Raw genomic sequence first — 72,089 nt, forward strand, 5'->3', positions numbered from 1 at the left:
TGCAGAGTACATCATGTGAAATGCCAGACTGGATGAAGCACAAGCTGGAATCAAGATTACTGGGAGAAATTTCAATAACCTCAATATGCAGATGACACCACTCTTATGGAAGAAAGCAAAGAGGAACTAAAGAGCCTTCTGATGAAAGTGAAAGAGGAGAGTGAAAAAGCTGGCTTAAAACTCAACATTAAAAAACAAAGATCATGGCATCTGGTCCCATCACTTCAATGGCAAATAGATGGGGAAACAGTGACAAGACTTTATTTTGGGGGGCTCCAAAATCACTGCAGATGGTGACTGCAGCCATAGAATTAAAGACCCTTGTTCCTTGGAAGAAAAGTTATGACCAACCTAGAGAGCATAAGACATTACTTTGCTGTCAAAGGTCCATCTAATCAAAGCTATGGTTTTTTCAGTATGGATGTGAGAGTTGGACCATTAAGAAAGCTGAGCACCGAAGAACTGATGCTTTTGAACTGTGGTGTTGGAGAAGACTCTTGAGAGTCCCTTGGACTGCAAGGATATCAAACCAGTCAATCCTAAAGGAAATCAGTCCTGAATATTCATTGGAAGGACTGATGTTGAAGCTGAAACTCCAATATTTTGGCAACCTGATGTGAAGAACTGACTCATTGGAAAAGTCCCTAATGCTGGGAAAGATTGAAGGCAGGAGGAGAAGGGAGCACAGAGGATGAGATGCCTGGATGGCATCACCGACTCGTTGGACATGAGTCTGAAGAAGCTCTAGGATATGGTGATGGACAGGGAAGCCTAGGGGCTTGCTGCAGTCCATAGGGTCTCAGAGTTGCACAGGTCTGCGTGACTGTACTGAACTGAAATGATGAGTTAACTTGAGTTGATCTCCATCCTGTTTAACTGAAAGAATTATGATTTACGGTCAGTACAAGTACCTTGTTTATACAGGAGACAAAATTTTGCTGAGAGTAGTTTAGGAAATTACCCTTATACCACTTTACTATTTAATGAATGGTCCAAGAATAGGCAGAGAGCCTAATAAACAGTCTTTCTTTAAACTTGTGTTTTAAACTTCCCTCTTTTCTTGCTTCTGCTATTGCTTCTTCCTTTGTGAAAACATCTACTTTTGTACTACTTCTATGTTGGGATATCGATACTACTGGGTCCTTTTCCTTAAGCACAACTTCTGTCAGCTATGCAACTTCATAACTATTTAGTGAATTCAGTAGCATCAAATTTCTTAAAACATCTGTTGCACCTTATTACAGAAATGAGATTAATTTGCCTTAGGGATTAATAAATGAGCTTCAGAAAACTCTAGATGTCCTCTCCATTTGGAGCTTTATAGCAATTTTCTCTCATCATTTCTGTTCTTTTTTTACTTATTCATTTAGACCAGAAAGGTAGAAAAAGACCATAATCATCATTAACTATGACTTTGTCATTCTTCTAATTCTATACTACTAATTTTTCCCATTTTAAACTAACATTTTTTAGGAAAAATATCCTTAAATCACTTTTAGTCAAGTGCGCAGGAGATTTCCACTAGCCAATAAAATCAATTTTCCCTCTACAGTGTTACAGCCCTGAAAAGCAACTGGCAAGAATAATTCTATATTTACATGTCTAGGTGTTACCATGTGACTAGTTTTCATCAATGGAATTTGAGTGGAAAAATGAGGACCATTTCTGGGGCAAGGTTTTGAGAAAGAAATATGCTTCTTTTTTTCCTTTTTTCCTCTTTCCATGTACTAGATATTTAAAATGACGAGGCCTAAGAGTTGTACTGTTTGATACAATAGTCATTAGCCATATGTGGCTATTTAAGTTGAAAATAACTAAAATTAGACACAATTATAAATAAATTTCTCCTTCATACTAGCCACATTTCAGAAGTTTTATAGCTACATGCTCATCACTGGAGAACATACTACTGAATAGCACTGGCTCAGATGATGGTAGAGACACAAGATGGAAAGAACCTTGTTCACTAAATCTTGGGGAGGAAAGGAACCTAGCCACTGGACACTTATGAGACTGTGAAATAGCCTCTGGTTTAGTCAAGTATATATTTGTGTATTTTAGTGTCCATAATTCATAGTATTTTGGCCTATCCTAATTAATACAGACAGAGAAGGCAATGGCACCCCATTCCAGTACTCTTGCCTGGAAAATCCCATGGATGGAGGAGCCTGGTGGGCTGCAGTCCATGGGGTCGCGGCGAAGAGTCGGACATGACTGAGCGACTTCACTTTCACTTTTCACTTTCCTGCATTGGAGAAGGAAATGGCAACCCACTCCAGTGTTCTTGCCTGGAGAAATCCAGGGACAGGGGAGCCTGGTGGGGTGCCATCTATGGGGTCGCACAGAGTCGGACACGACTGAAGTGACTTAGCAGCAGCAGCAGTAATTAATACAAAGCTTCAAATAAAAGTTGTTTTAACATCTTGTCAGACATCTGGAAGATCCCCTATCTCTGTTTGTATTTTGTTTGCTGGATTCTTTTTTTAATACAATCAAAATTTAAAAATAGAATATGAATTTTAAAGCATATGCATTTAAGCTATAGCATAATCAAGAAAATAGTTTAAAAGAAGTTTCTCATGGAAATGCATTCACAGTGTGGGAGCAATAGTGAAACTTCAGGTTTTTGCTAATTCCTGCTTTCCTTATATTAGAAGATAACATCCTCATAAACATGAGGTCATGAAGGGCACCGTCTTTGGGTTCAGATCTTTGGGTTTGAGTATTGGTTCTTTGATATCTGGAAATTTTATACTTTTATGATTATCTATAAATAACAAGGATTGAGTCAGAGGAGTCAGGCAGATATAGATGGGTTATGTTAGTTTGCTGCTGCTGCTAAGTCGCTTCAGTCGTGTCTGACTCTGTGTGATCCCATAGACATCAGCCCATCAGACTCCCCCGCCCCTGAGATTCTCCAGGCAAGACCACTGGAGTGGGTTGCCATTTCCTTCTCCAATGCATGAAAGTGAAAACTGAAAGTGAAGTCGCTCTCTTAGCGACCCCATGGACCGCAGCCTACCAGGCTCCTCCATCCATGGGATTTTCCAGGCAAGAGTACTGGAGTGGGGTGCCAATTACTGCTAAAAGCTGGCCTGGAGAATATGGATTAAATGTGTGGCAATAATGAGCTTCATGACACTCTTGACTACAGCAGTTTAGATTCTGTCACAGCCCATTCAAGGGAAAGTATGAATCTTCTGAGAGGAGTTATTTAGGATTATTTCCTCTCACTGAGGGAGGAAGCTGAGAAAGAGGGCAGAAAGAGTGTAAATTCCCAAAGTTTAGGGATGATAGATTATCATTACCCAATTTGTAAATTCAAACTAAGGTCTATCTTTCCCAACCTAGTAACTCATTTCCCCACTGTAGACAGGCAAAAAAAAAAAAAAAGTAGAGCAAAAGGCCAGAGGATATATAGAGAAAATTTCTCCTCAAAAAAAAAAAAAAAAAAAAAGAGGAAAAGGAAAGAAAGTTTTGGCATTGTGGACCTGTTTCTTTCTATGGAAAATGGAGATGGTAATAGTACTTGGGATTGCTGTGAGTATTAAATGAGAGAATTTATGCAAAACATTTAGTATGTTATAAACAGTAAACTCTTACTAGTTGTATTATTAGTAATAATAGTAAAGTAATGCTATTATTGTTTTCTGTTTCCTGAACTTCCATAAGTAGCAGTTAATTATTCAGTAAACTTACTGGAAAGCTTATAGTATTTATTTAGTCATAAATATTTTATTTTGTATGAAATAGAGGTTTATTTTTTATTGTATTTCTGTTCTTTTTTTAATAAAGCCAGTTGGAAAGAGAAACAGGTTAGATTCCTAAGGGAGGATAACAACTAAAGAACATTTTATGGAAACTCTAAGCAATTTGAGTGCTTTACTTTCTTTATATAGTTGTCTGGGTCTAGGTCAGCACTTAAATAATTGCTTACAAATCTACGAGGAAAACTACATATTTTAATAAATCAAGAATGTGTTGATTTTTTGAAATTAAAAGCGATAAAATAGATATATATTCTTATAATTAACATTTAAAATTGTAAAACTATTAGGTAACATTGAAATTTAATAGGACTAGAATAATTTATCTGTTGAGTTTTACTGATCCATGGGATAATTCTTTAGCATCATACATAGCATGTGAGAGTATACTATGGGACTGTTGGGAATACAGACAAGCTCCACACTGATTCTACCTTCAAAAACGTATAGACTGATATATGGAATATAATTAAATATTTTAATTCTGTGTAGAAATTACTGTCTTATAATACAGAGTAAAAATTAGGGCTTTCAGGGTTGAGTAAAAGTGTTTCAACTCTAGAGTTCAGAAAAAGTATTATTTTCAGCTATAGGGGTTTGGTTATGGGCAAAGCGTCAAGGGAAGCTTGAAGGAAGGAGCTAGTATACAAACTATGTAACTTTTGGACAAAAGTGGTGGCAGGGTGTCCCATGCTGACGAAACAGGTCATGTAATTATGAGAACCAGAATATCTCCATTTAGATAAGCTGAGGATATACAAATAAATCAGAAGCAGTATACACACTTATAAACAAATGATTTCCTAAATAAGCTATAGTTTTATTTGATAACATTATCAGAAAAATAACTGAAACTGATGTTAGTAGATAGACCTTTAAAACCTAAAATGTTGAGGGTTGACTTGAATTTAAAAATTTTTTGAATTGGTTTAAAAACAAAGAAAAGATACAAATTACTTGGATGTAGTTTCTGAAAAAAAGTGTTAGAAGCTAATAGTGAACCTGCCTAAATGTTGCTACCTCTTCGAAGGCATATTGAAATAAAAGTCAGTTACAAAGATACATACTCAAGGGGAGGGAGCTTTGCAGTAAAAATAAGATAGAAATGAGAGAGATTGATCACTCTTTCAGACAAGCATATAGAATATTAAAAGTAACTTGAAATATAGTAGAATCTATTGTCAAGGTTAAAATACAGGTTGGGGTACTGAATTCAATTTAAAGTATAAATCTTAAAAACATGAAAAACTCAAGAAAATTTATAAATGGACAAAACAGATCTCCAATGTTTGTTCTTCTTTTTTTCATTTTTAACTCAAAAGTTTTATTGTCAGCCAAGTTATATTAAATAAAGACAGAAGAAATAATTTTTCTGATAAAAGTAAGCTTATAAAAAGTTAGGAACCACTAACCATTTTTGAAAATTTTATTTAAATACTCTGATGGAACAAAAACTATGTCAAAAATTAAGAATTTAGATATTCACATATGTAAGTCAAATTGTTATGCTATACACCTTAAATGTAAACAGTGCTGTATATCAATTACATCTCAATAAAACTGGAAGAAAAAATTAAGAATTTGGAATTGTGGAATGGCAATTTGAAATAACTGGCTTATTTATACCACTAAGGAAAATACATAAAGTATGGAGAAAAATTACTTGCATGTTCACTCTAGGATTATTTAAAATAAATTAAAAAATAAATGTTTGTTCTTTTATAGCAGAGAGAAAAAAAAGACAGCATTATAGGCAGGAAAGAGTACACACACATGCATACATATATACACATATATATTCACTGAGATGCACGTAAGGAGTATTCTGCATGAAAGTTATCTATGCATGGAAATTTTAAAAAGTAAACTGGGATAGTCCCATTTCTTTGTTTGTTTTATCTAAAAGAAAGATATCTACATTTAAAATTCCACTCAGTTTCAGTATGTTAATTGTATTTCAACATCCTATAATTTGTATACTGTTTAGATTTAAATGCAATATTGAACCATGTATAAAAGCTAACAACAAAGAAATGTCTATGTTTCTCCACTGGGCAGAGCATAGACTGAAACTGAATAGTGAACAATGAACTTTGTTACACTAAATAGAAGATATGCATGCAGAATAGTTTGATGTAATTTAATGGCTCTTCAAACACTTTCAGTAATGGAAACACAGATAATGACATACATTTTTTCTTTGATCACCTAGTCACTTTTTCAATGGTCTTCACACCTTTTATTCATGTCTCTTCTAAAAGGATTGTGAAAAATATTTTAGTCATTCCAATTTATAATGGGGTACCTATTTTTTTTAATCCAAGTTTAAGTAGTTAGAAAAGATATAATTTCTGATATATTACATTCATTGACATTTTAAATTAAAGCAATTACGTCTGTCTTTTAAAGTATATCATCCAAATACCATAATGATCTGATACAACCACACCACTGTGAAAAACAATGCATAAACAAAACTCTTATTTCACAGAAAATTTCTGTTATTCATTTTCTTCTTAAAATCATATTAACATTGTACTTCCTCCATATAACTCTATCATCGTATGAAGAGTTTTATATTTGAAAATATTTTATTGATCACAGTAATATGCTTCTGCAACAAAATATTTATCTAAATTTACATTATTTCCATAAATGCTTTGTCACCATATAGTTCTAAATGTTAAATTTCCTTCTGTTTTATACCAATTATAAATATTAGTACTAAATAATCAAAGAAACATGCATATTTCACAAATTTTGAGGAAAAGATCAACTAAAGTGTAAAAAAATATTGTAAGTCATTCCTAAATGAGATGAATGCGTTATACTTTTTCCTTGTTCAGTTAGGTTATGTATCTGTATATGACTATTACTTACTGCTTTGTTGTTCTTTAGTTGCTAATTTATGCCTGATACTTTTGCGACCCCATGGACTGTAGCCCAGCAGGCTCCTCTGCCCATCGGATTTCTCAGGCAAGAATACTGGAGTGGGTTGCCATTTCCTCCTCTAGGGGATCTTCCCAACCCAGGGATCAAACCTGAGTCTCCTGAGTCTCTTGCATTGGCAGACAGATTCTTTATCACTGAGCCACCAGAGAAGCCCCTGACCTACTGCTAGCATGAGTCAAAATAATATTAATTCTAGCTCTCATTTTATAGAAGTCAGTGCTGATTAAACTTCACAAGCATAAATAGATGATGATTGAGTTATATTATAGAGTATCTCTAAAATTTGCACTCTTTCTCTGTTATTTGGTAATTAGATTATGCCATCTTCAGTTTTGTTGAAAGCAAAGAATTGGAAATCACTTGAATTGTGATTATCAGAGCAATTTGATACCTAGTCATTAATGGTATTAATTTTTTTAACATTGATAACAATGTTCAATGCCCCTCCAAAGCAAATTGCAAATTGCTCCATTTTTAAACCTATAGGTATTTATTCTACTGGTCAACCCTAATATGATGAGTAAATAGGAAGCTTTGCTTTTTTATAGTAAGAGAAAGGTGAAAGTGAAAAGAAAATGGGGAACCAAGATGATGCCTTGACCCTAAGACTCAGTCTTTTGTACAAATCAATTTTAGGATGGAATACACACAGTAGTTGAGGAGGTGGAAACTGCTTTTCTTAAAACTATCTATACCCCTACATCCTCTTGAAAGCCCTTAGGTATCTCCTGGATAACACTTTTCTAATGATCTTTTACCATTCCCATCTTACATTTAGCTGTGTTTCCCCCCAAGTTTCCCCCCTATAACAATGGACATGATAAGAATGGCAGCAATAAATAAAATAAATAAAAATAGATGGGATTTTCCTAACAGACAGGTGGGAGTGGCAACCAAGGGAATCTGACTGAACTTCAGAGAGCTTAAGTACCCAGGGGCAAACATATACTGGTGGCCAACCAGGATATTACTCAGTTTGTACCATCAAAAGGAAAAAAAAAAATCCAAATCCATTGCCTAGCTCCTAGACATGAGCTAGTACTCAGATTTTGAATACACTGACTGAAAAGGAATCATGACCTGCGTGCAGGAGAAACACACACACACCTTCAATACCTTGGGAAGGCATATACAGTAATGGTTGTGTTAGTTTTCCCCAAAATAACTTACAGCCATGCACTCAGTTATGCTAAGGAAAGAGGAATACCCAAACATCCTAAGGACTGTTAAACAGTGTAAGTTGACAATATCAGGACTCCCTAAGGATCAATATGCACCCCTCTCCCATTAGAGTGGAGCTCTAGAGTGGAGCCACTCTCATTAGGGGTCGCAAAGAGTAGGACAAGACTGAGCAACTGATCTGATATGATCTGATCTGATATAGGGAACAGGTAATAAATAGCACTCTGCTTGAGGTCTGGCTTATTGTGGGTGCATTGGGTCTGTGAACCCACTTGCTGGTCATTTCTGTTGTATCTGAATGGATAAATGGGATTGAGATACTTGGGAGTTTGCATAACCTCCGTACTGGGTGCTTGAACAGTGGAGGGAAAGGCTCACCAAGTGAAGAAAGCTAAGGGGAAGCCTCTGAAACTTTTTCATATCACCCAACTTAGTAAATTAAAGATAATCGTCAATCCTGAGTGGGTTGTAGCAAAAATTAGTATCTCCTTTCAAGATACAGAGTTTAGACTGGTTGTCCCTATCCATATCTCCATTTAATTGACTAGCCTGGCCTTTGCCGAACTGGAATGGATAATGACCATGGACTACTGCAAATCAAGTGGTAGTGTCAATTATAGCCCCTGGGCAAGAGCAGATCATCACAACCTCAGGTACATGGTTTGCATTCTATCAAATGCATTCTTTTCTAGTAGTTTGCATTTACATTCAATGAACAAAAATTGTCAGAATTTTGCTCCAGGGTTCTGTTAACTCATTTGTCATGATATGGCACAAAGGGAACTGAACGATCTGGACATCCTGCAGACTACCACATTGATCTGTTATAACATTTTACTAAGAAGACTAGAGGAGCTGAAAGTGGCTGGCATGTAGAAAGCCTTGGTGATATGCATGCACTTAATGAAATTTCAGGCGTTAATTTTACATCCTTCAAGCTTTTAGGGGCATACTTGAATGCCCCTCCAAAGCAAATGTGAAACCATTCAATTTTACATCTCCAATCACAGAATGAAATGTCTGTCATACTGAAGAACATCTTCAGGCCATGAGGCAGCAATATTCAGTCCCTACAGATATGGCTACAGCTCTTAAACAGTAAGTCCCCTACATATGAACCTCTGAGTTGCAAACTTTCAAGATACAAATGTGCATTTGCATTTCCAATCACATTAAGTTAGCTTGCAGTGTCTGGCGTTCATTGTCCCATGAATGCATCTTGTAAAAGTGGTTGTGCTTTTGTGTATTTCACTGGTGGTTCAGCGGTAAAGAATCCACTTGCCAAAGCAGGAGATGTGGGTTTGATCCTAGCGCAGGGAAGATCCCCTGGAGAATGAAGCATCAACCCACTTTAATATTCCTGCCTGCAAAATCCCATGGACAGAGGAGCCTGGCATGCTGCAGTCCATGGGGTCGCAAGAGTCAGACATGACTTAGTGACAAAACAACAATAACAACTGTATAGAATACAGTAGCACATCTTTATTTCAAGCCCAAGACGTCTGGAAGCAAGCATAAAAGCAGTGGTAATGTAGTTGGTATATTGTACTTTTCAAGGTACTATACTATTAGATTAAAAGTGTTTTCTTTATTTTTGTGTTTTTTTATGTATTATTTGTGTGAAAAGTATTATAAAGTTATTACAGTACAGTACTATATAGCTGATTGTGTTGGTTGGGTACCTAGGTTAACTTTGTTGGACTTACTATCAAATTGGATTTACAAATGTGCTCGTGGAGCTGAACATGTTTGTATATAGGAGACTTACTGTACTGAGTGTCATGAGTTTTGAGAACAGCCTAGCATATAAGAAAACACTACAGTGTGTCCAGGTTGTGAAGTAAACAACCCTGCCTCTTGTACAACATGGTACACCCTGTGGCATCTGAGGTCCTGCTGGGGGGATACGATCCTGTGTGGGGATTATGACAAATTCCAGTGGAAGACTCACCATGTAGGCTTCTCCCACTGCCCAATCCTGCTTCTGCCCTCTCCATTCCACAAGCGTTGATCATTCATAATTATCATTCACTCCAAACAGTATCTCTTTCAAGGTCTGCTTCCAGAGAATCCAACCTACAGCAGAAAGCATGAAATATAGTTTCCTCTGTGCCCAGGGGGAAGAAAATGGTTTTATTGAACACATAGCATAAGTTGTACTACACACCAAAGCATTGCTTCCATTAGCCCTGATCATTTAGGATCATTTCTTTCCAGTATAATCTGGGAAGTTTGTCTCACATACCTACTTGAGTCATTATGTTGTTCACGTTTGATTTGCTATCTTCTGTTTCCCTTCATTGCTCTTAGCTCTAGCAATAATGGTAATAGCTATCACTTAATAGGTGCTTTCTAGACAGGCACTTTCTAAATTCTTGGTATGAATTGATGTACACAGCAGTCACACTAAACCACAGACCAGGATACAGAGCACATTGAGGTTGTATAATTTGTTTGCAGTCACACAATTAAGAAGCAAAAGGCTGGGATTGGATTCCAAGTAGCCCACTAAAAAGGGTCAGTGCTCCTAACACTCAATTTTCAATAATTGGAACCATCAACTGTCCCATTTTGATCTGTGATAGATAGTACTCTTGATCTTTCCTACAAAATGTCACTGACCAAACACAATTAGAGTTATGAGTTATAGTGAATGTTTGGGGTATCACAAAGTGATGATTTACATGGTAATAGAAATTTAATATACAATGCTAGTCTTCAGTTTTCATAGACAATTAGCAAACTTTACCTGCCACAGAATTTCCTTATTTGCTGTGATCAATCCAATATACCTAACTTATTACTGTGATCTAAAAATCTCTGATTATAAAATAACCATCCTGATACCATTATTCTTGATTTATGGGCACATTTCTCCTCAATCATTCAAGAAACAATTTTGATATTTCTGCTATTTTCTAAAATAGACCACATTAACCCTGTCTTTGCTTCACTCCCCTTTCCCCCCCTACAATATGCCACTGTAGGTTGAGAAGAGGAAGGGTTGTTCCCTTTTAATACAAAAGATCCAATAAAATATTTAGCCCAGATTAAAAGAAAAACAAAGCAAACTCTCTTCAGAGAATATCCTTCCCATGTTCCAAATGGTTTGAGACAACTGAATTCAGTGTCTTTTGAAAAGTATTCTTTTTTTTTTAATGTTCATGTTTAGTCTATTTATTTTTTAAATATAAATTTATTTATTTTAATTGGAGGTTAATTACTTTACAATATTATATTCTTATAGTCTCTGTTGTAAATAAGCATGAGTGAGTGAGTGAGTGAAAGTCACTCAGTCATGTCTGACTCTTTGTGACCCCATGGACTATAATGGACTATACAGTCCATGGGAATCTCCAGGCCAGAATACTGGAGTGGGTAGCCTTTCCCTTCTCCAGGGGATCTTCCCAACTCAGGGATCAAACCCAGGTCTCCCACATTGCAGGCAGATTCTTTACCAGCTGAGCTACAAGGGAAGCCCATAAATAAGCATATAAGTATTCAAATAAATATGTGTTTTGTTTACATTGTTATTAATTCCTTTTGCCCTAACACAATATTATAATATTTTATCTTTGTAATGTGTTTTATTTCTTTAAAAGAAATACCTTCTGCATTTATTGTTTTTTTCCTAAGTAACAGAAGCTCTTTGTACCCATTTATTCTACCATATGAATCTCGAATAATTTATTAACTGGTTAAATAAAAAATTCCATTGAGACATTCATGTGAATAGCTTTATCTTATTTATAATTCAACTCAAAGACAGCAGACATTATGAAGAGACAATCTAGTGCATCATTTTACAATTTTTATTGTAAAATAGAGAAGGAAATGGCACCCCACTCCAGTACTCTTGCCTGGAAAATCCCATGGACGGAGGAGCCTGGTAAGCTACAGCCCATGGGGTCGCTAAGAGTCGGACACGACTGAGCAACTTCACTTTCACTTTTCATTTTCACGCATTGGAGAAGGAAATGGCAACCCACTCCAGTATTCTTGCCTGGAGAATCCCAGGGATGAGGGAGCCTGGTGGGCTGCCGTCTATGGGGTCACACAGAGTCGGACACAACTGAAGGGACTTAGCAGCAGCAGCAGCAGTCCATACATCACAGAAGTGCATAAAGAATATTTGACTAAAGTAACTACTAATAGTGTAGTTTGTGGATTCAAATAGTCAGAATTCAAACTGCACTTGACCACTCACTGGTTATATGATCTTATGCAGGTTACTTAAAATTAAAGAAGCTTTCTTTCCTTCTCCATAAAACAGACTAATAATAGTAACCATCTCAGATCCTTGATCAAAGAATTAAATAAGGCAATACATGCAGTTCAGCATAAGGCTTGGCATAAAATAAGTGTTCAGTAAACTTTATTATTATTATTAATTTCATCATCCTTAGGATAAACACAAAAACTGTTAAATTTTCTTATAAGCCCTTTATTTATATTAAATAAAATGAACGGAAGTTATTGAATAGGGGACAAAGATTTAGAGTTACATTATAGAGATGAGAAAATTGAAACTAAGTAGTGGCTTAAAAATGTGTTTACTTCTAAAATTATAGAATATAGGTTCAAAAGGACAGAAAATCTTTGAGAAAAGCTTTGGGGCAGCTTTTGACTTAGTTTGCTGACTACAGCATTAGACCACACCAAAAGTTTTAGAAGAGATACTTACATCTTAGAGGTCAAATTCCCTGGACTTAGATTCATTTCACTTTGAAGGCCTCTTGGTTCTTTGCCTTTGCTATTATCTTGAATGACATTCCTGTCTAAAATTGGTGTTTATGATATTTAATTTTATTTGCTTCTAGGTCAATTCTTCGATGAAGTACATCCCTATGGCTTCTTGGGGACTAATCTCAAGTCAACTGAATTTATTAACAATTTCATGCTCTGAAGTAAATGATCCATTAGTTTAATGTATATAGTTAGCTATTTGATAAATATTGAGTATCATTAACCTGAAAAGAAACATTTTGGAGAAACACATATTTCTGCCAAAATTAATATGGTATTTCCATAAAATGCTTCATTTTCTAGGATGTGGTTCAGAAATGCATGCTCTTCCATTTCCATGATCAAATTAGACCATAAGTTACATGCTGGGTTGCTTTTTGTTGCTGTGGGATGTTGGTAGGCTATTATCTCACTGCTAATGGTAGCCTTAGTGGCTTCCCACGGTTTTCTTCCCAAAGTTTCCAGGCCATTGTTTTAAAAATATGTTTAGGTCTTTTATAGCAAATGGTTGTTAACATGTTGTTTGTAGAATAGAGGAGTGGAATACTCCAGTCTGTGCTAGTGGAGAGCCATTTTCAGTTGCTGCTTTGCTATTAACACAAAAGAATCTTAACAGTCTCTCAGAAAATTCAGTCCATTTTACTCAACTTACAATCTCTGTGGGGTTTATAGAATCTATCGAGGATAAATTTCTGTGTCTGAAAGAAAGAAAAGAGGTTATCTGTGGGATTAAAAATGGTACTGAAATGTATGTTTCCCTATTTATGTATACACAGACTGTTAAAAATGATGTATTCAGTTTGCTATATTCCATTTAAATATTAGTTGCTTTATGATTCATTGTCATTACAGAGATAAGTCTATAGCTTAGAAAGTCAAAAAAAATGCAGAATGAATATCCTGCTAATTTTAAATATATAACAGAAGTATTAGACCCCGTAGAAATCTATGTAGAGTGCTTTCTTGACTTAGTTAACAATTCAATATGAGTAAATTCTTCTGACCAAATGTATTCATCTTTTACATATCACCACGGAATCATTTGAATTATTTTGTTCTGTATCCATAAGAAGGATTCCAACAAGGATTCTGGTAACTAGCTATAGATAAATCATGCTTTATATAGAGCAAAACATTGAGAAGAGGACATATAAGTGATTACATCATTGATAACAAAATAGCATTGTCACGGATTAAGAAATTTTCCTCTACCCTCATAGGTTCTTGTGGAGGATCTAAGAACTAAATTGACATGAGACAGATTGACAGGAAAAAAATCAAACAAAAGTTTAATAAGATGAATACATGGGAGAGACCCAGTAAAACTGAGTGACTCAGCAAAATGCTTGAAATGCTCACCTTAAATACAATTTTCAGCAGAAGACTGATTTGGGGGGCTATGATTTAGAACTTCAAAGGGAAAAAAGTTGATTCTTCAAGATGGAAAGACAAGTGTTTGGTAAGTGTTTCCAGGGCCATGCAAAAACAATGGGACACAAAGACGGATTTAAAGACTTTGTTAGGTTCCTCCCTGTCTACACAACTAGTTCACACTATAGCTATCTATGCTGATAGATAGTTCCTTTCCTGGAACAAGCCCTCTATCTATATTCTTTAGGGAAAAGTCGAAGATTCTTCCTGAATTTTGGGGGCCTTGATTTTTTTGGCTTACAATAAGCTGCAGGCCAAAGAAAAAATTTGGGGTGGCAAATTTGTTCCCCTAAAACATAATATATTTATTCATATAAGTCTTTATGGCATACCTGTTAAGTGCCAAGTATTGGGAATGCCTAAGAACAAAGAAAAAAAATATTCAGATGATTTTGGTGTTAGGAAAACCCGAGAGTGTTTTAGAAACAGGGGGATAGGTAAATGATGTCAACACTGCTAAAACATCAAGATTCTAAGTAAGAGAAAGTCTGAAATATGTCTATCATATGCATCCATAAGAAGTCATAATGAGCATATGAAAGCTGTGGGTTGAGTGTAAATGGGTGAGAATAAAATGTACACAGGGAATACTCACATCAACTTCAGAAATGTGGACACAAAGGAGAAAGAGAAATGAAATACTGGCTAGAAAATCCAGGAGAAAGTTTATGTCAAGGCCCTGAAAGGTGGAGGAGTTTTGATCTGGTAGAAGGCCACCTCATCCCATTCCAGCAAGAGGGAATGTTAAGAGATGCTTCAGTGCGAGTTTGTATGTGTGTATTTGCGTGTGTGTGTTAGTAGCTCAGTTGTGTCTGACTCTTTGCGACCCCATGGACTGTAGTTCACCAGGCTCTTCTGTCCATAGAATTCTTCAGGCAAGAATATTAGAGTGGGTTGCCATTCCCTTCTCCAGGGCAGCTTCCCAACCCAGAGATGGAACCTGGGTCTCTCACATTGAAGGCAGATTCTTTACCGGCTGACCACCAGGGAAGCCCATAAATCCTACGATTTCAGAAGTAATACTCTTGGCCTCCTTTGTGCATTAGCATGCCTTGGTTCCTAAAGGTTATCAAGGTCAATCACTTCAGTTAGTACAGTATATCATTTCCTGTGTCTGCTAGCTTATTGGCATGAAAGTCCTAAATGGTTAGGTGTGAGTCATAGATTCCAGGACAAAATAACTCTTGCTGAATACCCAGCATGTAATAGTCCTTGCTTTCTCTTCAGAAATCAGAGTCTCTGTCCCAGCATAGCTTGATTTTTTGATTATGAGAAGTATGAATTCTTCAGGTATCTTTTGGAAGTGATACTGATAAACACTCTCATTTTCACCCCTTGGTTCCTAAACATATTCACTGTAACTATTGAGGCCACATCACCATGTACAGTCATTAGTTCAATGCACACCCTACAGTCTGGAGGATAGCACTCCAAAATGCAAATTGTTATCACTGGACTGGTTACTTTAACTGAACCATGAGTGAGTCACTATTCTCTGCAATATTTGATCAGATCAGAACAGCTGTTTCTGGATAATAAGTATATGATAAGACCAGTAAATCTCATAAGCTGATCAGAGTCCTTGTTGCACCTCCTCTGCCTCCTTCTAAGACATTGTTAAGTAGTATACTATGCCAATAGATAAGGAATAGAATAAAATTTCACAATGTGATGCTGGCACAAACAACCAGACAGGAAAGGCAAGTTCATTTCTGGATTACGTTTGCATTTAGATAAAGATTAACCCCTGACCACTCCAAGGAGAATGAGATCAGACATAGTCTACCTAACACCAAGTATCCAACTGATCTCCTACAGGAGATCAGCAGCAGTAGAAGCTATAACAGATATGCTGAGATTAAAGCCATGCTTTGGTGCTGATGCAAAACTTCCATCTTTATTTCATGGCCAAGTATCCATTGTGCAAACCAAGGATCATGGAGAGTAGGATGAATCACACTGTTCACCTGTTTTGTGAGTAACTTTTCTGTGGTGAATGCTCTCTGAAATTTATGTGAGACACAAAAATCATTGTGCCATGTACCGAATCCCACAGATACATTCACATTCTGTAAAACAGGCTAAAGTACTTTATTCTCCAGCAGATGATTAAATATCTCACTCAATCCCTCTTCAAGACAATAGTTGTGGGTTAAAGGAAAAGCATTAATGGAGTAGTTTGGGGCCATGAGAGTCTGGATTACATGTTCATGGGTCTTCTTATCTTTCTCAGTCAAAGTCCAGAATGTAAAATTTCTACTTTACAAGGGATCATGATTGCAGAGCCTGACCTTATGCCTTAGTACTGGGATCAGTAAATTTTTTCTGAATAGGGTGAGAGAGTAAATATCTTAGACTTTGTGGGCTAAGTTGAAACTACTCATTGATGTTGTAGAGTGAAAGCAGCCATAGACAATATGTAAATGCACGTGTATGGCTGAGATCTAATACAACTTTACTTGCATAAACAAAAGAAGGTTGGATTTGGCCCATGGGGCCATAGTTTGACATCTGCTTTGTGAAGCAGTTAACATCCACCTTTGAAAGGATAGGTGAGATTGCTTAGATATTCGGTATTCCAAGATCAGGTGCTCTATCTGTCCTATGGGCAATTTTCCACATGGAGATTAGTTCTCTGCTAAGGTAGAAATTAGTTTTTTGCCTAATTCTAGAAATGTACTACATCTCTCTGATCTAGGCCAATAAGAGGCTCCATTTCAAGTGCTCAAGTGAAAGTTGCTCAGTCTTGTCCAACTCTTTGCAACCCCATGAACTATATAGTTCATGGAATTCTCTAGACCAGAATACTGGAGTGGGTAGCCTTTCCCTTCTCCAGGGGATCTTCCCAACTCAGGGACTGAACCCAGGTCTTCCGCATTGCACATGGATTCTTTACCAGCTGAGCCACCAGGGAAGCCCAAGAAAACTGGAGTAGGTAGCCTATCCCTTCTCCAGGGAATCTTCTCAACCCAGGAATCAATCTGGGGTCTCCTGCATTGCAGGCAGATTCTTTACCAGCTGAGCTACAGGGGAAGCTGAAGAGGCTCCATACAGCAAATATATACCCCACGTACGTCTAGCACTATTGAGTCTACTGTGTTATATGGCCCAAATAGCAGGATAACTTGGTCATCAAAAGAATAATTAGAGCAGTATTTCCAAATATGATACATGCTGCCTCAAAATCCAATTGGTCCACTAAACAGCCAGTCTCTTTGTTAGTGATGAAATGTGGGAAATTCAGCTTATTCTTTTCTTTCGAGGAGATGTTCTGATATGCCATAGCCTATCGAATTTCCAAACTCCACCAATGTGACCAGATTCTGAATTTTTGTGGGATGTACTTCCCACTCTATGGAATATTTTTCACTTAATATGAAATATAGTGTGATTGTATTTCATACTCACCAGATTTGATTAACATGATATCAACATAGTGGACTCATTTGATATTTTGTAAAATATCTCTCTTAAAACTCATCATGAAGTCATAGCTCTATTTAAAGATTCAACAAGTTTCAATTGGCTATATCTGGTTTAATTTATGTATATTTAGATGATAAGCTTTTCATTATTTATCCAATAAGTATACTTTTCAGCTGCCTCCTTTGAACTCTTTAGCATGCAAACATAATTTTAAAAGTTTGTTGATACTTTTTGACTTATAAAATGCATGTAATATACTTTAAGACAAAAGTAGAAGAAAAGATTCCTTATTTCTAGTTCATGGTAATTCCCCCCAAATTTCAACTGCATAGACTATAACCTTTCCAGGTAGTACTTTAACAAGTGATTTTAACCTTCTGAGGTCAAGTTTGATTTAAAGAGCTGATGCACTGCACTCTTCTTGTAATAACATAAGGGGTCCAGACTTCCCTAAAGATCCCAATGGCATGTAACAGAACCTCAATTCAGATTGCTTCGCAATCTAATTTTTTTAGAGCCTTATCCAAATTTATGATTTACAGAGTATTTCCTTTGGTACTATAGAATAAAGTCCTTGATTAAGGATTAATTTCCAATGTGACCTGGCCAATGCCTCTAAATCGGCCAATTCTATTTTATTCTAAAATTACTCATGCTTTCTGAAAATAACTAGATGTTCTGGTCCATATTCATTTTCAATTCTACCCATAAATAACATGAGCTAGGGCCCAAGGTGTTATGGGTTGACCTGTGTCCACTCCCTCAAAAGATATGTTGGAGTCCTAATGCCCAGTGCCTCTGGATGTGACCTTATTTGGTAGGTACTTTATTAAGAGAGGTAATCAAGTTAAAGTGAGATCATCAGAGTGAGCTTTAATCCCATATGACTCACAATCTGATTAAAAAGGAAAGTTTGGACACAAACATTCACAAAGGCATAACCCATATGAAGATAAACACAGAGATTAGGGTGATGCTTCAACAAGTCAAGGAACAACAAAGCTTGCGAGAAAACTACCAAAAGCTGGAGCAGAAGCATGGCACAGATACTCTCTTATAGTCCACAGATAAAAACAACCCTGCTGATGCTTTGATCTTGGACTTTTAGCCTCCAGGAATTGTGAGAGAATAAATTTCTCAGTTTAAGCCATCTAATTTGTGACACTTGATTATGGCAGCCCTAGAAAACTAATAAGAAATGGATAAGAAGAAATCTCTCCATTTTAGCAAACATAGTGAAGGAAGAATTATTATGTGCTAGTGGTCCTCAACAGGTTCTTTCACGTGAGTACTTGTTGTCTGGCCAGAAAAAGGTGTAGGTCCCTTTTAGTAGTTGTGAGCCACATTAAAACCACCAGCTCAGTATGATATTTTCATTAAGCACTAACTATACTAAATATTTTATTTTATTTTGATATAAAATTTTTTAAACCCATTTATTTTCTTAGTTACTAACATTGGTTCTTTTTGTCTGATACAGCAGTAAAGTGAGCACCATACCTTCAAAAAAAAGTCTGCAGGGATTTAGGTGTCACTCATCACTAGTCTTTTCTTACCAATCAAACATTGAATATTTCCGAGGGTTGGGGATTTTTTTGTATTTTTGTGCCAGCCCATACTTAGATTGTTTTTAATTATGAAGAGGTAGAAAGATCAGGATGCTGAGACAGTTAATGGTCTTCAAAGAATCTTTTTATGAAACCTAATCTATGAAAAGCTATATCTAGGTATTGTCTAAACTGTATAAATATCCCTACACAAAGTGGGGAGTTTTAGTAGTCAAAACAATTTTGATCCTCAGTTTCCCTGAATGACCGGGTATGAATGATGAAATAGTCTGGTCCACAACTTTGTAAAGAAAACACGGGAAACATTTTACCAAAATGTTGGAGTATTTGAAACCTTTTAAAATAGTTTTGTTCTAAGGCAGAAATTGTGATTCCATGATTAAATAGTGACAGCTCCTTTTACCTTATTTGAAATACAAAAACATACATGTCTCCTTGATCTCTATGGAGATATTTCTAGCATAGATAAAAGTTTCTGGATTTCTAAACTAAGAAAATTATGTGCAAATTTAATTATTTTCATTCAATGTAGATATACAGCTTATATTTCACTCAATGTAGATATACAGCCCAACAAAATTTGAAAGAATAGTTTTCATTTATTAGTCTAATCTGATTTCACCAAAAGCATTATTTTATTTCCTGGCAATTTCAGGACTCTCAGGCCCTATTTAGGGAATGTACACTAGAAAAAAAAATAGAAATATGTTACTTTTTTATTTCTATGGTTGTTTCGGGTCTTAGTTACAGCACATGGGATCTTCCTTGCATCATGTGGGCTCTCCAGATGTGACACACAGGCTCCAGAGCACGCAGGCTCAGTTCCACAGCATGTAGGATCTCAGTTCCTCGACCAGGGATGGAACTTGCATCCCCTGCATTGCAAGGCGGATTTCTGACCACTGGACCATTAGGGAAGTCCCAAGAACAGAAATTTAAAAGGCATTTTTTATGCTTATATATTTTTACTCTTTTTTGTATTGAGGCAACTTTGATTTATGAAATTCCTTGGTGGCTCAGTGGTAAAGAATCTGCCTGCAATACAGGAGACTCAGGTTTGATCCCTGGGTCAGGAAGATCCCCTGGAGAAAGGCATGGCAACCCACTCCAGTATTCTTGCCTGGAGAATCCCATGGATAGAGCTGCCTGGCAGGCTACAGACCACGGAGTCGCAAAGAGTCGGGCATGACTGAGTGACTAACACTAGTACTTGCAACACTGATTTATAGCATTATATAAGTTTCATGTGTATGATGTTATATTTCTACTTCTGTATACCTGAGAGCATGCTCACAACCAAAAATTTTAGTTTCCATACAGTACCATACAGTTGATCCCCTTTATTGTTTTGTCTTCCCCCTCTCCTCTTTCCCTTCATAACCACTACTCTGTTGTATCTACATGTTTGATTTTGTTTGGTTTGCTTTGTTCATCTATTTTGTTTTCAATTTTTATATTTCACATAAGAATGAAATCACATAGTATTTGCCTTACTCCATCTGACCTATTTCATTTAGCATAATACTATTGGGGTCCATCCATGTCATTGCAAAGGGCAAGATTGCATTGCTTTTATGGCTGAGGAGGATTTCTGTGTGTGTGTTTGTGTGTATGGGTGTACCACACTTTCTTTATCCATTCATCTATTGATGGTCACTTAGGCTGTTTTCACAACCTAAATGATTTCATTATTTACAATAATTATTTAATAATTATTAAACTCCATGAGCATAGGAACCTGGCAGTCTACAGTCCATGGGGTTGCAAAGAGTCAGACACAACAGAGCATGCACACACACATACACATACATGCACAACAATTAGTGATGCTGAACATCTTTTCATGGGCCTATTGGTCAAGGCCATTTCTTCACAGAAATACAACAACAAATTCTAGAATTTATATGGAACTACAAAATATCCAGAATAGTTAAAGCAATACCGAGAAAAAAAGAACAAAGCTGGAGGTATCATGCTTCCTGATTTCAAAATACATTTCAAAGCTATGGTGGTTTAGGTGGTTTAGTCGCTAAGTCATGTCTGACTCTTGCAACCCCATGGACTGTAGCCTGCCAGGCTCCTCTGTCCATGGGATTTCAAAGCTATAGTAATCAAAATAGCATGACACTGGCAGAAAAACAGATACATATATCAATGGAACAAAACCGAGAGTCCACAAATAAACCCACACATAAATACACAGTTAATTTTCAACAAAGGAGTAAAGAACATAAAATGGAGGAAGAACCATCTCATCAATAAATTTTGTTGTGAAAACTGGATAGACATTTGCAACAAAAAAACAAAAGAAAGAAACTAGACTACTATCTCACACCATACACAAAACCAGCTCAAAATGGATTAAAGACTTGAATATAAGACCTGAAACCATAAAACTCTTGAAGAAAACGTAGGCAGTACCCTCTTTAACACTGATCTTAGCAATATCATTCTGGATATGTCATTTCAGGAAAGGGAAAAAAAAATAAAAACAAACAAAAGAGACTACACCAACCTAAAATCTTCTGCACAGCAAAAGAAACTATTAACAAAAGGAAATGACAACCTCTTGAAGAGAAGATGATATCTATAAATCACATATCTGATAATTGGTTAATATCCAAAAAATATAGGTAACTCAACAACAACAACAAAAAAAAACTGGTTAAAAAATGGGTAGAAGAGCCAAGTAGATACTTTTTCCTGTTTACATGTTTTATTCAGTTGTTTTTCCAAAAAAACAGAATCATTTGTATGCTAATAGCTAAGATATATATGGAAAAACTATATAAAAGCTACACATAAAAATATAAATTTATGACAATATTTAGAAAAAAATTTTATAGATTTCAAGGTATTTTCCACTAATTTTTGACAAATTAACACTAAGTTACATCTTTTATATTTTATTTTTTAAATTAGCTTCCCTTTAAAATTCATTGTTTTCAGGAAACTGTTAGACTTATTTGTGGCCTCAGGAAGACATTTTCAGTTTGTGTCAACTTGATGTCAAAAGTTCTGGAAGATTCTTTAAATCTACTTTTGTTGATTTGAACAAGGAATGTGAATAAGTCAGTTTACTGAGCACTTACTCTGTGCTTGCCACATGTATTATCCAGTTCAGTTCAGCTCACTTCAGTTGCTCAGTCATGTCCAACTCTTTGCGACCCCATGAACTGCAGCACGCCAGGCCTCCCTGCCCATCACCAACACCCAGAGTCCACCCAAACCCATGTCCATTGAGTCAGTGATGCCATCCAACCATCTCATCCTCTGTCATCCCCTTCTCCTCCTGCTCTCAATCTTTCCCAGCATTAGGGTCTTTTCCAATGAGTCAGCTCTTCGCATCAGGTGGCCAAAGTATTGGAGATTCAGCTTCAGTATCAGTCCTTCCAATGAATACCCAGGACCGATCTCCTTTAGGATGGACTGGTTGGATCTCCTTGCAATCCAAGGGACTCTCAAGAGTCTTCTCTAACACCAAAGTTCAAAAGCATCAATTCTTCAGTGCTCAGCTTTCTTCACAGTTCAACTCTCATATCCATACATGACTACTGGAAAAACCATAGCCTTGACTAGATGGACCTTTGTTGGCAAAGTAGTGTCTCTGCTTTTTAATATGCTGTCTAGGTTGGTCATAACTTTCCTTCCAAGGAGAAAGCGTCTTTTAATTTCATGGGTGCAATCACCATCTGCAGTGATTTTGTAGCCCAGAAAAATCCAGTCAGCCACTGTTTCCACAGTTTCCCCATCTATTTGCCATGAAGTGATGGAACCAGATGCCATGATCTTACTTTTCTGAATGTTGAGCTTTAAGCCAACTTTTTTACTCTCCTTTTTCAATTTCATCAAGAGGCTCTTTAGTTCTTCTTCATTTTCTGCCATAAGGGTGGTGTCATCTGCATATCTGAGGTTACTGATATATCTTCCGGCAATCTTGATTCCAGCTTGTGCTTCCTCCAGCCCAGCATTTCTCATGATGTACTCTGCATATAAGTTAAATAAGTAGGGTGATAATATATAGCCTTGATGTACTCCTTTTCCTATTTGGGGCCTGTCTGTTGTTCCATGTCCAGTTCTAACTTTTGCTTCCTGACCTGCATACACATTTCTCAAGAGGCAGGTCAGGTGGTCTGGTATTCCCATCTCTTTCAGAATTTTCCACAGTTTTTTGTGATCCACACAGTCAAAGGCTTTGGCATAGTCGATAAAGCAGAAATAGATGCTTTTCTGGAACTCTTGCTCTTTCGATGATCCAGCGGATGTTGGCAATTTGTTCTCTGGTTCCTCTGCCTTTTCAAAACCAGCTTGGACATCTGGAAGTTCACGGTTCACGTACTGCTGAAGCCTGGCTTGGAGAATTTTGAGCATTACTTTAATAGCATGTGAGATGAGTGAAATTGTGTGGTAATTTGAGCATTCTTTGGCATTGCCTTTCTTTGGGATTGGAATGAAAACTGACCTTTTTCAGTCCTGGGGCCACTGCTGAGTTTTCCAAATTTGCTGGCATATTGAGTGCAGCACTTTCATAGCATCATCTTTGAGGATTTGAAATAACTCAACTGGAATTCCATCACCTCCACTAGCTTTGTTTGTAGTGATGCTTTCTAAGGCCCACTTGACTTCACATTCCAGGATGTCTGGCTCTAGGTGAGTGATCATACCGTTGTGATTATCTGGGCCGTGAAGATGTTTTTTGTACAGTTCTTCTTTGTATTCTTGCCACCTCTTCTTAATATCTTCTGCTTCTGTTAGGTCCGTACCATTTCTGTCTTTTATTGAGCCCAGCTTTGCATGAAATGTTTCCTTGGTATCTCTAATTTTCTTGAAGAGATTATAGTCTTTCCCATTCTATTGTTTTCCTCTATTTCTTTGTATTGATTGCTGAGGAAGGCTTCTTATCTCTCCGTGCTATTCTTTGGAACTCTGCATTCAAATGGATATATCTTTCCTTTTCTGCTTTGCTTTTCACTTCTCTTCTTTCCACAGCTATTTCTAAGGCCTCCTCAGACAGACATTTTGTTTTTATGCATTTATTTTCTTGGGATGGTCTTGATTACTGTCTGCTGTACAATGTCACGAACCTCCGTCCATAGTTCATCAGGCATTCTGTCTATCTGATCTAGTCACTTAAATCTATTTCTCACTTCCACTGTATAGTCATAAGGGATATGTTTAGGTCATATCCAAATGGTCTAGTGGTTTTCTCCACTTTCTTCAATTTAAGTCTGGATTTTGCAATAAGGGGTTCATAATCTGAGCCACAATCAGCTCCTGGTCTTGTTTTTGCTGACTGTATAGAGCTTCTCCATCTTTGGCTGCAAAGAATATAATCAATCTGATTTCAGTGTTGACCATCTGGTGATGTCCATGTGTAGGGACTTCTCTTGTGCTGTTGGAAGAGGGTGTTTGCTCTGACCAATGCATTCTCTTGTGGATCCAACTGATTCCTTAAAAGGGAATTACATGTAGATTGTACTTTGTCTTCCCCTTTAATAGGTGAGAAAAATAAGGCACAGAGCAATTAAGTAATTTGTCCAAATTTGTTTAGTAATTCTCTGATAAAGGAAACATGCAAAGCCAGGTCTGTATGATTCCAATAACCATGTACCTTGAGTTTCAAATATTACTCCAGTATTACCTGAATAAATAACCTTAGGGAAATTAATTTATCTCTTTAGTACTCAATTTATTAATCTGTGAATGGAGTCAGTTCAGTTCAGTTCAGTCATTCAGTCATGTCCGACTCTTTGCGACCCCATGAATCGCAGCACACCAGGCCTCCCTGTCCATCACCATCTCCCGGAGTTCACTGAGACTCACATCCATTGAATCGATGATGCCATCCAGCCATCTCATCCTTTGTCGTCCCCTTCTCCTCCCGCCCCCAATCCCTCCCAGCATCAGAGTCTTTTCCAGTGAGTCAACTCTTCACATGAGGTGGCCAAAGTATTGGAGTTTCAGCTTTAGCATCATTCCTTCCAAAGAACACCCAGGGCTGATCTGCTTTAGAAAGTACTGGTTGGATCTCCTTGTAGTCCAAGGGACTCTCAAGAGTCTTCTGCAACACCACAGTTCAAAAGCATCAAATCTTCAGCGCTCAGCTTTCTTCACAGTCCAAATCTCACATCCATACATGACCACTGGGAAAACCATAGCCTTCACTAGACAGACCTTTGTTGGCAAAGTAATGTCTCTGCTTTTCAATATGCTATCTAGGTTGGTCATAACTTTCCATCCAAGGAGTAAGCGTCTTTTAATTTCATGGCTGTAGTCACCATCTGCAGTGATTTTGGAGCCCAAAAAGATAAAGTCTGACACTGTTTCCACTGTGAATGAAGTAGACCAGTTGTTTTTACAATTAAATAAGAAAATGACAGTGCCTGATATAGAGTAAATGTTCATGAAATGTTGAATATTATCATCATTAAAACACCTAGTTGTTTATCATCTGTTTTCCCTGACCTGAAACCTTGATTCTTTATGACTAAGCTGAAAATGTCTCTACAAAGTAATTGCTAAATGTGACTATGTGTTCTGCTATGATTTTAACTCCAATTAATTATTTGTCTTTGAGCTAGTTTCAAAGTAACTCCAGGATTTTTTCCCTATTAGCAGTTTCCTATGTTATGGCATTAAGATAAAACTTAACATTAAATACTTGCATCTGCTTACTTGGAATAGTATGGAGAGTAAAGCAGGCAAAATCTAATGCTTCAGCACCCACACAGTTGAACTTTGCATTCTGCATTAATATTCTTGGGGGTAGTCCCATTTTAATTATTTTCTTTTCATCTTCAGCTTAGTTCAGATAAAAGTATTTCCTTAATATTTCCTTTTACAACACTTGATTCAACAACACTTTTTTTTAAAACTTGTATTAGGAAAGATTTTTTTTTTCCTTTAGAATTTCAGGTTAATGGCTAAGAAGGATGTGTATTCATTTAGCAATTGGAAACCAAAAAAGAGGCTTCTAGGTAGTTATCTGTAAATGCTTTAGCTTTGTTTTTAATTTATGTAAAAAATTTTCTTGCAAATTTCCTTTTTTGAAAATTTTGTCTGAATTTTTATTCTAAGGACAATCTATCTCTAAAAATATCAAAATATCCAGAAATGTGTGAAGGCAAAGTGAAAATATAAATCACTTCAGCTACACTTGTCTCAGCTTATACCACGAGATATCCAGGAGAAATAATCTGTGTGCATATCACATATGCATTATTTTACTTTACTTTTTATTTATTTTGGGGCAAAGAAAAACATAAGATGAAATTTACCTCCCCAACAACTTCCAAGTGTACAGTGCAATACTGTCTACCCCGTGCACACTGTTGGTGCAACAGATTCCCAAATCCCACTCACCCTACCTGACTAAAACTCTATACCCACCAAGTAACAAATTGTCACCTCTTTTTCTTCTTAGCCCCTGGAAACCACCATTCTATTTATTTTCTAAATTTTGAAAATTTTAGATGCCTCAAATAAGTATTACCTTGCAGTGCTTGTCATTCTGTGACTGTCTTATTTAGTATGAAATCTCTAAGATTCATCTATGTTGTAGTATATGATAGGGTTTCTTTCCTGTCAAGTCTGAATAATATTTCACTGCACATATATGCCAAATTTTCTTTATCCATTCATCCACTGATAGACATTTAGATTGCTTATGCCTCTTGGCTATCATGAATAATGTTGCAATTACATAGATGTATAAATATCTCTTTGAGATTCTGGTTTGAAAGGTTTACAAAAATATTTTTGTATTCCCTTTATAAATTTTTTACAGTTCACATTCCTTTATGCTTTTCATCTTTAAATTATTAGCCAACAATTTCTAATATGTAAATCAATCTACTTAAGCAGTTTCATCCTTACACTTACTGGGAAACTGCACATTTTTTATATTAATACCTTCTATCAAGTTGGTGCAAACATAATTAAGACTTAGGACTATGAACTTTAAATCATTATAACTAGGCTCAAACACATCTTTATTAATCAAAATAAGAACCATTACAATCAATACATTTTTGCCAATTAGAAATAAGTGTGTTTATTCCTGAAGCATAAAAATCCATGCCTCAGGATTCAAGGAACTCTTGGGATGTATTTTCTGCTTCCCTGGTTGTGGAAGCGTTTTCCCTGCAAAAAGTTGTTGAAATGGTTGAAAAAGTGGTAGTCCCTTGGCGAAAGCTTAGGTGAATATGATGGATGAGGCAAAATTTTGTAACCCAATTCGTTCAACTTTTGAAGTGACAGTTGTGTGATGTGAGGTTTGGCATTGTCATGGAGAAGAATTGGGCCCTTTCTGTTGGCCAATGCCAGCTGCAGGCATTGTAGTTTTTAGTGCATCTCATTGATTTGCTGAGCATACTTCTCAGATGTAATGGTTTCGCAGGGATTCAGAAAGTGTAGCGGATCAGATGGGCAGCAGACCACCAAACAGTGACCATGACCTTTCTTTGGTGCAAGTTTGGCTTTGGAAGTGCTTTGCCAAAGTGCTTTGCCATTGCTAGTTGTTGTACAAAGTCCACTTATCGTCTCATGTCACAATCCTATTGAGAAATGGCTTATTGTTCTTGCATAGCATAAGAGAAGACAACACTTAAAAATGATGATTTTTTTTTTAATTGGTCAGTTCATGAGGCACCCACTTATTGAGTCTTTTTTTTTTTTTTAACCTTTCCAATTTGCTTCAAATGCTGAACAACCATAGAATGGCCAAAGTTGAGTTCTTGAGTTCTTTGGCAACTTCTCGTGTAGTTGTAAGAGGATCAGCTTTGATGATGGCTCTCAATTGGTTGTTGTCAACTTCAGATGGCTGGCCACTACACTTCTCATCTTTAAGGTTCTTGTCTCCTTTGAAAAACTTCTTCAACCACCACTGCACTGTATGTTCATTAGCAGTTCCTGGGCCAAATGCATTGTTGATGTTGCAAGTTGTCTCCACTGCTTTACAACCCATTTAAAAGTCAAATAAAAAAAATCACTTGAATTTGCTTTTTGTCTAATATTATTTCCCCAGGCTAAAATAAATATAAAATACACAGCAAGTAATAAGTCATTAGCAAAAAATAAATAAATAAATAAAGCAAGAAATGTGCATTAAAATGATGTATAACATAACCATATTTATTAAGAATGTATTCCAATAACAAATGACAAATTTCAACAATGCAAAACACCACAATTAATTTTCACCAACCTAATACATACATGAAATTGTTAATATTCTTATGTGTTGCCTTTTTGTAGCATGTTGTCCTTTCAATAAATTAATAAAGATTTATAAATACATTTAATCATACTAGATTCATAGAAGTTCCCTTCTCAGTGTAGCTATTTATACTAATTATTTGTAGAGTGAATCAAAGGAAGAAGAGATAATGTTATCTGATTGTAAAAAACCTTGTCTTTTTTCTGGTATAATAAGCCTTTGCCTATGCAGTTTTAAGGGGCAATGTAAATAAGTTCATTGTTTACCTATCCTAACTAGTCCCAAATTCACATAGATGAATTTGGAAGGAAATGGTAAAAACAAAAGAACAGCTAAAACTGAAAGAGTGTTCTTTTACTTTCTCCAATAAAGTTTACAAAATTACCATGCTAGCAATGTAAGCGTGAAATAGCTCCAAACACAACTCTGTTCACCTGACATCCTTCTATGTTCTTTGCACTAGTTCATTCTCAAGACAGTGCTGTCAGGCATATTTCTACCTTTGCAAGGGAGTTATTCTTAGATCTTTAATGTACCCCAATCAAATAACCTTTCAGTTCTCTAGAGATTAGGGCAATTGACAATCAGATTCTGTTGTCCCAGGTATCTTCACATGAAAGACATTCAAAACAAGCTTCAAAGTGGTTTGCCCAAGAGAAAAGGTTTCCTTGCAATTAGAAAGAACACTTACCATACTACCATCTGTGCCTTCTGTCGGGTTCTTATGCATACTGCTTTCGGATGTTCATCTTCCATTCCTAATTTTATTTATTTACCATTTTATTGATTTTGTCATTTATCAGTTAAAATATCAATATTTAAAGATAAGAGTTTAACGTCTTGATTATTAACAATATAGTTTAGATATTTATTATTTTAAAAAATCTGTCAGATACATCAGGTGCACAAATATCCAAAATTTGTTGCACAAAGAAAAACTAAAGTTAAGCTACACTAAAATTCAAAAAAGTGGGTATGTATAATAAAGACATCAAAGGTGGAAAGTTCAGCATCTTTTTGCCATCTGAAGCTCATGTTGTGCTTTATAATTTGAACAAAAAATTATTCCAGTGCAAATGACAGTATAACAGGTCTGATTTTTTTCTAGGACCTAGAAGTGATTACTGCTTATTTAATAGTCTTTTATACTATTTTACGGAGAAGGCAATGGCACCCCACTCCAGCACTCTTGCCTGGAAAATCCCATGGATGGAGGAGCCTGGTGGGCTGCAGTCCATGGGGTCGCTAAGAGTCGGACACGACTGAGAGACTTCGCTTTCACTTTTCACTTTCATGCATTGGAGAAGGAAATGGCAACCTACTCCAGTGTTCTTGCCTGGAGAATCCCAGGGACAGAGGAGCAGGGTGGGCTTCCGTCTATGGGGTCGCACAGAGTCGGACACGACTGACGCAACTTAGCAGCAGCAGCAGCATACTATTTTAATGCTTTGTTACTGTTGTTGTTCAGTCATCCAGTCACGTCTGACTCTTTGCAACCCCTTGGACTGCAGCACACCAGGCCTCCCGGTCCCTTACCATCTACTGGAATTTGCCCAAGTTCATGTTCATTCCATCGGTGATGCTGTCCAGCCATCTCATCCTCTGATTCCCTCTTCTCCTTCTGCCCTTAATCTTTCCCAGTATCAGCGACTCTTCCAACGAGTTGTCTGTTTACATCAGATGACCAAATAGTGGAGCTTCAGCTCCATCATCAGAATATTCAGGGTTGATTTCCCTTAAGATTGACTGGTTTGATCTCCTTGCTATCCAAGGGACTTTCAGGAGTCTTCCTCAGCACCACAGTTCAAAGGCATTGATTCTTTGGAGTTCTGCCTTCTTTATGGTCCAGCTCTCACAACCATATGTGACCACTGGGAAGAGCATAGCCTTGACTCTACAGACATTTGTCAGCAGAGTAATGTCTCTGCTTTTCAACACACTGTCTAGATTTGTCATCACTTTCCTGCCAAGAAGCAATTGTCTTCTGATTTCATGGCTGCAGTTACCATTCACAGTGATTTTGGAGCCAAAGAAAAGGAAATCTGTCACTACTTACACCTTTTCCCCTGCTATTTGCCATGCAGTGATGGGGCCGGATGCCATGATCTTAGTTTTTTTAAATATTTAGTCTTGAGCTGGCTTTTTCACTCTCCTCCTTCACCTTCACCAAGAGGCTCTTTAAGTTTCTCTTTGCTTTCTGCCATTACAGTGGTATCATCCACATATCTGAGGTTGTTGATGTTTCTCCCACCTATTTGATTCCAGCTTGTAAGTCATCCAGCCCAGAATTTCTCTGTGCTCAGCATGTAGGTTAAACAAACAGGGTGAGAGCATCCAGCCCTGTTGTACTCCTTTCTTGATCTTGAACCAATCAGTTGTTCCATACAGGGTAACTGTTGCTTCTTGACCCACATACAGGTTTCTCGGGAGACAGATAAGATGGTCTGGTATTCCAATCTCTCTAAGAGTTTTCCACAGTTTATCATGATCCACACAAAGGCTTTAGTGTAGTCAGTGAAAGAGAGATAGATGTTCTGAAATTCCCTTGCTTTCTCTATAATCCAGCAAATGTTGGCAATTTGAACCCTAGTTCCTTTTCCTTTTCTAAACCTAGCTTGGACATCTGGAAGTTCTTGGTTCACATAATGCTGAAGCCTAGCATGCAAGATTTTAAGCATGGCCTTACTAGCATCAGAGATGAATGTGATTATCCAATGGTTAGCACATTCTTTGGTATTACCCTTCTTGGGAATTGGAATGAGGATTGACCTTTTCCAGTCCTTTGGCCACTGCTGGGTCTTCCAGATTTGTTGACATAATGAATTCAAAACCTTGATGGCATCACCCTTTAATGTTTTAACATTTCTTAAAAGAAAAATTCCTGGTTCAAAGGTTTTGTTGTGTTTTTTTTTTTTTTTTTTTTTTTAAGTCTATTTGTTTTCTTAGCGCACGTTTTTCCCAATATGTTCCTTTGATAGCTTATGGTGAACGATGTCAGATTTGTGATCTCTGAAGAAGAAGATTTAGTTTCGGGACCAGGGACCAGTCTTGATCACTCAAGAGCTTTTGTGTAGCAGAGTTTTATTAAAGTATAAAAAGGGACATAGAAAGCTTCTGACACAGAGATCAGAAGGCGGATGGGGAGTGCCCCCGTGCTAGTTTTAGCAAGCTGCTTTATATCTGTTAGAAAGTTATTAATCAGATAAGAGAGACACCTCAAGGCTGAAGGAGTTTCACCAGGCCCCTCTCCCACAGTATGCATTGTTGAGATAGGATGACACGAGGTGTTTCACCCCCCAGACATAAAACAATTTATATGAATACTGGTTTGTTGAGCTATTATCAACCAAAAGTTAGTATTAGGTGGAACCTTTTTGAAGAAAGACAAATTCCAAAGCAAATACTAGTTTCATTAACATAGCTTAGGAAAAACAGTTTCATGAGAAAAACGCATTGGCTAGCTCAAGGTTTGAGAAAAATTAAGTTCAGGTGGAACCAGAAGTCATGGCAACACAGAATTTTAAGAGAAAAAAAATCTGACACTTGTAGTTTGTTTCCTCCTGCTGCTTAGTTCAGTTCAGTTCAGTTCAGTCTCTCAGTCATGCCCGACTCTTTGAGACCCCATGAACTGCAGCACACCAGGCCTCCCTGTCCATCACCAACTCCCTGAGTTCACTCAAACTCATATCCATTGAGTCAATGATGCCATCCAGCCATCTCATCCTCTGTCGTCCCCTTCTCCTCCTGCCCCCAATCCCTCCCAGCATCAGAGTCTTTTCCAATGAGCCAACTCTTCACATGAGGTGGCCAAAGTATTGGAGTTTCAGCTTTAGCACCAGTCCTTCCAATGAACACCCAGGACTGATCTCCTTTAGGATGGACTGGTTGGATCTCCTTGCAGTCCAAGGGACTCTCAAGAGTCTTCTCCAACACCAAAGTTCAAAAGCATCAATTCCTTGGCACTTAGCTTTCTTCACAGTCCAACTCTCACATCCATACATGACTACTGGAAAAACCATAGCCTTGACTAGATGGACCTTTGTTGGCAAAGAAATGTCTCTGGTTTTAATATGATATCTATGTTGGTCATAACTTTCCTTCCAAGGGTAAGCGTCTTTTAATTTCATGGCTGAAATCACCATCTGCAGTGATTTTGGAGCCCCCCAAAATAAAGTCTGACACCGTTTCTACTGTTTTCCCATCTATTTTCCATGAAGTGATGGGACCAGATGCCATGATGTTAGTTTTCTGAATGTTGAGCTTTAAGCCAACCTTTTCGCTCTCCTCTTTCACTTTCATCAATAGGCTTTTTAGTTCCTCTTCACTTTTTGCCATAAGGGTGGTGTCATCTGCATATCTGAGGTTATTGATATTTCTCCTGGTAATCTTGATTCCAGCTTGTGCTTCTTCCAGCCCAGAGTTTCTCATGATGTACTCTGCATATAAGTTAAATAAGCAGGGTGACAATATACAGGCTTGGCATACTCCTTTTCCTATTTGGAACCAGTCTGTTGTTCCATGTCCAGTTCTAACTGTTGCTTGCTAACCTGCATATAGGTTTCTCAAGAGGCAGGTCAGGTGGTCTGGTATTCCCATCTCTTTCAGAATTTTCCACAGTTTATTGTGATCCACACAGTCAAAGGCTTTGGCATAGTCAATAAAGCAGAAATTGCTAGAGTCCAGCTCCAGCAGCCAGGGATTCAACCTGAAGGGGTAAGAGGTGTTGGTGAGAAACTGAGGCAGCCTCTCAGTTTTCTTGGACTGCCTGTTTATTTCAAGCTTATGATTCTCTTTTATACTTTTACAAAAGCATTAGGTCATAGGTTTGATATTTTCAGTTCCCACTGATCTAGATTTGTTGTCTCCATAACTCATTGTTGCCCCTCAAAAGGAGTTTCTGCCTCAGTGATTCTCTTATCTACTTTTTCTCATGTGTCCTTGTGAATACACTCTAACTCATGCTAATGTCTGGTCTGCATACCACATTCCTCAGTTTATTTCTTATCTTTCTAAGTCCTGTTTGCCCCTAGTATCCTAAGTTCACTATTTCTTAGAAAGGGCTTCTAGCTAATAATATCTCTAAAGTCCTTAATTTCTATAAGCTATAGTAGAATAGGCTAACATTACAACATCCGTTAAATCTTTAGCTTCTAACTATTTTAATTATTCCTAAGCCCTAAATTCAGCAAACTCCTTTGCCATAAACACTTTCCTCACAAATAGGCTTCGGAAAGCAATCCTTCCCATGGTCTCCAGCTGTGGCCTGTGTACTTACCCTGGAATACTTTTTGTAAATGTCCTTGAACAAATGTCAGTGATTAACTTTATGAATTATTCTCTGAGCACAGCTGCAGAAGGCTTTGTGCCTTCTCATGCTCCCCTCAAAAACAATAAGCATATTAATATTCCTTTTCAGTCAACTCCGCCAAGGAGAAGAAAAGACAAGTCAGAATTACAAGGCCTAACTCCTTCATCCCGGGACTGTGCCTGTGGAATGAGGAGAGGGGTCTGGGGCTATGCCTCCATTTTGTCAGTAATGCCTAACATGGCTCACGACAAGACATAGATGTTTTTCTGGAACTCTCTTGCTTTTTCCATGACCCAGCAGATGTTGGCAATTTGATCTCTGGTTCTTCTGCCTTTTCTTTTTTTTTTTTTTCTTGTGGTATTTATTTATTTAGAATTATAGTTGGTTTACAATATTAGATTCAGCTGTACAACATAGCGATTCAGTACTTTTACGGATTATACTCCATTATGTCATTAGAAGATAGTGGCTATAATTTCCTATTCTGTACAGTATGTTCTTTTTTTTTTTTTTTTTTCTTTTTTTTCCTCTCTTTTCTAAAACCAGCTTGAACATCTGGAAGTTCACGGTTCACGTACTGCTGAAGCCTGGCTTGGAGAATTTTGAGCATTACTTTACTAGTGTGTGAGATGAGTGCACTTGTGCAGTAGTGTGAGCATTCTTTGGCATTGCCTTTCTTTGGGATTGGAATGAAAACTGACCTTTTCCAGTCCTGTGGCCACTGCTGAGTTTTCCAAATTTGCTGGCATATTGAGTGCAGCACTTTCACACCATCATCTTTCAGGATTTGAAATAGCTCAACTGGAATGAGCTAGCTTCATCACCTTCACTAGCTTTGTTCATAGTGATGCTTTCTAAGGCCCACTTGACTTCACATTCCAGGATATCTGGCTCTAGGTGAGTGATCACACCATCATGATTATCTGGATTATGAAGATCTTTTTTCTGTAATTCTTCTGTGTATTCTTGCCACCTCTTCTTAATATCTTTTGCTTCTGTTAGGTCCCTACCATTTCTGTCCTTTATTGAGCCCATCTTTGCATGAAATGTTCCCTTGGTATCTCTAATTTTCTTGAAGAGATCTCTAGTCTTTCCCATTCTGTTGTTTTCTTCTATTTCTTTGCATTGATCACTGAGGAAGGCTTTCTTATCTCTCCTTGCTATTCTTTGGAAGTCTGCATTCAGATGCTTATATCTTTCCTTTTCTCCTTTGCTTTTCACTTCTCTTCTTTTCAGAGCTATTTGTAAGGCCTCCCCAGACAGCCATTTTGGTTTTTTGTATTTCTTTCCATGGGGATGGTCTTGATCCCTGTCTCCTGTAACATGTCATGAACCTCTGTCCATAGTTCATCAGGCACTCTGTCTATCAGGTCTAGTCCCTTAAATCTATATCTCACTTCCACTGTATAATCATAAGGGATTTGATTTAGGTCATACCTGAATGGTCTAGTGGTTTTCCCTACTTTCTTCAATTTAATCTGAATTTGGCAATAAGGAGGGGGAGATAAAAAATGTCTGACACTTGCAGCCTATTTCCTCCATTTGGAGACCCCTGGCCTTCCTGCCCTCTCATCTTCAGACTGGACAGTGACATATATTCATTGTGAAACATGGATTATTATTTCACCTTTTATGTAAAATTGCTACTCTTTGGAGATAAGTTACATATAAAAAACCTAGCACTTACTCATTAGTAATATTTTAAACTTGGGGGCATCAATATACATCTCTATAGTATCTTCAGGAAAAAAGCTAATTTAAATCTTGATCTTACATAGAACCATATTCACAATCTTAAAATTAATAAATTCAAATTTAATGTCCATTATAAAATTACAGACAGCATAGAAATAAGTTCAAACATCCATGGAAGCTTGATATTTGACAGATTGTCCTCCGCATATTATTAAAGAAATGATAGGTTATTCAATAAATGATGCTAGGACAATTGAGTATTTCTATGAAGAACCACAATTGATTCCTTATTCTACACCATAAACAGAACTCAGTTCCAGATATATTAAGAATTAATCAAGAAAAGTAGAACTGTTAAATGATTAGTGTACAATGTTGAAGAAATTATTTTTCACCTCAAGAAATAAAATGATTTTTTTAAGGAAAAGAATCTGCCTGCAATGTGGGAGACCCCGGTTCAATTTCTGGGTCAGTAAGATGCCCTGGAGAAGGAATAGGCTACCCACTCCAGTATTCTTGGCCTTCCCTGTGGCTCAGCTGGTAAAGAATCGGCCTGAAATGCAGGAGACCTGGGTTTGATCCCTGGGTTGGGAAGATACCCTGGAGAAGGGAAAGGCTACCTACTCCAGTATTCTGCCCGGGAGAATCCATGGACTGCATAGTCCATGGGGCTGTGAAGAGTTGTACATGACTGAGCAACTTTCACATATATATGTAATGTCAAAAGACACTTTAGTAAATTGAAAATATCAACCACAAACTTGACAAAAAGATTTTCAATATACATGATCCACAAAGAAGTAGCATAGCAAATACAGAAGGATTTCCAGAAAAAAAAAAAACCACACATATGAACAAAGAAATGGGAAAATAGGCCAAAAGGTGAATAAGCAATTCACAGAACAAGAAAATGAAAACAACCATACACATAAGAAAATATGATCAATCTCTCTAATAATCAGAGATACACAAAATAAAAGTGTAAGATACTAATTCACACCTATTAAAATGGCGAAATGTAAAAGTCTGATAATATCGAGTCTTGGCAAGGATGAAGAACAATAAAACAAACTTGAAATTACCCAATTATATGATGCTAGTAATTTTAATCCTATATAAGTTCAGTTCAGTTCAGTCGCTCAGTTGTGTCCAACTCTTTGCCACCCCATGAATCGCAACACGCCAAGCCTCCCTGTCCATCACCAACTCCCGGAGTTCACCCAGACTCACGTCCATCGAACCTTAATACCTTAATAAAACTTTAAATTTTTAAAGTTTTAAATAAAATTTTGGTTTGTAAACTAGTATTAAGTCTAACAATTTTGGGAAAACTCTAAGAACATATATATATATATATATATATATATATATATATATATTTTAATGTTGCAGAAGAATGCAAACTTTATGATACTATTTATAAAAAGTATATGTATTTTTTTCAATTATATTGTTTTAAGACATGAAAACAAGATAACATACCTATGAGTGTATGTGCATTGGTGTGTGTACATAGTTTTCTAGATGCATACTTATTTATTTAAAAAATAAAGGCATGCATGGGAATAAAAAATGAAAATCACCACCTTTATGTTAGTGATAGAGCTTACAGTGTTTATTTCATGTAAGGCTAGTCCATGGACTCTACATATACAATCTTTCAATCTTTACTCAAGCTCTATGAATTAAATACCATTGTTATTTGTATTTTTGGATGAAAAAATTGAGGCACAAATCTGTTAACTAAGTTCACAGAAATAATGGTGTTAAAAGTTGGATTTGAACCCAGAGACACTGGGAGATAAGAGTAGGGCACAAAGGCTGATGCTTTAAGGAAGAAGAGCACCGTGGCCTTCATCTGTAGTCTAATAATCTTTTATATCTTAAGGTAGTTGGTGGGTATATGGTAACTATTGGATTACTTTTATGACATTCATTTCAGTTTTTTTTTTTTTGAGAAAATGTGCATGACTTATACTGCTAGTAAGTATACTATTTTTACAAACAGAAAAACCATAACCCAGAAACTGCCTGCCAATGTAGAAGACACAGGAGACACGGGCTCAATCCCTGGGTGGAGAAGATCCCCTGGAGAAGGAAATGACAACCCATTCCAGTATTCTTGCCTGGAAAATTCCATGGACAAAAGAGTCAGGTGGGCTACAGTCCAAAGGGTTGCAAGAGTTAGACATGACTTAGCAACTAAACCACCCATCACCTAGATTAAGAAACAATATTACCAGCAGCCTGAGTAATACCAGCAGCAACCTCAGTTTCCCTTCCAGTCAATATTCCCCCAGCACTAAGCACTATTTTCTGACTTTTAAACCCATAGATGGGGCTTTCTACGTGTTTCAATAGTAAAGAATCCACCTGCCATTGCAGGAGATGCAGAAGACATGGGTTCGATCCCTAGGTTGGGAAGATCCCCTGGAAGAGGACATGGAAACGCACTGCGGTATTCTTGCCTGAGAAAGTCCATGGACAGAGGAGCCCGACAGGCCAAGTCCATAGGGTCACAAAGAGTTGGACATGACTTAGTGATAGAGCACAAACCCCACAGATTAGATCTCTGTGTTACTGAACTTAATTTAAATGAATTCATGCACTTTCTAGTGTACTATGTGTGCCTAGATTCTTTAGAAATAAAAACAGTATTCATTCATTTAAGAAATATTTTGGAAGTTTCTTCTCTGCAAGATACTCTTCTACATCCTAAGGCACAGCAGTGAATTAAAATTTAAAAAATACCCTTCCCTTATAATAAACAAACACGTATGCTAAATGTACAGATATCCAGAGGATGGTAAGTGGTAAATAGAAAATAAAGCATGGGAGGGTTTACAGGAATTGTGGTTGTAGGGATGAAATGAGGTTGATCATTGTGAACCTCACTGTGTTGTACTAAGTTTTTCTATTGCTCTGTTTTCTAGAAATATGATGATTTACTTATCCCGTTACTCTTAATAGATATCTGCTGCTGCTGCTGCTAAGTCGCTTCAGTCATGTCCGACTCTGTGTGACCCCATAGACAGCAGCCCACCAGGCTCCCTGGTCCCTGGGATTGCGCAGGCAAGAACACTGGAGTGGGTTGCCATTTCCTTCTCCAATGCATGAAAGTGAAAAGTGAAAGTGAAGTTGCTCAGTCATGTCCGACTCTTAGCGACCCCATGGACTGTGGCCCACCAGGCTCCTCCATCGATGGGATTTTCTAGGCAAGAGTACTGGAGTGGGGTTGATAGATACCTGAGTACCTTCCAATTTGCAGCTACTATGAAGAGTGCTGCCATGAATATTTCTGTACATTTCTTTTCGTGACTATATGCAGACTGTTATGTATAGATACTCCAGTACTCTAACCTGGAAAATTCCATGGATGGAGAGGCTCCTCAGAGCCTGTTAGGCTACAGTCCAAACTGTGAGTCACAGGTTGTGCTTATATTCATCTTTAACAAATACCTCCAACTTTCCAAATTCTTCATGCCAGTGTATACTACCACCAGCAGTATATAAAAGTTCTGACTGCTGCACATCCTCACCAATATTGGTTATTTTTAAAATCTTTCTCATTTGAGATATTGGGTGAGTGTATGGTGCCTTCAGGTCTTTTTAATGTCAAAACTATATAATATTTTTCAATAAACAAAAAAAATTGAATAAATTTGCCAAATTATTAAATTAGACTGCCTGTGCTTTTCTTGTGGATTTCTTAATTTTAGCAAATAGAAGAGTTATAGTTAGATCCATAGCAAATCATTGTCATTCTGGTGCCGCTGGGGAAAAAAGAATCTGGGAGCCAGTTTTCAAGACTGGATGGAAATAATTCAAATTGTGAAACCTTTCACCATTTCTGAAAGATAAAAGTTGCTAGCTGTTAGCTAGTTTAAGAAGATGTTCACTTGTCAAGGGGAGTTCACCCATTCTACTCATTTTTTTTTTCCATCTATTTACTTTAACAATTTCTAAATGTAAGTTCTATGACTAGTCCTCTATTAACTTCTGGACAATTGCACTGATACTATACCAGCACCAAAAGCTGATTAGTGTAGTGAGGAAAGAGCACTGCACTGGGAATAGAGGGACTGCGTTTATGATTTGTCTCTGCTTCTAACTAAAATTGGCTTTTCAACATGCAATTTAACCTTTATTTTGTAACACCCTGAGAATGTTCCCATCTCAGGGACTTTACACTTGTGCTTGCCCTTTTCCCACAGCTCACTGCCTCACATCCCATAGGTCTTGCCTGTCTGTAACTAATTTAATGGGCCATTTTTTGTCTTTGTCTCTTCTTTTTAGATAAAAGCCATTTGTTGACACTTTACAATCTTTCCATACTTTCAGATTGGGTATGTAGACGTACATTAAAGTTATCATTATTATTATTAGTTGCTTGAGAGAATTTTTTTTTTAGTATTTAATTCCTTTTTCTTTTTTTAAAAGATGAATTTATTTATTTTAATTGGAGGCTAATTACTTTACAGTATTGTAGTGGTTTTGCCATACATTGACATGGATCCACCACGGGTGTACATGTGTTCCCCATCCTGAACCCCCCTCCCACTTCCCTCCCCATCCCACCCCTCTGGGTCATTCCAGTGCACCAGCCCCCAGCACCCTGTCTCATGCATCGAACTTGGACTGGCGATCCTTTTCACATACGGTAATATACATGTTTCAATGCCATTCTCCCAAATCATCCCACCCTCACCCTCTCCCACAGAGTCCAAATTACTGTCTATACATCTGTGTCTCTTTTGCTGTTTCACATGTGGGGTTATCGTTACCACCTTTCTAAATTCCAAATATATGCATCAGTATACTGTATTGGTGTTTTTCTTTCTGGCTTACTTCACTCTGTATAACAGGCTCCAGTTTCATCCACCTCATTAGAACTGAATCAAATGTATTCTTTTTAATGGCTGAGTAATATTCCATTCTCTTGCCTTTTTTCTATGATCCAGCAGATGTTGGCAATTTAATCTCTGGTTCCTCTGCCTTTTCTAAAACCAGCTTGAACATCAGGAAGTTCACGGTTCACATATTGCTGAAGCCTGGCTTGGAGAACTTTGAGCATTACTTTACTAGCGTGTGAGATGAGTGCAACTGTGCAGTAGTTTGAGCATTCTTTGGCATTGCCTTTCTTTGGGATCAGAATGAAAACTGACCTTTTCCAGTCAGTTTTTGAACTGTGGTGTTGGAGAAGACTCTTGCGAGTCCCTTGGACTACAAGGAGATCCAACCAGTCCATTCTGAAGGAGATCAGCCCTGGGAATTCTTTGGAAGGAATGATGCTAAAGCTGAAACTCCAGTGCTTTGGCCACCTCATGCGAAGAGTTGACTCATTGGAAAAGACTCTGATGCTGGGAGGGATTGGGGGCAGAAGGAGAAGGGGACAACAGAGGATGAGATGGCTGGATGGCATCACTGACTTGATGGACGTGAGTCTGAGTGAACTCCGGGAGTTGGTGATGGACAGGGAGGCCTGGCGTGCTGCGATTCACGGGGTCGCAAAGAGTCGGGCACGACTGAGTGACTGAACTGAACTGAATATTCCATTGTGTATATGTACCACAGCTTTCTTATCCATTCGTCTCCTGATGGACATTTAGGTTGTTTCTATGTCCTGGATATTATAAACAGTGTTGTGGTGAACATTGGGGTACACGTGTCTCTTTCAATTCTGGTTTTCTCAGTGTGTATGCCTAGCAGTGGTATTGCTGGGTTGTATGGTATTTCTATTACCAGTTTTTTAGTGAATCTCCACACTGTTCTCCACAGTGGCTGTACTAATTTGCATTCCCACCAACAGTGTAAGAGGGTTCCCTTTTCTCCACAGCCTGTCCAGCATTTATTGTTTATAGACTTTTGGATAGCAGCCATTCTGACTGGCATGAAATGGTACCTTATTTTGGTTTTGATTTGCATTTCTCTGATAATGAGTGATGTTGAACATCTTTTCATGTGTTTGTTAGCCATCTGTATGTTCTTTGGAGAAATGTCTGTTTAGTTCTTTGGCCCATTTTTTGATTGGTTCATTTATTTTTCTGGAATTGAGCTGCAGGAGTTGCTTGTATATTTTTGAGATTAATTCTTTGTCAGTTGCTTCATTGCTATTATTTTCTCCCATTCTGAAGGCTGTCTTTTCACCTTGCTTATAGTTTCCTTTGTTCTGCAGAAGCTTTTAATTTTAATTAGATCTCATTTGTTTATTTTTGCTTTTATTTCATTACTCTTGGGAGGTGGGTCCTAGAGGATCCTGCTGTGATTTATGTCAGAGAGGGTTTTGCCTATGTTTTCCTCTAGGAGTTCTATAGTTTCTGGTCTTATGTTTAGATATTTAATCCATTTCGAATTTATTTTTGTGTATGGTGTTAGAAAGTGTTCTAGTTTCATTCTTTTACAAGTGGTTGACCAGTTTTCCTGGCACCACTTGTTAAAGAGATTGTCTTTTCTCCATTGAATATTCTTGCCTCCTTTGGCGAAGATCAGGTGTCCATAGCGTATATGGATTTATCTCTGGGCTTTCTATTTTGTGCCACTGATCTATATTTCTGCCTTTGTGCCAGTACCATACTGTCTTGATGACTGTAGCTTTGTAGTAGAGCCTGAAGTCAGGCAGGTTGATTCCTCCAGTTCCATTCTTATTTCTCAAGATTGCTTTGGCTATTCAAGGTTTTTTGTATTTCTATACAAATTGTGAAATTATTTGTTCTAGTTCTCTGAAAAATACCATTGGTAGCTTGATAGGGATTGCATTGAATCTATAGATTGCTTTGAGTAGTATACTCCTTTTCACTATATTGATTCTTCCAATCCATGAACATGGTATATTTCTCCATCTATTTGTGTCCTCTTTGATTTCTTTCATCATCAGTGTTTTATAGTTTTCTATATATAGGTCTTTTGTTTCTTTAGGCAGATATATTCCTAAATATTTTATTCTTTTCGTTGCAATGGTGAATGGAATTGTTTCCTTAGTGTCTCTTTCTGTTTTCTCATTATTAGTGTATAGGAATGCAAGGGATTTCTGTGTGTTGATTTTATATCCTGCAACTTTACTATATTCATTGATTAGCTCTAGTAATTTTCTGGTGGAGTCTTTAGGGTTTTCTATGTGAAGGATCATGTCATCTGCAAACAGTGAGAGTTTTACTTCTTTTACAATCTGGATTCCTTTTATTTGTTTGTCTGCTCTGATTGCTGTTGCCAAAACTTCAAAAACTATGTTGAATAGTATTGGTGAGAGTGGGCACCCTTGTCTTGTTTCTGTCTTTAGGGGAAATGCTTTCAATTTTTCACTATTGAGGATAATGTTTGCTGTGGGTTTGTCATATATAGCTTTTATTATATTGAGGTATGTGCCTTCTATGTTTGCTTTCTGGAGGCTTTTTATCATAAATGGATGTTGAATTTTGTCAAAGGCTTTCTCTGCATCTATTGAGATAATCATATGGTTTTTACCTTTCAATTTGTTAATGTGGTGAATTATATTGATTGATTTGGAGACATTGAAGAATCCTTGCATCCCTGGGATAAAGCCCACTTGGTTATGATGTATGATCTTTTAAATATGTTGTTGGATTCTGTTTCCCAGAATTTTGTTAAGGATTTTTGCATCTATGTTCATCAGTGATATTGGCCTGTAGTTTTCTTTTCTTTTTTTTTTTTTTTTTTGTGGCATCTTTGTCAGGTTTTGGTATTAGGGTGATGGTGGCCTCATAGAATGAGTTTGGCAAATTCCTCTGCAATTTTCTGGAAGAGTTTGAGTAGGATAGCTGTTAGGTCTTCTCTAAATTTTTGGTAGAATTCAGCTGTGAAGATGTCTGGTCCTGGGCTTTTGTTTGCTGGAAGATTTCTGATTACAGTTTCAATTTCCATGCTTGTGATGGGTCTGTTAAGATTTTCTATTTTTTCCTGGTTCAGTTTTAGAAAGTTGTACTTTTCTAAGAATTTGTCCATTTCTTCCAAGTTGTCCATTTTATTGGCATATAATTGCTGGTAGTAGTCTCTTATGATCCTTTGTATTTCTGTGTTATCTATTGTGATATCTCCATTTTCATTTCTAATCTTGTTGATTTGATTCTTCTCCCTTTGTTTCTTGATGAGTCTGGCTAATGGTTTGTCAATTTTATTTATCCTCTCAAAGAACCAGCTTTTTGCTTTGTTGATTTTTGCTATGGTTTTTTTTATTTCTTTTGCATTTATTTCTGCCCTAATTTTTAAAATTTCTTTCCTTCTACTAATCCTGGGTTTCTTCAAGGTGTGGAGTTAGTTAATTTATTTGACCTTTTTCTTGTTTCTTGAGGTAAGCCTATATTGCTATGAACCTTTCCCTTAGCACTGCTTTTACTGAATCCCACGGGTTTTTGGTTGTTGTGTTTTCATTTTCATTCATTTCTGTGCGTATTTTGATTTCTTCTGTAATTTGTTGTTATTCAGCATCATGTTGTTCAGCCTCCATATGTTGGAATTTTTAATAGTTTTTCTCCTGTAACTGATATCTAATCTTACTGAATTGTGGTCAGAAAAGATTCTTGGAATGATTTAAATTTTTTAAATTTACCAAGGCTAGATTTATGGCCCAGGATGTGATCTATCCTGGAGAAGGTTCCATGTGCACTTGAGAAAAAGGTGAAATTTAATTTCCTGTTTAGTTTATCTATCCATAGAAGTGAGTGGGGTATTAAAGTCACCCACTATTATTGTGTTATTGTTAATTTCTCCTTTCATACTTGTTAGTATTTGTCTTACATATTGCAGTGCTCCAATGTTGGGTGCATATATATTTATAATTGTTATATCTTCTTCTTAGATTGATCCTTTGATCATTATGTAGTGTCCTTCTTTGTCTCTTTTCACAGCCTTTATTTTAAAGTCTATTTTATCTGATATAAGTATTGCTACTCCTGCTTTCTTTTGTTCTCTATTTGCATGGAATCTTTTTCCAGCCCTCCACTTTCAGTCTGTATGTGTCACCGTGTTTTGAGGTTGGCATCTTATAGACAACATTTATAGGGGTCTTGTTTTTGTATCCATTCAGCCAATCTTTGTCTTTTGGTTGGGGCATTCAACCCATTTTCATTTACGGTAATTATTGGTAAGTATGTTCCCATTGACATTTACTTTGTTGTTTGGGGCTCGAGTTTATACACCCTTTCTGTGTTTCCTGTCTAGAGAAGATACTTTAGCATTTGTTGCAGAGCTGGTTTGGTGATGCTGAATTCTGTTGTTTGAGATAAATTTTTAACACCTGTTTGAGTAGAATGGTATATCAGTAGTTTCACTTATTATTTTTACTGTCAAATAATCCTCTTCCAATAATTCAAGGACATCCAATGTCAGAACAACAGTAGTCTGTACTTTTAATTATTTGGATTACAGTAAATCAAAGCAAATGATTCATAGCATTATAAATTGTATTTTATAAGTCTTATTTATCACATTTCTTCATTTCCTTAAGAATAAAGGTAGCATCTTGATTGCATTCCTCACCATAGTCATTAGAATTTTCTACTCTCCCAAATACTTTATGATGTGAGTCTCTAGCTCATACAGTATTTCTATTTCCATCCTATCTAAGGTCACCCTCACCTCACTTTGACTCTAGAATTTCTGGCTTTAGTCCTTTTAGTTCTTATCAGTATGAAACATCTGTATAGTGAAATAATTGGTTTGTTTAATATTTTTCTTTCAGTGGAGTAGAAGCTAGATGAGGGGAGGGCATCCTGTCATTTTTGCTGCTTGTCATACAAGAAAATTGCTAAATAAGTCTTGAATGAATATTGTTTTATAATCTCTGAACTGATTAAACAGAAAAAATGATCAATATTTTTTTCTTTGACCAAAATTTTGAATATATGATTGTAACAGAACTAATTATCTTCCCCAGAACCATGAGTCTCCCTCTTATAATACAGTGGATTTTATTGTGAAAATGAACAAAACTGAAAGTATCACACTTCCTAATTTCAAACTATATTACAAAGCTATAGTATTCAAAGCAGCCTGTTGCTTGCATAAAACAGATATATAGACCAATGGAAGAGTATCAAAAGCTCAGAAATAAACACATATGCAGTAAACTACATTTGATATGGGGATTAAGAATACTCAATGGGGAAAATACAACTTCTTCAATAAATAGTGCTAGGAAACCTGCAAAAATATTAAATTGGACCCTTGTATTACACCATTTATAAAGATTAACTCAAAATGGATTAAGGAAGTAAATGTAAAACCTGAAATCATAAAATTCCTAGAATAAAACATAAAGAAAAAGCTTCTGGTGTTGGTCTTGACAATGATTTTTTGGATATGATAAAAAAGCATAAATAACAAAAGCAAAAATAAACAAGTGGGACTACATAAAACTAAAAAGCTTCTTCACAGCAAAAGAAACAATCAACAAAATGAAAGGCATCCTGTAGAATGAGAGAAAATTTTACTAACCATATATCTTATAAGGAATAATGTTCAAAATACATAAAGAACTCATACAACTCAATAACAACAATTAAAACAACAAAAACAATCCAAAGTTCCAACCCCCAGTGTGACTGCTTTTGGAATGGAACCTTTGGGAGATGAGCATATTTAGATGATATTAGGGGTGGGGGATGCCCATGATGAGATTAGTTTCCTTATTAAAAGATGATGAGATCAGAGTTGGATCTCTATCTGCTATGTGAAGGGACAGTGAGAAGGAAGCCTTCCACAAGCAAGGAAGAAGGTTCTCACCTGATACTGAATCTGACAGCACCTTGATATTGGATAGTCCAACCTTTACAACTATGAGAATTAAATATATTTTGTTTAAGCTACATAATCCATTGTATTTTATTATAGCAGCCCAAGCTAATATAGGGCCTATGGGAAACTAACCCTATGGAGTTTCACAGGATGGTGTAAGAATAAAACAAAGGCATATTAAAAATCTGACTAAAACATGAGCAGAGGAACTGAGAAGACATTTTTTGAACTGGTATATGAAAAGATGCTCAATATCACTAATCATGGAAATGCAATCAAACTCCAAGGATGGCGCACTTGTTAGAATGGCTATTATCAAAAAGACAAGAGATAATAAGTGTTGATGAGGATATGGAGAAAAGAGAAACCTCAGACTCCACTGGTGGAAATGTAAACTGAGATAGTCACTATGGAAACGGTATGGAGGTTCCTTTAAAAATTAAAAATATAATTACCATATAGTCCAACAAATACTATCTTAAAGAGATATCTGTCCCCCATGTTCATTGCAGCCTACTTACAATAGTCAAGACATGAAAACAACTATGGGTCCATTGAAAGATGAATAAAGAAAATGTGATGCACACACACACATACACACACACAGAAATATCATTTAGCCTTTAAAGAAAGAAATCTTGCCATCTGAAACAACACAGGTAAAACCTGAGAATTATGCTAAGTGAAATAAATTAGAGAGATAGAGGTAAATACTATACAATCTCACTTATATGTGAGATCAATAAAAAAAACAACCCACAAACCATAGAAAGAGTAGATTGGTGTTGTCAGGGGCAAAGGGGTGAAAGAAATCAATGAAGGTGATCAAAGGGTACAAACTTCTATTTGTGAGACGAATAGGTCTTAGGACTCTAATGAATGGCGTGGAAATTAGGTATCAATACTGCACAGTGTCCTTGCAAGTTGCTAAAAGAGTTAATCTTAAAAGATCTCACCACAAAAAAGAAGATAATTATGTGAGATGACGGATGAGTTAACTAACCTTACTGTGTACTGGGATAATCATTTTCAAATGTACACATATATCAATTTATTACATTACGCACCTTAAACTTATACACTTCTGAGTGTCATTTCTATCTCAGAAATGGCAATCCACTCCAGTATTCTTGCCTGGAGAATCCCATGGGCATAGGAAACTGGCAGCTTACAGTTCATGGGATCACAATAGTCAGACACAACTTAGCACTATATTTCTTTCTTTTCTTTTTAAACATGGAAAAATTTTTTCACATAATTTATATCATTAAAAATAAGTTGCTATGTGTAGGAAGGTAGGGAAATAGGGAAACATTGGTCAAAGTGTACAATGTTACAATTATATAGGATGAATAAATTGACAAATTTAGTGTACAACACTGATGACCAGGGGTAATAATACTGTATTCATCACTGGAAATTAGCTAAGAGAATAGATTTCAGGTGCTCTCATTATACACAAAATACATGTTAACTATATGAGGAGATGCTATGTCAGTCACTTCACTGTGTATATGTATAGCAAAAGATGCTGTAAATTTTAAATTCATATAATTTTCATTTAAAACATTAAAAATAAAAATAGTGTTCCACAATGAGAATAACAAAAACTATGGACCTATATCTCTTATTTTTATCCTGAATTTTAGACTATTTTCTTTTGCTGCTTACTGACTGTGTGTGTTATGTTTTTTCAATGTTATAATAAGTTATTCCAAAGTTGTAACTGGTAGAAAAATCATCTGAAATTTTGAAGGACACCCTTCAAGACATAGTGGCTATATCCCAGATATGAATTTCACAGCACACTACTCAGGTGGACAAATTTTCTTTTTGTTTCCATAATTCATAGTGATCTCTCTAATGAGTACCTCTTTAACTCAGTAGGACACAACTGAACCTAGTCATTTGTGTAAGATAGTCAATCCAGTATTTTGTTTTTCATTCAGTTCAGGATTTTCTATATTAGGAATGGATTTACTTTCCCTCTCTTTTCCTCTGAGGTATTTAATTACAGGTGTGTAATGGATGTGCAGTGGATGTGAAATGGAGGTGATAGAATTCCAGCTGAGCTATTTCAAATCCTAAAAGATGATGCTGTTAAAATGCTACACTCAATATGCCAACAAATTTGGAAAACTCAGCATGACCACAAGACTGGAAAAGGTCAGATTTCATTGCAATCCCAAAGAAAGGCAATGCCAAAGAATGTTCAAACTACAGCACAACTGCACTCATCTCACACACTAGTAATGATCAAAATTCTTGAAGCTAGGCTCCAACAACGTGTGAACTGAGAAATTCCAGATGTTCCAGCTGGATATAGAAAAGGCAGAGGAACCAGAGATGAAATTGTCAATATCCATTGGATCATAGAAAAAGCAAGAGAATTCCAGAAAAATATCTACTTATGCTTTATTGACTATGCTAAAGCCATTGATTGTGTGGATCACAATAAACTGAGGAAAATTCTTCAAGAGATGGGAATACTAGACCACCTTACCTGCTTCTTGAGAAATCTGTATGCGGGTCAGGAAGCAGCAGTTAGAACCAGACATGGATAGATTCAAAATTGGGAAAAGAGTACAGCAGACCTGTATATTGTCATCTGCTTATTTAACTTATATGCAGAGTACATAATGTGAAATGCCGGGCTGGATGAAGCACAAGCTAGAATCAAGACTGTCAGGAGAAATACCAATAACCTCAGTAACGCAGATGACACTACCCTTAGGGTTGAAAACAAAGAGGAACTAAAGAGCTTTCTGATGAAAGTGAAAGAGGAGAGTGAAAAAGTTGGCTTAAAACTCAACAATCAAAAATCTAAGATCATGGCATCTTGTCCCATCACTTCATGGCAAATAAATGGGGAAACAATGGAAACAGTGACAGACTTTATATTGGGGGGCTGAAAAATCACTGCAGATGGTGACTGAAACCATGAAATTAAAAGACGATTGGTCCTTGGAAAAATAGCTATGACCAACCTAGACAGCATATTAAAAAGCAGAGACATTACTTTGCCAATAAAGTTCTGTCTAATCAAAGCTATGGTTTTTCCAGCAGTCATGTATGGACGTGAGAGTTGGACCATAAAGAAAGCTGAGAGCCAAAGAATTGATGCTTTTGAACTGTGGTGTTGGAGAAGACTCTTGAGAGTCCCTTGGACTGCAAGGAGATCAAACCAGTCAATCTTAAAAAAAATCAGTGCTGAATATTCATTGAAAGGACTGATGTTGAAGCTGAAGCTCCAGTACTTTGGCCACCTGATGTGAATAACTGACTCATTAGAAAAGACCCTGATGCTGGGAAATATTGAAGTCATGAGGAGAAGAGGATGACAGAGGATGAGATGGTTGGATGGCATCACTGACTCGATGGACCTGAGTCTGAGCAAGCTCCAAGAGTTGGTGATGAACAGGGAAGCCTGGCATGCTGCAGTCCATGGGGTTGCAAAAAGTTGTACAAGACTGAGGGACTGAACTGTATGGATGCGCTCAGTGGCTCAGTCAAGTCCATCTCTTTGCAGCCCCATGTATGGTAGCCTGATCGGCTCCTCTGTCCATGGAATTTTCCAGGCAAGAATACTGGAGTGATTGCCATTTCCTACTCCAAAGGCTCTTCCTGACCCAGGAGTCACACCCACATCTGTTGTGTCTCCTGCTTGGAAGGCAGGTTCTTCACCACTAGCGCAGCCTGTGTAGATATTACTACACAAGATACTCATGTAGAATTATGAACATGTTAGGGTAGGGGTATCTGGTTCCAGATTCTCTCATGCCCATCTCACATATCCTTTGGAATATTATTGTTCTGTCTTGCTCTCAACTGTAATCATTTTCTGTCATTTAATAAAATAGGTATGATTTTTTTTTGAATTCTTAGGAGATTTGTGCTTCTTTCTGCTGCACCTTACCTTTACTTCAATAGTGAGACCCTAACAATCTGTCTGTTAGCTCTCTTGCTTGTTTGCAACCTCTATTTTTTCTGGTTTACTTTTGTGCCTTTCCTGGGAGTAGAGGAAAATCTGGCTTCTCACATATCATTCTAAATACATGAAAAACTCCATGAGATTGATCTGCCTAGACAAACATCATATCCTTTCCTACTTTACCTGCTCTTGTGTAAAACAAAGAAAGTATAAAAATGCTGGAATCTTGAAGATCTCTGGGTCATACAGAAAAAGAAAAACAGATTTCATCTACTTTAAAAATATTTACTCGTTTTAGAGCTCTATTCCTCTTCCACAAACATCAAAATTTGGATGTGCCTCAAATGAGGCATACTGGAAGATCCCTTTTCAGGAACTCACTCCAGCCTCCACTGTGTGTACTTCTTTTCTGATTCTGCCCTTCTTCCCCAGCCAAAGGGTTTCTATTTATACCACTGCTGTGATATCCATCGGAGAAGGCAATGGCACCCCACTCCAGTACTCTTGTCTGGAAAATCCCATGGGTGGAGGAGCCTGGTAGGCTGCAGTCCATGGGGTCGCTAAGAGTCGGACACGACTGAGTGACTTCACTTTCACTTTCATGCATTAGAGAAGGAAATGGCAACCCACTCCAGTGTTCTTGCCTGGAGAATACCAGGGGCAGGAGAGCCTGGTGGGCTGATGTCTATGGGGTCGCACAGAGTCGGACACGACTGAAGTGACTTAGCAGCAGCAGCAGTGATATCCATTCCAGTGGGCAGTAACAGTTTTGAGCAGTGAACATTAATGGGAGGACAAAGCTAATGGAAGGAGATGAACACAGACACAAATATTTCAAGATATTACTTTGCTACAGCTAATCCTACTCCAATATTGCTTATAAAAGCTATGATGTGATAAGCACATGGTACAATCTCAGCAAATTTGTAACTGGAAAAATGCGTTGGTTCTGCTAACTGCAAGATAGAGATATGCTAACTGCAAGATATATATGAATTCAAACATTTATTATCTATTTATTTAGTTCAGGAGTTAGTTTTCATTGAGGTATGGTTGATATATAATTTTCAGGTGTACAATATAGCTATTCACAATGTTTAACAGTTATACTCCATTTGTAATTATTATAAAACATTGGCTATATTCCGTGTACTACAGAATATATCTGCGTAGCATATCTAATGCGTAGTTTTTGCCTCTTAATCTCCTACCCCTATCTTGCCCTGCCAATTTCCCTCTCCCCACTGGTAACCCCTAGTTTGTTCTCTATATCTGTATGTGCTTCTTTTTTGTTTCATTTACTAATTTGTTGTATTTCACAGATTCTGCATATAAGTGATATCATGTAGTATTTGCCTGTCTCTGTCTGATGTTTCATTTAGCATAATACCTTCCAAGTCCATCCATATTGCAAATGGCAACATTTCTTTCTTTTTTGTGGTTGAATAATATTCCATTGTGTGTGTGTGTGTGTGTGTGTGTGCACATTCATGCGCACGCACCGGCGCAATAGGGTCTGCATGGGGGCTCATTGTTAAAATGGCTCACTGTGCTGACCTCGTAAACAAAAGATGAAGTCACGGTGACCCATGAGACTGAGCACATTGCTTCAGGACTTCATGTTTTCACCACTGGCACAAACTTTCCTAAGACTATGTGACCACCCTACTGTGGGACACCTCCAGCTCTCTCTCACAACTACGTAACTGCCAGACTCCAGTTTCAGGCTAAAGATATACTAACTACTCCCCTTCAGGGGACCCAATTTCCCGTCTATGGGTTATAAGAGGAATCCACCAGAAGGGTAGGATGCTGCATCTTCTCAAGGGCCAGTCTCTCTTTCATTCCCTTTGATAAATTTCCTTTCCTTTGCCTGACCACCTGGCTCGTTCTTTTTTCTCTGCACTTGCCCTACAGTGCTCACCGCACGTTCTTTTTGCCCATTCTTCTGTTGGTGGACTAAAGTTGATTCCATACTGGCAATTTTAACTAATGCTGCTATGAATGCTGGGGGTGCATGTACCATCTAAAGTTGGTGTTATCATTCTTCTTTTCTTTTTGGGTTTATGACCTGGACTGGATTTGCTGGGTCATATGGTAGCTCTATTTTAAGGTTTTTGAGAAACCACCATACTGTTTTCCACAGTGGCTGCACCGCTTTACATTTCCACCAACAATGTATGACTTTTCTCTTCATTCTTGCCAATATTTGTTGTGTTCTTCTTGATGATAGCCATTCTGACAGGTGTAAGATGGCAACTTTTGGTTTTAATTTGCATTTTTCTGATGATTAATGATGTTGAGCCTCTTTCCATGTATATGTTGGCCATCTTTATGTTTTCTTTGTAAAATTGTCTAAGTCTACCACCCATTTTTCCATTAGGCTGCTTTTTACTTTGATGTTGAGTTTTGTGAGTTGTTTATATATTTTTGGATATTAACCTCTTCTCAGTCATATCATTTGCAAATATTTTCTCTCATTTTCAGATTATCTTTCCATTTTTTGATTCCCTCTGCTGTTCAAAAGCTTTTAAGTTTTGTTAGGTCCCATTTGCTTATTTTTGCTTTTATTTCTTTCACCTTGGGAGACTGCTAAAATATTGCTAAACTTTATGTCAAAGAGCATTCTGCCTAAATTTTCCTCTAGGTGTTTTATGGTTTATGGTCTTAGATTTAGGTTTTAAATGCATTTTGAATTTATTTTTGTATATGGTGTTAGGGAATGATCTACTTTCATTCTTTTCTGTATAGCTTTCCAGTTTTTTCAACACCACTTATTGGAGTGTCTTTTCTCCACCGTGTGTTCTTGCCTACTTTGTCATAGATTAATTAATTGTAAGTGAGTGGGTTTATTTCTGGGCTCTCTATTCTGTTCCATTGGTCTATGTGTCTGTTTTTCTGTTGATATCATACTGTTTTGATCTCTGTAGTTATGTAATATAATCTGAAATCAGGGAGATAGATCCCTCCAACTCCATTTCTTTCTCAAGATTGCTTTGGCTATTTGGGATCTTTTGTGTTCCCATACAAATTTTTTCAACCTTATTTTTTATACAACACTCCAAATGTTTTGCTTTATTCTTAGTTGCCTTGTCTATTACATAGAGTTTTTTTATGTACTGTTAAATTATTTTTTATTGGAGTATAGTTGATTTACAATGTTGTATTAGTTTCCACTGTACAGCAAAGTGGATCAGTTATAAATATATAATATCTACTCTTTTTAAGATTCTTTCCCCACATAGGTCATTATAGAGCATTGAGTAGAGTTCCCTTGCTATTCAGAAGGTTATTGTCTACTATACATATATATATATATATATATACACACACACACATATATATAGTAACACTACTATATATATAGTGTGTGTGTGTGTGTGTGCACATGTGTGTGTTAATCCCAATTTTTTGTTCTAGTTCTGTGAAAAACTTTCTTGGTGTTTCTGATAGAGAGTTCATTGAATCTGTATATTGCTTTGGGTTGTATGGCCATTTTAACAATATCAATTATTTAAATCATTGAACAGTTTATCTTTCCATTTGTTTGTGTCCTCTTCAATTTCTTTCCCCATTAGCTTCTCGTTTTCCAAGTACCTCCTTTTTCAAGTTTATTTTACCTTCTTAGGTAGATTTATTCCTAGGTATTCTTTTTGATGTAATTGTAAATAAGGTAGTTCCCTTAATATCTCTTTCTGGTAACTCATATCTAGTATATAGAAATGCAATATAATTCTGTATATTAATTTTGTATCCTGCACCATTACCAAATTCATTGATGAGCTCTAGTAGTTTTTAGTGGTGTCTTTAGGATTTTCTATGTAGAGTATCATGTCATCTGCAAACAGTGTCAGTTTTATTCATCCTTTACAATTTGGATTGTTTTTCTTTCTTTTTCTTGCCTGATTGCTATAGTGAGGACTTCCAATATTATGTTGAATAAAAGTGGTGAGAGTGGGCATTCTTGTATTGTTCTTGATATTAGAGGAAATGCTTTCAGATTTTCATTGTTGAATATGATGTTATCTATGGACTTGTCCGTGTGGACATGTTGTCACACATGATCTTTATTATGTAGAAATATATTCCCTCTGTTCCCTCTTTCTGAACAGTTTTCTTTTTTATTATAAATGGGTGTTGAATTTTGTCAAAAAGTTTTGTCAAATGATTTTTCTGCCCCTACTGAAATGATTGTGTGGTATTTATTCTTCAGTTTGTTAATATGGTGTATCACATTACTTGATTTGCAAATATTGAACTATCCTTACATCCCTGGGATAATACCACTTGACCATAGTGTATGATCCTTTTAACGTATTTTTCACTTCAGTTTGCTAATATTTTGTTCAGGATTTTTAGATCTATGTTCATCAGTGACATTGGCCTGTAATTTCCTTTTTTGTGATACTTTAGCTAGTTTTGGGATCAGGGTGATGCTGACTGTGTAGAATCAGGTCAAAAGTGTTCCTTGCTATGTAATTTCTTGCAATAGTTTGAGAAGTATTTGTGTTAACTCTTGTGTAAATGTTTGGTGGAATTCACCTGAGAAGCCATCTGGTCCTGGACTTTTGTTTGTTGTGAGGTTTATTATTATTATTATTATGGATTCAATTTCCGTACTGGTAATTAGTCTGTTCATATTTTCTATTTCTTTCTGGCTCAGTCTTGGGAGATTGTACATTTCTAGGAATTGGTCTATTTCTTCTAGGTTACCATTTTGTTAGCATATAATTGCTCATAATAATATTTTATGTTGTTTTTATTACTGTAGTGTATAGTTTATAACTTCATCTTTTTCATTTCTGATTTTATTGACTTGGGCCCTTTCTTGACTTTTTTCCTTGATGAGTCAGGCTGTTTTATCAATTTTATTTATCTTTTCAAAGAACCAGCTCTTAGTTTCATTGATCTTTTCCCCTTTTTTATTTTTTTGGTCTCTATTTCATTTATTTTTGCTCTGATCTTTATGATCTCTTCTCATCTACTAGCTCTGGGTTTTGTTTGTTCTTCTTTTTCTAGTTCCTTTAGGTGTAAGATTAGATTGTTTCATATGTTTAGTTTTGCATTAAATTAGTATGAATTACAAATAAAACAAATAAGCAATGTAAGCCAAACAAGTGCTTAATACTTTGAAGGGTATTAAAATCAACTTATGCATAAACTCTTCCATCAAAATGTTTATATACTGATAGAAAGAGACATGTTTGTTCATGTATAACTGTAGCAAAAGGCAGATTGTGTGCTATAATAACAAGATATATCAATAGCTACAATTTACTGAGTTTTAGTATCTGCCAAAACTTATGCTTGGTACTCTAAATATCTCAAGTTATTTACTGTAAAAAACAAACATCGATGTTGGTATTATTCCAATACATAAAGAAACATGGAGGTGAAGCCATATGCCCACTGAAGCAGATTTGTATAAGAACCCAGAGAAAGGTGACATTAATGCCAGTGGGTAGGCTTGAAGACCTCCCTCATTAATGAAGATGAATTTGAACTAAGTATTCTTGAAAATGGGTGGGAATTTCTCAAATATATTTGGAGAACAGCTTAATGATATCAAAATTACAAAGATTTTTAAGTGAGGAGGTAACATAACTAGGACTGCATTTTGAAGACAGCTCTGACAGAAGCATGAAGAAATGACTGGAGAGTATAAAGCATTCCCATCAAGAGGAAAAAAAAAAAAACTAGATTCTGTATGACAATTGACACTTTAATTGAGAATTACATATTTTATAACTCTCTGCTGCTGCTGCTAAGTCACTTCAGTCATGCCCGACACTGTGTGAGCCCATAGATGGCAGCCCACCAGGCTCCTCCATCCCTGGGATTCTCCAGGCAAGAATACTGGAGCGGGTTGCCATTTCCTTCTCCAATGCAGGAAAGTGAAAAGTAAAAGTGAAGTCGCTTAGTCATGTCCGACTCTTACCGACCCCATGGACTGCAGCCTACCAGGCTCCTCCGTCCATGGGATTTTCCAGACAAGAGTACTGGAGTGGGGTGCCATTGCCTTCTCCCTTATAACTCTCTAGATTCCTGTAATTTAAGTTAGTTTATAAAACCACAGACCAACTATGTATTCAAAGGTACAGTGAACTCAATGATATCTATGTACCCAAAACAAACAAAAATATCTATTACTATCTATTAAATATCTGTTACTTTCACACACTTAAAAACATCAAAAAGTCATTATTTGAGAATTACATTGTGTCAATTAATTAATACATTTTTTAAAGACCATTTTTCTATCTTTGAAGAAAAATAAACAGCTAGAGTCAACTCACAAACTGACTTACTAAACTAATTTAAGGGGGTATCTCTGTTGAGGCTGAAGCTGAAGCTCCAATACTTTGGCCACTTGATACAAAGAGCCAACTCATTAGAAAAGACCCTGATTCTGGGAAAGATTGAAGGCAGGAGAAGGGAACAACAGAGGACTAGATGGTTGGAAGGCATTGCCAACTCAATGGACATGAGTTTGAGCAAGCTCTGGGAGATGGTGAAGGACAGGAAGCCTGGCGTCCTGCAGTCCATGGGGTCACAAAGAGTTGGACACGACTGAGTGACTGAGCAACAACTGCTGAATTAAGAAAAAATTATATATGAATTTGATAGCATGTTCATGGGTATTAATTTTGTCACCTCAACATTATGCTACTACTGTGATAATATATAAGGAATTAGAGCAAAATATTAAGAGATTACATATTTTGGCAGGCTAGGATTTTTGTGGAATTAAAAATCAAATTTAAAAGGAATTATTTTAAGCAATGCCACTTTCAAATGTGGCATTTTCAAATGTGGCTACACTTTCAAATGTATCCAATAGATTTAATCATTAATCACTACTGTGCCAACAGTTTTGTGTGATTGTTAAGATTATGAGTCTAATGAAATAAAAATTACAGCTTTCATAATTGTATAGGTCAGTTAGCTTCCCACATGCTTTTTATTGCTACTGATGAGGATTATGTTCAACAAAATGCTAATTTAACTGGATATCGATAGGAATTATATTGTAAAGAATTTGTCTTGTACTTTAAGTTTGAGAAATATTAACTTCAAATGAAGACAACCAGATTTTGTTTTATTTTTACTGCAGAATTTCTCTTTACTTTTAATATGCATATATGATCTGCAAATCTCTAAGAAAATAATATAGTATGTAGTATTTCCCAACATGATATAATCACAGAATCTTTTATTACCTAAACATTTCACTAGATTATTATGCTATAAAATACACCTTGAGTATTCTTTTCTATGCCATGTAGGAAAGCTTCCTGTGATATGTTTTGTTTTTTATGTTCAGATTCAAATAACCATGATACATAAGGAAAATGCATGATTATTTCATCCTACTTTAATCAAATAATGTTTATATGGAGACTTATTGGAAACATTTTTAGCACAAGGCTATTTGATGCATGGTGATTGCTTAGTTTCAGTTTCTACAAAGTCAAAGATTTAGGTACAAATAGTTCATTTGGAGTGACAGGGTAAACCATCAGGAGTGTACTGATGTGAGACAGGGAAGAGAAGTCAGCTAACAATGGGTGTGTTTTCATGCCAGCTACCACAATGGACAACTAGAGATTGTTCTTGCAGGGAAACCCTTGAAAACATTAGGAAATATATGACTCTACATTATTCCAACTAAAGGACACGAGCTGTAGTATTAACATCCCCATACTAGTTAGTCATTTATTAAGAGCTGTCTCCCTGGCTGAGAGTGGCGAATGGTGAGGTGCAATATTTCCTAAGCACTTCTGGGAAAAATGAGCTCTGGAAATATTACCCAACACATTATTTGTTACCACAACATAACCAGTTATGGGAAGAACTTGTCAAATTACTGGTGCATGTGGAGCAGTGAATAGATTGCAAGAATCATCTCACAATAGACTAATGGGAGTTTAGAACAAGATGGTGAACTCGGCATACATTTCTTTCCACTCAGACGATTTAAAAAAAAATGGGGGAAAAAAGTCTTGCAGGGGGAAAATCATTAAAGCAGTGGGAAATAAGGGACATTACCGCTAGTGCACCAGAAATGTTGAGAAAGTCTGAACAGGTAACCGTCAATGGTATTGACTGAAGAAATCAGGAAAAGATGCTGTTTATAAGTCATGGCTTCTTCTGTAGTAGCTGAAAGCTCAGTCTGTTTACATAGGAATAGAAGACGGTCCTGAAGTGTTCATCAGGATGATTAACTAGGGAATTTTGTTTGGAGAAGCTATGTTTATTGTCCACCCCTCCCCTCACCTCACTTTTACTTAAGTTAAAAATCTGGCAGAAAGCTAAAGACCAAAGCAGTGGGTACTTAGGCTGGAGAGGAAAAACAGCTCAGATTGCCATTAGACAACCATGGATGGATCTCCTCAAGCCAAAGGACACCCCAATAAGGAGCATCTTCCTCTTCTTTTGTTCAGCCAGAATAGAGATTACAACAAACAGGCAGGAGGACAAAGGTGCTCAAAAACAACTGAGAACACAGATATGAATTATTAAATATCTGAAGTAAAAAGACATCATAGATATAGAAAAATGATAAAATTAAGCAAGAGCAGATTGAACATTCCCAAATGCCTCCAAAGTGGGAAAAAGACACTTGATAATGCATAGCTGAACAGTAGAAGAGATCCTGCTGAGGAGTGAATCTCAAGTAACATTGAGCCAAAGAATTCATCAAGGCAGGTTAAATGAGTAAATGCTGGAAAGTAGGAGGAAAATTGAAACTTGTCAAAATAGTTCATCAGGTCAGTTCAGTTTAGTCGCTCAGTCGTATCCGACTCTTTGCGACCCCATGGACTGCAGCACACCAGGCCTCCCTGTCCATCGATTATCCCAGAGATTACTCAAACTCATGTCTGTTGAGTCAGTGATGCCATCCAACCATCTTATCCTCTGTCGTCCCCTTCTCCACCTGGACTCAATCTTACCCAGCATCAGGGTCTTTTCAAATGAGTCATTCTTCACATCATGTGGCCAAAGTATTGGAGTTTCAGCTTCAACATCAATCCTTCCAATGAACACCCAGGACTGATCTCCTTCAGAATGGACTGGTTGGATCTCCTTGCAGTCCAAGGGACTCTCAAGAGTCTTCTCTAACACCACAGTTCAAAAGCATCAATTTTTCAGCCCTCAGCTTTCTTCACAGTCCAACTCTCACATCCATACATGACCACTGGAAAAACATAGCCTTGACTAGACAGACCTTTGTTGGCAAAGTAATGTCTCTGCTTTTCAATATGCTGTCTAGGTTGGTCATAACTTTCCTTCTAAGGAGTAAGCGTCTTTTAATTTCATGGCTTCAGTCTTCTGCAGTGATTTTGGAGCCCCCCAAAATAAATTCTGACACTGTTTCCACTGTTGCCCCATCTATTTGCCAAGAAGTCATGGGACCAGATGCCATGATCTTCGTTTTCTGAATGTTGAGCTTTAAGCCAACTTTTTCACTCTTCTCTTTCAGTTTCATCAAGAGGCTCTTTAGTTCTTCTTCACTTTCTGCCGTAAGGGTGATGTCATCTGCATATCTGAGGTTATTGATATTTCTCCAAGCAATCTTGATTCCAGCTTGTGCTTCCTTCAGCCTAGCGTTTTTCATGATGTACTCTGCATATAATTTAAATAAGGAGGGTGACAATATACAGCCTTGATGTACTTCTTTTTCTATTTGGAACCAGTCTGTTGTTCCATGTCCAGTTCTAATGGTTGCTTCCTGACTCGCATACAAATTTCTTAAGAGGCAGGTCAGGTGGTCTGGTATTCCAATCTCTTTCAGAATATTTCACAGTTTATTGTGATCCACACAGTCAAAGGCTTTGTCATAGTCAATAAAGCAGAAATAGATGTTTTTCTGGAACTCTTACTCTTTCAATGATCCAGCCGATGCTGGCAATTTGATCTGCAGTTCCTCTGCCTTTTCTAAAACAGCTTGAACATCTGGCAGTTCATGGTTCATGTATTGCTGAAGCCTGGCTTAGAGAATTTTGAGCATTACTTTACTAGCCTGTGAGATGAGTGCAATTGTGCGGTAGTTTCAGCATTCTTTGGCCTTGCCTTTCTTTTGGGTTGGAATGAGAACTGACCTTTTCCAGTCCTATGGCCACTGCTGAGTTTTCCAAATTTGCTGGCATATTGAATGCAGCACTTTCACAGCATCATCTCTTAGGATTTGAAAGAGCTCGACTGGAATTCCATTACCTCCACTAGCTTTGTTTGTAGTGATGCTTCCTAAGGCTCACTTGACTTCACATTCTAGGATGTCTGGCTCTAGGTAAGTGATCACACCATCATGCTTATCTGGGTCATGAAGATCTTTTCTGTACAGTTCTTCTGTGTATTCTTGCCACCTTTTCTTAATATCTTCTGCTTCTGTTAGGTCCATATCATTTCTGTCCTTTATCAAGCCCGTCTTTGCATGAAATGTTCCCTTGGTATCTCTAATTTTCTTGAAGAGATCTCTAGTCTTTCCCACTCTATTATTTTCCTTATTTCTTGGCACTGATCACTGAGGAAGGCTTTCTTATCTCTCCTTGCTATTCTTTGGAACTCTGCATTCAAATGGATATATCTTTCCTTTTCTCCTTTGATTTTTGCTTCTCTTCTTTTCACAGCTATTTGTCAGGCCTCCTCGAACAGCCATTTTGCTTTTTTGCATTTTTTTTTTCTTGGGGATGGTCTTGCTCCCTGTCTCCTGTACAATGTCACAAACCTCTGTCCACAGTTCATCAGGCACCTTTCAGATTTTGTCCCTTAAATTTATTTCTCACTTCCACTGTATAATCATAAGGGATTTGATTTAGGTCATACCTGAATGGTCTATTGGTTTTCCCCACTTTCTTCAATTTAAGTCTGATTTTGGCAATAAGAAGCTCATGATCTGAGCCACAGTCAGCTCCTGGTCTTGTTTTTACTGACTGTATAGAGCATATGAACTGGTATTTTTCTAGTTGGATTTCCAGAGGGAAAGGATAGAGGAAATGTAAGGAGGAAAATCATTACATCGTGGAATAAAATTTCCCAGACTTGCAAAGAAAGACTTGCCATTAAAAGTTAAATGCCCAACAGCCAGTTGTTTGGCAAATAGGATGAATGTAACTATCCACATTTTAATGCATAATGATGAAACATTAGGACAGTAAGAATAAAAATAAAATCTTTAATGGTTCCACACAGGAAAAACCATACACCTCCCTCCAAAATAAAATTAATCATAGGCTGTCAGATTTCTTATAACCTCAGAGGCCAAAAAAAATATGGAGGTGGAATACTAGATATTTAAAAACAACCTAAGAAAACCTTATGAACACATAAGTCCAGTCAATTTAACAGGAAAGTAGAGAAGTAAAATTCATCAAATACCTTATAGATTTACAATTTGTAGTATAATTTAATCTCACTGAACATTCAGGAGGTAGTAAGGCATGGAGATATTAATTAGCTCACCCAAAGTAGCACAGGAATTATGGCTAGATTTATAATTAAAAGGCATGTTTACTTTTGTTTAGACACTACATGCTCTCATTCTCTTCATTGCTATTTTCAATATAGGTCATTATTTCTAGACTCATTGATTACTTGATTGACTTCTTCAGAACACAACTTAAAAAGCAAAGAAATGAGAACTAAACTTACTAGTCCCCATCTATCTTTAAGAAGGAGCTTTAAAATACTAATGATTTTTAGCTTGTCCAACTCTGTGGGGTCTCAAAGTACTTTATCTAAAATTTGAACTAACTGAAAGCAATGCACCATTAGAAATTAAAACAATCTCAGTTCAGAAACTGATGACAGAGTTAATATTTTCCCTGTTTTAAGGACAGGGAAATTCATAATTGCTTAATATACCACAATTTCATGGTGTCAGAAACATAACTAGAATCTAGGTCTCTTGTTTCTCAGAATATACTATACTAAGAAAAAATTAATACAAGTTAGATAAATCAGGAAGGCATTCCATTTTTAGAAAGAAGCATCCACAAAGGAATTTAGAAGAAAAAATGACACAAGTAATGTTATGAATAATAACCATAGAAATTACACAAGCCTTGGAACATGCTGTCATGACAATTCTACACTGAAATATGGTATTAAAAACACATAGTTATATCAAAGATAATATGGTTCATATTTCAAACTTGTAGACACTGAATTTTCCCTGCTTGCATTCAAATTAACATTATGTATATGATAAAATGTACATTATGCACTCTCATACACATACAGTTGTACTGCATCAAGAAACAGAAAGGCAATTCCATAAACACAGTAAAACAACAAAAGCAACAAAGAAATCAAAGCAATTAGATAAGCAGTGATTGATGTCCCCTGAGAAAAACGGCCAACGTGAGTACTATAACACTAGAGCTTAGGCTACTATGGCCTGGAGGTAGTCACAATCCAGGATGCTTACGAGAAGGCTTGAGAAAATATTCTCACTGAAAAGTGAGAGCCTAAGTCTGAAACACCAGTTGTCTAATAAGGCCAATGGCAGGAGGAGAAACCCCCTAACAGCAGACGACACTTATACTGGGGCACTAGGAATATTAGAGTAAGTTGTTCAGGCCTAAAAAGAAATGCTTTTATACCCTCAAAAACAAAGTCATCATATCCATTTTGTTAGTTACAAATTATAAAAAAGTCATGAAATAATAGACTGTTATTAAGAAAAACAAATTGCCATTTTTAAAAGAAATAAGGTTGAAATAGATTAAAAATCTTAGCACAGGCTTTTAGCTAAATGAAAACAAAGTGAAGAATGACCACAACTGAAGAATAGATGAGTAGGCTGAAAGGTCAAGTGTAGCAAGTATCTAAAGTAGACCAAAAAATATAAGAAAAAGAAAACTGCAGAAGAAAATTCTGGAGACATAAATAGATTCAGAAGTCCCACCATTTCTCTATTAAGATTTCTAAATGGGAGGGTGGAAGAATGTTGGATTGAAAATATTTGAAGAAATAATGAATGAAAATGTCCCAGAATTGGAAGTGTACATGGATCCTGATATTGGAAGAACCTATTGTACAAAGAGCAGGACAAATGACATACTGAAATACACCTGGAAACCCGTAGTTTAAATTCAGATCAAGGATAAGAAGAAATTCCTAGAGCTAAACAGTGGGTAGATTCTCAAATTCTTCTATAGAATTCCTTAAAATGTTCAACAAATGTATTCATGTTTCAGGAACACACAACTAAGAAACTGGGCTTTCAGTACACATGGGAGCTGGTATTGGTGCTCTTTTTTTTTGCTTTTCATTGAGAATAGAAAATAATGTTTAAACACAATAATCACATTTAGATTTCCTTGGAATTATTATGCAAAAATTGCTGTAGCAATTAAAGGGTGATTTACTATTTGAGATCCTTTGTCATAGATTTGAAGATTATTGCTGCAAGAGATTAGCAGTAATCAGTTTTAATGAATGAGGAGATTGTCTAAATATATTCTGAATTCTTATAGTCTTGCTGTTCACTTATTTTAAATTGTATGGGGTATTGATGGGAGAAAAATCTTGTATGCAAATAGAAAAAGCAGGATAATGGTCCTATCAATACTCTGATACTGTTTTACTCCCTGCTGTAAAATACATTCTTCCACTTGGTAAAATGCTCCACATTTATATTTTATGTAGCATCTATCTACCTATTATTTTTGAATATATATAAATGTACATATATTTCAATATATAAAACCATCTCCATAGTTACTACTTTATATAATTATTTCATACATTTTAAATTATCTTATTTATGTTTTTAAACAATTGATATTGACATTGAATTTCAAAATTCTTGAGATTTTAGAGTCAACTTAATGGATTATCCAAGCAGAATTCAATGGGATGTTCTGTTTATAAATATGCATTTAAATCAAGTACTATACATACTTGTTTTACATAGAAGTATGTCCTTTGGAATTTATGCAATTCAGCTTTCAAGGGTAGCTCACATGAATTTTCTTTAACCAAAATGATATCTTCTTTGTAAGATATCTCTTTTCACCATAAATATGACCACTCAAAATAGAGTTAAGAGGAAAAAATATGAATCACTGTCTAAGCCAAGTACATATAAAAACACCTCCTATTTCTAGAAAGCTTAAAGACTGACAAGATCTGTTAAAATAAAATAAAAAAAATTAATTTCACCTAAAAAAAAAAAAGCATAGGTAGGGATTGAATTGTTCTACTCTTTTTTCCTCTATATCAGAACATCCAGCCTACTTACTTACTAAGTGAATGTCTTCTGTTTTTACACTTCAAAGATTAACATTAGGTTAAGGTAAAAAACAAATAACCCAACAATAACAATTAAAAAAAAAAAAACTGTGTGAACCAAATCTAAACAAAGAAACAAGCAAAAAAAAAAATTAATTGCACATCTTTTCTTCAAAACTATCGGAGGAGAAGAGAGATATTACTACAGTTAGAAATATGCTTCCATAAAGACCTGTGTGGCTAAAAGGCAGTACCATCTTTTAGAGAAACACCTGATATCTGTAACAATACCTGTCACACAGTAGGCACACCATAAAATTTTGCTGCACAGTTGAGTGCAGTTGCCTATATAAACCAAGCCTTAAAGGAAAGTTCACAGATATTAAACTAATACAATTGCTAATAAAAGTCTGAGGAAGATTTTATGTGCTTGGTTATCTTATAATAGTCTACTCTACAGTATCGGAATAAAAGACATGAGGGACATTCTATAAAATTACTGGCCTGCCCACTTCAAAAAATATCAAGGTCATGAAAGACAAAGATAGGAGATCTTCCCAAAAGGAGACTTAAGAGACATAACATCTAAATGTGTGTCATTTGGATCCTGAACCAAGAAAAAAAATGCTTTTTTTTTTTTTTTTGCTATAATGAACATGAGGTCAATTGATGAAATTTGGAAAGGTCACTAAATTAATAATAGTGTATCAATATTAATTCTCTGATTTAGATAATGTACTATGGTTGTATAAGAGAATGTTTTTAAAGGAAATTCTGAAATATTTAGAAATGTATAGGCATTGTGTCTGCAACATGAGAGTGAGCAGGAGAGGATGTGGCAATATATTAATATTTAAGGAATCTAGGTGAAAGTCCTACAAAAATGCTTTGTACTATTTTTGTAACATTTCTGTAATTCTGAAGTCAGTTTTCTCAACTTAACTAAAAGGATGATTTTTTAAGACAATATATTGACAGGTCTTATAAATAACACATAAGTAAGTCCTGTTACTTATGGAGGAGGAAATGGCAACCCACTCCAGTGTTCTTGCCTGGAGAATCCCAGGGACAGGGAAGCCTGGTGGGCTGCCATCTGTGGGGTTGCACAGAGTCGGACACGACTGAAGCGACTTAGCAGCAGCAGCAGCAGCAAGTCCTCTACATACAAGTTCCATTCAGAGAGTGTGTCTGTAAGTCCAATTTGTTCATAAGTCCAACAAAAATAAGCCTAGGTATCTCAACTAATACAGTCAGCTATGTAGTACTGAACTATAATAAGTTCATAATACTATTCACACAAATAATACATAAAAAACAAGGAAACACAAAAATAGTAAGCTTTTACACTTGTTTCTTGATATGCTGGGCTTGAAATTAAGACACTGTACTACTGTAATCTATATGGTACTGTACAGCAAAGTACACAAAAGCACAAGCACTTGTAGAGGATGCTCACACGTAACAATGTATGCCAGACATGTGGCCTAATTTATGTGACTGAACGTGTGAACACATGTTCGCATCTTTGAGAGTTCTCAACTTGAAGGTTCATATACAAGGGACTCTCTGTACCTGACAAAGAATCAAGTATTAAGATATTCAGTTATTTTAAAGAATTGATTCAGAATTTCAGTGGGTGCAGAGGAAAGATACACAAAAGTAAAAATGATAATATTTACACATATAATTCCAAAAAGATAATAACTAACCAGGAAGCAATTATAGTTTTGAGGTACATATTTCTCACATTTCTAGCTTTGATAACAGGAAAGATTTTTTTTTTATTATTATTATTAGTTTGAGGGCAAGAAACATCCTACTGTTTTCAAAGAATAAGTATCCTGGTGGGATGAATTAAGGTGCAGACTAAAAAAACAGTTCCAACATGGCAATAATTTATAGGTGAGTTTAATAAATTGGGGAAGCAAGAAACAACATAAAGAATGTTTGGAAGATTTTCAATAGCAACTCTCTGCTGTAGGACAAATCTGCAGTTGCTACTTCCCCCTCAATGCTGTGGGACTGTTTTCATTGGGACTTCAAGGGGAAGCAGTGGCTGCTTGCCAGCTTCTATGTTCTCATCCAGCTGTTTAGACAGTGACAGCACATAAGTAGTTGTAAAGGCTGAGGTTTGGGTAGTCAGGCAGTCTCCCTCTGAGACACAAGTAAGCATTTTACTAGACTATTTATAAATTTATTTTAAATGGTAATCATCAGTACTAAGAGATAGCTAGCAGAGACAATGTTCTTGTTTAACCAAAAAAATGTACAATAAATACTCAAGAGGTGTATTGTTTTTCCATTCTGTACATTGTTTTTCTGTTCCCATGTTTTCTGGTTACTACAACTCCCTGAATGCTCAAGACTCAGAATTTAACAAAGTAGAAAAACATTAGGTAAATTTACCGACATTTTAAAAAAAGTAAACATAAACAGCTTTGCATAGTACATGTACAGAGTTTTTACATAATCCCTACAGATTCAATAGAATTTTTTCTACTTTATTGAGGCATACTTAATATACAAAAATGCACATATTTCATGTACACATTTTCTGTGTTTGGATCTAGAAAATTATGTTTGATACCATCACCACAGTCAAGGTAATAAATATTTCCACCATCTCCAAAAGAGTTCTTGTGTCCGCTTGCTGTTTTTTTTGTTTGTAGCAAGAGCACTTAATATGAGATCTATCTTCTTAACAAGATTATAGTGCATAATACCACATTGTTCCCTGTACACTATGGTACTGTGTTTAACAGATCTCTAAAACATACTCATCTAGCATAACTGTAATTTTATATCTACTGAAAAATAGCTGTCCATTTCTCCTGTCCCCATCTTCTGACAATGACCATTCTATTCTCTGCTTCTATGTGTGTTAGTTGCTCAGTTGGGTCCAACTCTTTGCAACCTCATGGACTGTAGCCTGTAAGGCTTCCCTGTCCATGGAATTCTCCAGGCAAGAATACTGGAGTGGGTTGCCATTTCCTACTCCAGGAGAGTGAGTTTGACTATTTTAGATACCTCATATAAGTAGGATCAAACAGTATTTATTCTTCTGTGACTGACTTACTTCACTCAGCACAATGTCTTCCAAGTATTCGATTTGTTGCAACTGGTAAGATTTCCTTCTTTTTTAAGGCTGAATAATTTCCAGTGTTTGTATATACCACATTTTCTTTATCTGTTCATCTGTTGATAGACATTTGGCTTCCTTGCATGTTTTGATTATTGCAAATAATTCTGCAGTGAATATGGAAGTACAGCTATCTCTTCAGGATCCTGATTTCAGTTTTTAGGTAGATACTCAGGAGTGGTATTAATGATTATATGGTACACATGGTAGTTCTTTAATTTATCAAGAAAACTTCATACTGTGTTTGATAGTGGCTTAATCATTTTATATTCCTACCAACAGAATGGGCTTCCCTGGTGGCTCAGATGGTAAGGAATACGCCTGCAGTACAGGAGATCTGGTTTGATCCCTGGGTCGGGAAGATCCCTTGAAGAAGGAAATGGCTACTCACTCCAGTATTCTTGCCTGGACAATTCCATGAACAGAGGAGCCTGGTTGGCTATGGTCCACGGGGTTTCAAAAAGTTGGACACAACTGAGTAACTGACAAAAACAAACTACAGAATACAGGGTTCCAGTTTCTTCATATACTTGCTAACACCTATTATCTTTTGTTTTTGTGCATGTGTGTGTGTGTGTGTGTGTGTGTGTGTGTGTTGCTAATAGCCATCTGTAGCAGGTGTGAGGTGATATCTCTTGAGGTTTTTATTCACAGTCCTCTGATGATTAGCGATGCTGTGAATTTGAATACTTTCTGTATACCTGTTGGCCATTTGTGTGTCTTCTTTGGAGAAATGTCTATAAAAGTTCTTTGCCTCTTTTTTTTTTCCTTTTTTGTTATTGGATTGTAGGAATTCCTTATATATTTTGTAAACTGATACCTTATCAGATGTATGGTTTTCAAATATGTTCTCCTATTTCATAGGTTGCCTTATAACTCTGTTGATAGTTTCCTTTGCTATGAAAAAGATTTTTAGTTTGATGTCATCTCACTTGTCTATTTTTGAAATATGTGAAATAGAGACTAAAAATCAATAGAAATCAATAAAATTAACAACTTGTTTTTTGAAAAGATCAACAAAACTGACAAAACTTTGGCTAGATTAAGGAAAAAAGAGAAGACTCAAATAAAATTAGAAAACAAAGAAGAGAGGTCACAATTGTTGTCAAAAAAAATAAGGTAGAGGTTACTGTGAAAATTATATGCTAACAAATTGGATAACATAGGATAAATGGAAAAAAATTTATAGAAACATACAACCTATTAAGGCTGAATCATGAAGAAATAGAAAATCTTAACAGACTAATGAGTAAGGAGATTGAGTCAGTAACCAAAAACCTCCCAACTAAGAAAAGTCCAGGACCAGATGATTTGATGGGTGGATTCTATCAAACATTAAAGAATAATGAATAATTTTCTGTTTCTGAAAATCTTCAAAAACTGAAGAGGAGGCAGCAATTCCAAACTAATTTTATGAGTCCAGAATTACTCATATACCAAAGCCAGACAAGGATACTACAAGAAAGGTCTTATACTTGTGCTTATGAAAATGCTAACTATGGAAATCATGTGATCACTCCAGCTACATTATCAATTTCTGTTATATAGGAAGCCACATGAAGCTGATTTTCTGATGTCTTTGCTGAAAATCCTAACATTCACAATTCTGATATCTATACTAAGTATTACATTTATAGATACATCTTATAGTAGGAACACTGAATTGTCACAGAAGCACTGTTCCGCTCATAAGTAGGAAGAAATTCACTTCTCTACCAGTTTGTATCACATGTTAAAACATGGGTACCAAATAAATGAGGCTTAACTCCTAAAACCTCATAGGCTCCCATGAATACTACTCCTTTATTTTCTCTGTATCCTGTACTATAACAAATTATAGCAACAGCAATACTAGCAATAGTAAAACCAATTTAAATTTTTGTCTTATGGAAAACTGGGAAGCATATTGTAAAAATTCAAATAATAGTTTTAAAATTATGAAATACAAGGAAGAAATAGATAATTCTAAGTCCTTCCAAAGGTGTTAGATAATTATCTGGTGAATACTTTCAATCATTTATTTATTCTTCCATACACATAGAAGAATTGAGACATATACTTGTAGGTAGAAAAATAGACAGTTTTTAAAAAGATATACACTATATGGGCTTCTCTGGTGGCTCAGACGGTAAAGAATCCACCTGTCAATGCAGGAGACCTGAGTTTGCTCCCTGTTGGGAAGATCCCCCGGAGAAGGGAATGGCTACCCACTCCGGTATTCTTGTCTAGAGAATTCCATAGACAGAGGAGCTTGGCAGGCTATAGTCCATGGGGTTGCAAAGAGTCAAACACGACAGAGCAACAAACACATACCTTGTATGCTATATGAAAATAACATGAGCCTTCCTTGAATTTAATAGAAAAATGAAGGAAATGACATGAACATAAACCTCAAAAAAGTAATAAACTTTAGATAAATACTTTCTTATAATGTGGACTATTAGTTCAACTAAGGTTAAGAAGTAATAAACTTTAGATAAATACTTTCTTATAATGTGGACTATTAGTTCAACTAAGGTTAAGAAAAATTATCAGTAGGATTAACTCTGGCTTTTAAAGATATAGGTCTTTAATGTATAGATGTTTAATAATAACAATAGTTTTATTTCATTTTTACTTTTTTAAGATAAATTTACATTTTAACTTTAATTTCAATTTGTTGAGAGTTATAACTTAAAAGAGAATCAATTCATACCACCAGGCATTTTTATCCCAACATTCCAATTCAGAAGTTATTTGTTTTTTATCATTTCTAGGTCAACTAGATTTCACTATTCTAGACCCTAAATTCTTCAATGCGCATTCTGTCATCTGTAATGTAATATTGCTTTTTGCTTTTGTTTTTGAATGACAATTTGGGTGAATAAATTATTTTAGAACATATTTTATTTCTTTCAAAACACTGAGGGTATTTGTACATTTCTATTTTAGTTTCTGTGTAACTATGGAGATTTCTATGGTATACTTTATTATTCCCTTAGTCAGTGGCTTTTTTTTTATACCCAGGTTGGGGTGGAATGCTGTCTTTATCCTTGGGATTCAATAACTTAACAGGATGTGCCTTGAGGTCAATTGTTCTGAATGAGTTTCACTGATAAATGATCTGCTCTTTTGATCTATGGATTCATTCCTCCCTTCATTTTAGTTAAAATTTCCTGTATTATACCTGTGTGTGCCTTTTATGTTTTGTTTATGGATATCTTTTCTTTAGGGATGTCAATTGTCCTTATACTGGTTCATTATTGATTGGTGTCCAAATATACTCTCTGATTGGTTTAATTAATCTATCTCTGCCTGTCTCTGTCTCTCTGCATCTCTATCTCCCTCTCTCTCCATTCCAAGGATATACAAAGGCTTTTCCTATTGATAGAAATTACTTTCATCTAGGCATATTGTTTCTAATTTTTCTCATGTATTAGATTTGTACTTGTATTATTTTGGTTTTCAGTTTGTTTCATTGGCTCTCCAGTCTCCATATTTTATTTTACTCTCAAGATTTTTCATCTCATCATTGAGCTTTTGTTCAATTAATTTCATTCAAAATATGAAAGCTTTCCCAAATTTACATCTCATCTTTTCACATGAACTATGTTGTTTATCATTCCAGTTGTAGAATATATAATTGCATCTAATTAAACAACTAATAATAATGAAATAAACTTAGATTTATCAAGTGTGTTTCAGGAATTGAACAAAGTGATTTACATGCATTAATTTATTTCATTATCATGGTAACTCTACATAGGAGATATTATTTTTCTCCATTCTACAGTTGAGGAAACAGGAACTAAGAGAGTTAAATAATTTGCCCCAGGATATATAACTAGCAAAAGACATAACTAGATATGGGTTCTGGCTATTTATCATAATTTTATGCATATTTAATACCTACAGTTCTTCTTCATTAATGATCCACCATGCCCAGATGTGTAAGATTTTCACTATTAGGTATGACAGATTCTCTCTATAAGTATCAGTATACTTATTAAAGACAGACAAACTAAGAAATTAACTCCAGGATTAAAAGAGGAACAAATTCAGGGAAATAATAATGAGACTTAGAGAAATAGAGTAAAAATGGTATGCTAGAGATAGTATTTGGCATACTTTAGTTTATATTATCATGACATCAGGGGAATATTATTTTTATACATGTTTCAGTGCTGACAATTATTTTTCTTTTTGTTATTCTTTTAACATCTATTACCCTATTTTTTATTTGCCCCTGGGAATAAGTATCACCAGAATATCTCAGAAGACCTGTGTCTGTGGTGCATTAAAAGAACAGTGAGTGTGTAAGAATGTGGGTTTTGTGTGTGTGTGTGTGTGTGTGCACGTGGACAGGAAATATGTATGAGACTCTTAACTGCGGCCTACTGTCCAAATGAAGGAGGACAATTGATCAGTAACCACAGGTAAAACAATAAAAACTGAAGTAAGTGATACCAGTAGGGTGTATGCATGCACACACACAAACACATACATACATACAAACATACATAGAATAGAATAGGATAGACTAGACTTGAATAGACTAGAGTGGCAGCCCACTCCAGTATTCTTGCCTGGAGAATCCCACGGACAGAGGAGCCTGGCGGGCTACAGTCCATGGGGTCACAAAGAGTCGGACATGACTGAGTGACTAACACACACACACACACACACACACACACACACAGACTTAAATAGACTAGACCAGAATAGGCAAAAAGATGTGAGCAGGCACTGGTGTAAAAACCC

The sequence above is a fragment of the Bos indicus x Bos taurus genome, chromosome X (assembly GCF_003369695.1).
Source record: "Bos indicus x Bos taurus breed Angus x Brahman F1 hybrid chromosome X, Bos_hybrid_MaternalHap_v2.0, whole genome shotgun sequence".
NCBI lineage: Eukaryota > Metazoa > Chordata > Mammalia > Artiodactyla > Bovidae > Bos > Bos indicus x Bos taurus.